This window comes from Labrus bergylta, chromosome 4 (genome assembly GCF_963930695.1).
Source record: "Labrus bergylta chromosome 4, fLabBer1.1, whole genome shotgun sequence".
Taxonomy (NCBI): Eukaryota; Metazoa; Chordata; class Actinopteri; order Labriformes; family Labridae; genus Labrus; species Labrus bergylta.
This window is the reverse complement of record NC_089198.1, coordinates 19127446-19197639: the sequence shown is the minus strand read 5'-3', so window position 1 is coordinate 19197639 and position 70194 is coordinate 19127446. Positions and strand designations below refer to the sequence as shown.

General features: G+C 39.8%; 6 protein-coding genes across 25 annotated transcripts; 2 read left to right on the top strand and 4 right to left on the bottom strand.

Annotated features, from left to right (window-relative positions):
• Positions 1-6592: 6592 nt before the first annotated feature.
• LOC109984010 (mitochondrial coenzyme A transporter SLC25A42) lies at positions 6593-16901 on the bottom strand. Its single transcript, XM_020633983.3, has 8 exons — positions 16560-16901; positions 14297-14489; positions 12293-12404; positions 12109-12134; positions 11854-12020; positions 11610-11726; positions 11016-11167; positions 6593-10893 (listed from the first exon to the last, which is right to left on the bottom strand). Exons 2-8 carry the CDS (start codon positions 14387-14389, stop codon positions 10568-10570), a joined length of 993 nt encoding a protein of 330 aa, XP_020489639.2. The 5' UTR covers positions 14390-14489; positions 16560-16901; the 3' UTR covers positions 6593-10567.
• Positions 16902-17525: 624 nt separating this feature from the next.
• armc6 (armadillo repeat containing 6) lies at positions 17526-21058 on the bottom strand. 2 transcript variants are annotated; one of them, XM_020634055.3, is made up of 8 exons: positions 20901-21058; positions 20546-20690; positions 19870-19955; positions 19206-19767; positions 18957-19102; positions 18746-18877; positions 18425-18562; positions 17526-18320 (listed from the first exon to the last, which is right to left on the bottom strand). In XM_020634055.3, the coding sequence occupies exons 2-8, from the start codon at positions 20664-20666 to the stop codon at positions 18108-18110; spliced, it is 1398 nt and encodes a 465-aa protein (XP_020489711.1). In that variant the 5' UTR covers positions 20667-20690; positions 20901-21058; the 3' UTR covers positions 17526-18107. The 2 variants fall into 2 exon arrangements, with proteins under 2 accessions (XP_020489711.1, XP_065810030.1); XM_065953958.1 differs by lacking the exon at positions 20901-21058 and having other exon boundaries at positions 20546-20697.
• Positions 21059-30025: 8967 nt separating this feature from the next.
• Positions 30026-48730, top strand: LOC109984055 (transcriptional repressor p66 alpha). Of its 14 annotated transcripts, none has more exons than XM_029277380.2 (11): positions 30026-30172; positions 39868-40403; positions 42011-42143; positions 42424-42552; positions 43550-43627; positions 43726-43848; positions 44166-44360; positions 45741-46002; positions 46419-46837; positions 46931-47189; positions 47536-48730. In XM_029277380.2, exons 2-11 carry the CDS (start codon positions 39871-39873, stop codon positions 47673-47675), a joined length of 2271 nt encoding a protein of 756 aa, XP_029133213.2. In that variant the 5' UTR covers positions 30026-30172; positions 39868-39870; the 3' UTR covers positions 47676-48730. The 14 variants fall into 14 exon arrangements, with proteins under 14 accessions (XP_029133213.2, XP_029133211.2, XP_029133210.2 ...); XM_029277378.2 differs by having other exon boundaries at positions 30055-30250; XM_029277377.2 differs by having other exon boundaries at positions 30056-30236.
• Positions 48731-49634: 904 nt separating this feature from the next.
• ndufa13 (NADH:ubiquinone oxidoreductase subunit A13) lies at positions 49635-54343 on the top strand. Its single transcript, XM_020633984.3, has 5 exons — positions 49635-49793; positions 52847-52925; positions 53023-53094; positions 53198-53267; positions 54131-54343. The coding sequence occupies exons 1-5, from the start codon at positions 49700-49702 to the stop codon at positions 54248-54250; spliced, it is 435 nt and encodes a 144-aa protein (XP_020489640.1). The 5' UTR covers positions 49635-49699; the 3' UTR covers positions 54251-54343.
• A 390-nt stretch (positions 54344-54733) lies between these two features.
• cirbpa (cold inducible RNA binding protein a) lies at positions 54734-59485 on the bottom strand. Of its 6 annotated transcripts, none has more exons than XR_010666330.1 (8): positions 59344-59485; positions 58535-58645; positions 58296-58402; positions 58027-58168; positions 57747-57908; positions 57603-57661; positions 55142-55220; positions 54734-55034 (listed from the first exon to the last, which is right to left on the bottom strand). XR_010666330.1 is itself a non-coding variant. In XM_020634009.3 (7 exons), the coding sequence occupies exons 2-7, from the start codon at positions 58632-58634 to the stop codon at positions 57099-57101; spliced, it is 579 nt and encodes a 192-aa protein (XP_020489665.1). In that variant the 5' UTR covers positions 58635-58645; positions 59344-59485; the 3' UTR covers positions 56200-57098. The 6 variants fall into 6 exon arrangements, 3 of the variants coding, with proteins under 3 accessions (XP_020489665.1, XP_020489666.1, XP_020489667.1); XR_002277978.3 differs by having other exon boundaries at positions 57752-57908; XR_010666331.1 differs by lacking the exons at positions 54734-55034; positions 55142-55220 and adding an exon at positions 56200-57112.
• A 1131-nt stretch (positions 59486-60616) lies between these two features.
• Positions 60617-68956, bottom strand: LOC109984072 (midnolin). Its single transcript, XM_020634085.3, has 7 exons — positions 68130-68956; positions 67925-68012; positions 67771-67833; positions 66500-67045; positions 66309-66414; positions 61994-62242; positions 60617-61533 (listed from the first exon to the last, which is right to left on the bottom strand). Exons 1-7 carry the CDS (start codon positions 68357-68359, stop codon positions 61382-61384), a joined length of 1434 nt encoding a protein of 477 aa, XP_020489741.1. The 5' UTR covers positions 68360-68956; the 3' UTR covers positions 60617-61381.
• Positions 68957-70194: the final 1238 nt, after the last annotated feature.

Sequence of the window (70194 nt, the reverse complement as noted above, 5' to 3'; positions counted from 1 at the left end):
TCTTAGATCTCTCACAGTACTGGACACTCAGTAAAGACCAATGTGCTGTACTCAACTCAGACTTTAGTCTCTCTGCGGCATATTTGGATTTTAGGACACATAATCATATTTTTATTTCATGTATTTCACTTTAGTATTTCACTTTCCTGATCATTCTATAAACTACTAAAATTGCCCACTTGAACAAAAACTTCAACCTTGAAATATGAATTGTACAGTTTATAAACTATACCATAATACAACTGACCTGGACCATATTTCAGTATCCAGTTTTTGGTTCAGCTTTGGCATTTAGCTGAGCCCAGATCATGCAGGGTTTAAGAATTTTCTTCTCATTTTTCTTAAAACTGACGACATCAATTCAGCACGTGCTGTTATCACATTTGTATTCTCTCCAAAGAAGAATTTGAAAAGAATCTGTATCTTCTTGTATCAAGAAGCTCTGAGGTCGGTCAACATTGTTAGAATACAACAGAGCTCTATAGCAAAGATAATATTGTACCATACTGATTAATACTTCCTTTACTGGTTCGCTCTTTAGTGGTGATGAACAGATAAAACCCTTTCTCACGAAGCTAAAAAGCATTCAGTAAATAAACAAACCATCATCTGAGTTTAATAGAAACAGAGAAAGCGCACAGAGATGGTGGATGCGTATTCTCTTAAAAACCCATCCATGGTGCCTCTGTTTCCCATCAGGCACTGTGCTCAGGCAGCTACTTGCGGTCCTCGTCCAGTGAGGGGGAGGAGACACGTGCATGAGAAAAGGTGCTAGCATGAATGATTAGCATGTGCAGCCGCCATCGTGGGCTCTGCTCATTGTTGCAGTGCTGCATTAATGAGTCCAGTTCGCATCACACACGAGCAAGTACACACATGCAAAAAGACTAAGAATAAATAAAACCTAACAGCGTGCACCCAGTCTCCCCTTTGCAGATTAACCATGAATCAGAACTTGGATGCACCTGTGCAAAACAAATTGGGAGATGTTATTTAGTGGTTTACAAATAATATATTGTGTGATTAATGTTTATTTAAATTATTGTTATCCATATCTCTGCAGTCTGAAAACTCTGATCAATGTATAACGAGGAAAAGTTTGTAATACCTGCAGAGAACTGCAGGCTTTGACTTTGAAATAGAGGCAGAGAGAGAGAGAGAGAGAAATGGGAGTACAACATTGTGGCCTGGTTTGTGGTTCCACGGGGATAAAAACACTTTTTCCCCTGCAAAATGAGATAGGATGAGCGCTCATTACAAACATACACACACACACACACACACACACACACACACACACACACACACACACACACACACACACACACACACACACACACACACACACACACACACACACACACACACACACTAACACACACACACACTAACACACACTAACACACAAATGTTGTTCCCTCCATCAGAGTAAGCTTGGTCTAGAATTGTGCAGCTTTGATGTCGAGGCAGAAGAAACATATTGCCCCAGATTTAAGTGAACCTCTTTTACACATGCAGCAGTTTCCTGTCACCTCTGGAAACGACTCCAATCATCATTTTATCCCTTTTTTTTTTTTTTCTGCATCACTTCGTATCACAGATATCCAGTAAACTGTCGTGTGTGTGTAACAGACAACCTGACCTCTGACCCTGCCCCGCTGGGAAGCTTTCATTCCCTTAGGGCTGTGGTCCTATCTCTCTCTCTTTCTCACACACACACACACACACACACACACACACACTCTGCTGGCTCTATTGGTAAAGCGGTCCCTCGGCCACCCATTCAGGGCTCAGTCACGGCCACTTAGAGCGCAGCAGACTCAGGGATTCAGACGAGCTGTGATCCAATGACATGTATTTATAATGAGGGGGCTGTGGGAATGTCTTTGTTGGACGGACACAATGTCAGCAGAACGGTGTGTGAGACTGTGTGTTTGAGTGTATGTTTGGGAGGGTTCTGTCTATTTACACTTTTCCTACTTCAAGTCCTTCACACACTTTCACACATTCTGTCGTTGTTTTATCAGGAGAGAAAAAATGAAGTCGGTTAGCATGAAATGATATAAAGGTGGACTGAAGAAAGAACTTTGAGGTAAATGTGACAAAATTAAAATCGGAACTGTTTGGGGCGACTTGTTTGAAGGTGTTTCAAAGTAAGTCTGCCTTTACAAGGACTGAAACATTTCTTCATTTTGGAGAAAACTTGTCAGTCAGGATGCTCATCTCTAAGGTCTCTGATTAATTTAAGTTTTTCTTACTCACATCAGATCTGAGGTCTTTAAACGAAAAGACTGAATAAACAAATGTAAATGAAGTTTCAACTCAAGCAAAGACTTTGATGAAGTAACATCTAGTGAATCGAGCCTCCAAGCTGTCCAGACTCAGACAAAATCTTAAGAGTATATCGCCTTGATTGAACAGTATGAACAGTACTGTAACATGTAACAATGTTTTTTGTATAACTCGCCTTCTGCAGCGTGATGTCATCAAAGATATGAAGAAAAAGGTGCAGAAGAGTTTTCATTTAACTTGACTTGTGTCAAAGATCACAGTGGTGTGTGTGTGTGTGTGTGTTAAAAGTTGTCATGTCCTCTGACCTCCTGAACTGCGCCTGTTTTTAAACTTATTTGTATTTTGAACACAAACACAGTTTAACAGGTCACAGTTATTCCTGCTTTATTAAATAATTTAAACTTAAAGTAATTACATGACACTTTTTCCGTGTTGGGCTCACTGTGTACTTAGGGTGTGTAGTGTAGTGTAGTGTAGTGTAGTGTTTATTCAGGACTGCAGTCTACCCTCTGCCTGCATGAGTCAGTCATTGGGACAGCGTGGGCAGAAGAAGAGGAGCCCTGGAGAGTCCTCCAGGCTGAGGAAGGCCACTCATAATGACCAATGCCTGAAACAGTGCGGCTACCCAGGGACCAATGTCTGCTTCTGATCTCCTCAATCACAAAAACCTACTCAAAACCCACACACACCTGACATTTAAAACATGAAAACCTGCAGTAACGTGGGGTTTCATTGAAGGTTTGGCTGAGAATTAAGAACTTAAATCTCACATTTCTGCTGGTCATAACCTTACCTCACTCAGACATGACAGTGCAAAACCAGACAGCGGAAGTGTGTGTGTGTGTGTGTGTGTGTGTGTGTGTGTGTGTGTGTGTGTGTGTGTGTGTGTGTGTGTGTGTGTGTGTGTGTGTGTGTGTGTGTGTGTGTGTGTGTGTGTGTGTGTGTGTGTGTGTGTGTGTGTGTGTGTGTGTGTGTGTGTGTGTGTGTCTTCTCCCTCGGGGAGTAATCTCGCGGTTCCCTGCTGATCGTGTGTCCCGTCCTCGCTCCAGACTGCAGAGGTCAGAGGTGGTGGAGTGTGGGCTCAAACACAGTAACATGTTGGTAGTCATGACGAGGGACTCCTTCCTGTATCTCTGCCCTCCCTTTTCCACTTGAGCCAACCCGGTCGTGTTGTTTTTCTGTCATGTCTGTGTGTGTCATCTCTGATTCTGAAGTTTCTGTGTATCTCCCTGTATCCAGTCTGAAAAACAACATATTTGTTGTTGTTTTTATTCTGCACATGTTAATTTCCTTTCCTCTGTCGTCTTGTCTTTCTACAGGTTAATGATGTGCTGAAAAAAAATCCCTAATTGGCTGAAAAACTTCTGACTCAAGGAAAAGGATCTCAGACTGGACTGGATTGGATATTCTGACCTTTTTTTAATTTTTTTGGTGCCCAATTAAATTCTTTATCTGATTTTGAATGAACAGTCACAACTTGACCTCTGAGCTGAATCACAAACATGTCAAAAGAAACCGCTAAACTGGACTGAATCCAAGAAGAGGACAAAGAGCACTCAGCACAAGGACCACGTCTTTTAACCTGTACCTTTTTTAAGGTTTTCTGTAAATGTATTTGGTTTTTGACTCGACTATTAAAATGTAAAATAATGACAGAAAAATGTGTGTTTTATTAAATATATTTTTGGTACATTGTATTCATGATGACATTTTTTGCACAGTATTAAACACAACTGTTTTTCATTCTTAACTTTAATATCTGACTGTTCTCGATCCTGTTGTTTATTTTGAAGACTCTGAAATAAGAACATTCCCGAATTCATTAAAGTGATGTGTTTAGAAAAAAGGTAAAAGTAAGAGCTCTGTACGGTTGTCAAGTTTACCTGTGTTACAAAACTCTTCCAATATTTTCTTTGGATCCGTCTGACTTCCTGTAAACCTTTGTGTTGGTGTGTGACACTTGTATTGTAAATATTTATGTTTTTCATTAAAAACGATTGACTTTGACTTTTCTTTTTGTAAATTTATTCTGTTTTCAAACGTACTTTCAGTTTTGCGATTTAATTAAAATCATCAATGAAAGCTTTCTTCACTGTTTTGTATTTTGAAACAATAGGATGAAGAGCTTCTATTAAATTCATTAATATGGTGTCGTGTAATTTGAAGGTAAGAATTATAAAAAAGGAATCATTTATGACTTGTTAACAAAATAACGCTTTTAAAAATGTATGGACTTTTTAATGGGTATACTTTTTCTATTATTCCTGGTCGTACAGATTTTTTGGTTTCTAACTTATTTATGTTTTAAATAAAAAAACATTTGTCTATAAATGAATAGGCCCAACACGACCAGGTAATTAATCTATTATGGCCAGAGCTCTGCAAGAGCTAAAAACTATGTGTCTTTTAATTGTGAAGACGATGAAAGGGATATCAGAGTGCTGCTTTCTTTCCTTTATTTTAAAAGCTCTGGTACATTTTAAATAACGTGTTTTCATATAAAAATTTTGATCTTAGAAAAACTCAAGTTTTTCTTGAGGAGAAAAACGAGGCCTTAATGAGACTTACCACAGGCCTGGCGCTGTAGGCTTCTAGAATGTATTTCTTTGTTTACTACACAATGTTTAAGAAAAGAAATGATTACGTATCCCTAAAATAAAAATAAGCAAAAACCTAGTTCAACAGCTTTCTCCCTCAAAATGACCATTTATTGTAAAAAAGAAAGAAAAGAAAAGGCAGCGTTTTGATGTTTGTTCAGTCAAGAAAAGGCACCTTTTCTCCGTCCAGTTTTTAAGTCAAATGTTGTACTTTTGTAAAATCCATTTACGTTGGCATCTAAATAAAAATAATAACACACAGTCTGTTGAAAGGGAAGATTTGATTTACTGTTTTTTATTTCAAAGAGAGAAAAAGAGAGATGGGGCAGAGAGAGAGAGAGAAAGAGAGAGAGAGCGAGAGAGAGAGAAAGAGGCCATCATCTGAATAAATGCAAATTGCTTCTGCCTCCACCTGGCATCGTGCCAAGTATCTATAGCAACCACATCCTCTGACAGCCTCCATCCACCCCTCCCTCCTTCACTCTCTAATTAGTCCTCTATCTTCACTGGAGCGCTTTTCTTCTGCTGCTTTTTTCTATCACACATTCCCAGGAATCTGTGCACAAAGAGGATGCTTGGAGTTTCATGTCCAGTTCAAAGACAAAACAGATTATCTATAATATAAGACAAAATGCATTTAAATACAATCACAATCAAATTAAATTGGGTTTATTTTATTTTTTGATAAATCTTTTTATATTTTAATGTATTCTGAAACATTCTCTTAACTTTGATAAAGTCAGATGTATTTTTAAACAAGGACGAATTTTCGTTTTCTTTCTGCGTTGGGTTCAAATGATGCTGTGTTGTGTTCACGGTCAAGTTCAAATTGTCCATCGAGGCCTCGGGCAAAGACGCAGCACCATCTGACCCAGCTCAGCCTCCCTCAGCTCATAGCGCTGTGCTACACCGCCACCTACCGGCCATATTTGAAACTACAATCTCAGGGGCTCACTTATTCATGTGTATGGAGCTCCCTCCAGCTGTCACTGCACGTCATTACACTCCATGTGTCTACTGTGTGAAAAGACCATAATGTACTGGTATGTAATAGTTTTAATTTACAGTCTATGGAACAGACAGCTTGTTCTTTATCGAGGCTCAGAAGAAACAAAAGAAAAAGATAGAATGAGAGAAGAACAATTATTGACATTAGAATTTAATAAATGCTGCGATGAAAGTACATTATTGGATTAACAGTTCAATCATCAGTTTTTATTCCAATCAGTAAGCCTATGAATTTATACTCACAAATGTTTTCACCAGGATTACAACTCGTTTAAACGCTTTCTTACTATTTCTCAAATGTGAACATTCATGTTTTTATGTTTACATTTTTTAATAAGGATTTTTGTGCTTGAGGGGTTATTTTAACATCATTATTGTTTGCTTTTAAATTTTGTGTATATTTTGTCTTAATTTTGAATAAATCCTGTTTTGAATCATTGTTTTTCTACATTTTGGGCCAAATTTATGTTAACACAAAATTTTGTGTTAATTTCTTTTTTTTTTGTAATTACTAAATGTATGATGGATCTGGGTCGAATGTGTTTATGTGACTAGTTCCTAAAGGTTACATCAGATACATTTCTATACGCTTCTTTTTTATATTCACAGGTTGAAATAAAATGCAAAAGTAAGTCCACCACAAAAAATAATATGTTTTTCTGGGAGATAAGAATGAATAAGATAAAGCATCAATCTGTCATCAACATCCAGTTTTATTAGAGAATGTGATATTTCAAAATGTTCCTACAGATTCACCATCATCAGCAGATACAGGACACACGGTGTGGTTTTTGTTTGCACGTTTACATTCAGTTGGCACAAATCTCAGATTTACAAAACAGCCGTCACACTGACGCTGCACTGAAACAAACAAACACAAGTTGATCTGTTGTAACATGCAAACACAGTATTACTAACAGTATTATGACAGTATTATGTCTGCACATTTATGATGTATCACCCAAAAACAGGATACAATCTATTTATTTTTGCTTTAATAAGAGCAAATCAAAATCACATTTTTGCCAGTTTGTTGTTATAGTGTTCAATGTCGCTCCACATTAAGTCACTCTCAGGTTCTAAAAAAAAAAAAAATCTGTCAAATCAAAAGCATACTATTATTTGGCATTTTACAGATTGTCTGGGTTTTTGTGTCCTTGTTATTGTGAATTTCATCATTTGTTTACCAACCACTTTGATTTTGTAGGCCAAGAGGGAGATATCAATGTTACAATATTGTTAAAGTGTTTCCAATCAGGGTACAAATATAAAATAAAGATGAAACATCCTCTCAAATATTCCTCCACATTCCTCTGATAAGTCCAGGTGTGTTTTGAATGGATTGGTCAAATCTGCGAGGGATCTAAGGAGCATGTCTCTTGCCCTACACGGCAACACCCCTCAAGGCAGTGTTTTAGTTACAGTTTGAAAAAGCTCAAATACAAAAACTGAACCTGAAGTGAAACAATCAGACTCAGAGATTCCTAAAATCCCCAAAACTTTAAACCACCTGAAGACCGTCCTGTCACTTCAAGACTGAAGCAAGGCTAGGAAACGGAAGAAACCTTGAAAAAGGTCGGTAGAAGAAGCTCAGTCATAGTAAAAACATTACTACCCCTCGCTAGGCACTTAGGAGTCAGAAACTCTTTGCTCATCTTTCAGTCACTGAAATCATCTCAGCTACACATATTTCTCTCAGGCAACCTAAGGGGAGCTTATTATATATTACATGATTATTAAAAGACACCATCTTTGTAGTCCACAATGTGTTGTAGTTTCACTGTTTGATGATGAGAATAATATCCGACTGTGTTTCTGTATCAGTCACCAGAGAGCTGCTACAAGTCGCCCGACTCATTCGATAAAGAAAAACAATCATCCATGAACAGACAGGCCGGAGTTAAATAACATGATGTTTGTCAGACTGAGGAAGGTCAGGGGGAGAGTGATGTGCAACAAAATGAAGACAAAGGATTAGAATGGTCAAACTTCACTAATTCTCTGATCAGATGTGAAATCATTTCATTCAGCATTTACTTTTGAAATATGAAAAACATATTCACTTGACTAAAAATAGAGGATGAAAAAGTGTACCGCAGGAAACAAAGCTGTGCTCTCAGGTACAGCTAATGGGGATCCTAACAAATAAACAAATGTTCAGTTGATAATGGTTTTCAAATACTAAGGCATCATTTCAGTATTTACACTTTTGAAATCAGCACTGTAAGACGATATATATGCTTTAGTGTTGAAACATTGTTTCATAATGTCTACTTTTATCAAGGTTTCATTTTAGGACAGATATATTCAAATGTTCATTTCTTTACTCAGATCACCCAAAGAGTATTTCTATGAAACTAAAGTGACCTGGACTGACTGTATAAGATAGATTTTGCAAAGAATTTAAACATCATTGATCCAAGATTTAAAGTGTACTGTACTTATTTTTCTTTAAAACATTTTTTAATGTATATTAACTGCCTTGTTTAGAGTCACATGATTAATCACATCAAATTAAATCATAACCACAGATCATGATGCATCCATTGTTGCCAGATTCTAGCCAATATACAGCCCTCATCTGAAAATGACGATATATCCTCTAACAGAAATAATCATCAAATATTTGATTAAATCACGGACTAAAAAAAAAGTATCAACCTATATTTATATAATCTATAACACTTACACACTGCTGATTACAAAAAGTCATAGGTGAAGCCCTTGAGGAGTTTTTGTTTAAATTTGAAAAACTAAACAGGCTTTTGTTTTTGCAGTCTTTCCTTTCACACAGACAACGTCCTGTTTTATTTTGGTTAAAGTGACACTTGTTCCTGCCCTCTGCTCCACTTTGCTCTGCAGCCAGCTGCTCGCTCGACTCAGCCACCCGCCCGCCTCGGCATGTGTGCTCTAACTATAGAAACGTTGACTCTCTTTGAAGACAGTGCGCCTGCATCAACACTGCTGCAAACTCCTCAAACTCAGTGAAATGAAAAGTGAACTAATAGCCACATGTCTGAAACCCCTACAATTATTTAAAAAAAAAAAACATTGATATGTTAGATCTTGATTAGTGTTTGAATATGCACTGAGGTAAATCACAATACTGACCACACAAGAAGTAATACACATTATGCCTCCAACAAAGAAAACGAATTATATCTTCACTATGTGTGCATATTTCCAAACAAGTTAGTCCATCAGCATGAAATGCTACAGCTCTACATCAGATGTATCTGAATGAAAAGTCCATCCTTGTTACAATATCATTTCTAAGATCAGTCAAAATCTCAGCAAGTGCAAAAAAAAAAAAAGAAAACCGCTGCAGCTGCATCACAAACTGCAAAAGGGAAGACCACATTTGTAAACTGTGAATGTGTGTATGTGACTGTGTGTTGGTGCACCTTAAACACCTTTAAAGATATCCTGGAAACCTCTAAAAGATGACACGAGTCAAAGCAGCAACAACTGAAGTTTGTTAACTTCATTAGGTAGTTCTCTCTGTAGGCTTGTTATATTGGATTACGTTACATAGAGATGTCTCTGCTCTTAAACCAGCAGGTATGGTGTCACATTCAGGAAATACTTATTCAAATAGCTTGATGAAGGTTTCGTAGGTCCGTCTGTCATATGCAGCTAAACTGAAAGATTCTCAACAAGGACAAACGTCTCACTGCGTCAAATCTGTTTGATCTGTTTGTATTAATACTTCAGAGATCGAATTTGTCCATCATATTGAAAAAACAGCTACATAACTACAAAAACAAACAAGTTCATCTCTTTAAACTTGACATCTGTTGGCACTGGCATCAAACATAGCTCATGTGTCTGCTGTCAGCACAGAAACTAAACAACAAAAGTCTGATCCACTAATATACTGAACGTAGAAGTGATGTCAATGTATTCCACTGCAACAAAAACTAAACGTTTGACCACATGATCAAACCCATCAACATCAGCAAACATGGTGCTGATGTTGTCTGTGCCGGGCAATAGTTTTGCTCTAAAGCCATACTTCTGTGCTTTAATATACAAACATTATATAATCTAATATACAACTAGCTTGACTTCTAACCTTTGGTACAATTCCTTAAAAACAAACTCCCTAAAAAAGCAAAAACAAATCTCAATGGGCCAAATGTACTCTTCTTAAATCAAATGCATCATACATTTCTTCAAGTGGCAACATTGCATTGTCAGTTTTAGGCAGACACACACGGGCAGTAGGGAGACCTGTGTGTGTATAGTGTGTGTGTGTGTGTGTGTGTGTGTGTGTGTGGTGTGTGTGGTGTGTGTGTGTGTGTGTGTGTGAGAACCCTCTTATTGACAAAAACTCTCACAGGCAGGCTTTGTTAGGACAGAAGTGTTGTAACTTATGTGTACACACATTAAATCACGGAGCATATTGCACTTAGATGTACATGACAACAGTGTGTACAGGTCCTCAATACCATCCAGCAAACCTCCCGCCTACAGGGGTGTGATGCAACCCATGTTAAACGCAAATAAGCGAGAGAATACACTAATATTACCCTCGCATCCTGAGCCATTGTGTTTACGTCTATCCAACAACACACTTGTCACTCTCTACCTCCTGTGCTTCTGTGCAGTGGCAGTTCAGGGACCTTCTCATCCCACGGCCCCTCCCTGTTCTCCCCTCGGTATCGATATTATCGGTTGGTGTAGCCCATCTGATGCAGCTTCCTCAGGAGGATCTGAGTGAGGTCGAACGTGGTGAAGCTGATCCCCACCGCGATGGGCCCTTTGACCCAGTTCATGCTGAGACCTTTGTAGAGTCCGCGGATAACCCCCTCCTCAGCCACAATCTCCCTCATGGTGCCCAGGATCGTACCGTACGTGTGACCTGTGACTCCAGCGGTCTGCATCCTGCGTCGGACCACATCCAGAGGGTAGGAGGCCGACTGGCCGATGAGACCCGCGCAGGCTCCAAATGCCAGACGCTCGTAGGAGTAGGGCTGCAGACGCCCACTGCGCTCTACAGAGAGCGAGAGAGAGACACAACACTCCATGAACAAGCATTTAACAGATGTGCAATATAAACAACTGTTTTTAAAGAAAAGGAGTTGAAGATGAACACACAGATACATTTGAACTCACCTGCATGTACTTTCTTCAGTGTCTCATAGGTGAAGAAGCTGAGACCAGCATAGGGTACAACACCGAGGATGGTGGGAGTAAAGCCTCGATACAAAGTCTTCAGACCCTCTTCTCGAGATATCCGCACAAACACGTGAAGAATGTTACCATACCTAAAACAGTGGAAACACCATAAACAAAAAAAGACCAAAACACAAACAATGTCTTTTCTTATTCTGTGATCGCTGTGCAACTATTTAAATCTTCATGCACTTAATGAAGCCGCTTCAAAGTCTTCCACTTGCAACAATGTTCATTTCCAGTCTTTTAGTTTCTACTGTGAATATACTGTCATCATAGCTAGGACTCTGTTTCTTCATCCACAAATTGGATAGGTTGTAAATATAACACTTCAACTTCTGCAGGGTCTTTTTTGTGTCGTGTCCTGCCTCCTGTTCAAAAGGGAAAATCTTCAGCTGTGATGGCCATGTGTGAAAGAGCAACTCAGAGCAGGGGCAAGCTGTCCTGAACATTTCTAGACATTTGTAGGGGTTCATGTGTTTAAAGGGCTAGAGGGAAACTGCTGTTGACAGTGGAAGCCAAAGATGAACTTACATTTCCTTTGGTGTTACAGCCATCCTAGCTCGCACCATGTCCAGAGGATAGGTCAACATGGCCGCCGTGGTACCAGCCATAGAGCCTGCCAGTAACCTTGGAAATGGAGGTAGAGCTCTAAAAAATCAAGAGAAACAGTCGTGTTTATATCAGCCTTTATCTTTAGTTCATTAAAAAACAATAGTCTTAAGATGTGCCAGCAGACTTGAGTAGAAGGCGTCAACCGCCATAATCTGACACTTACTTTCCCTGAAAGCCGTAGTAACCTCCAAGCAGCCCCTTGTACTGCTCGTGTGCACAGAACTGGATGGCAGCGTACGGGATGACTCGCACCATGGTGGCAGAGTTCCCCCTCCACAGACTAATGAAGCCATCTTTCAGGTAGGTGCGGTAGATCAACCTGTAGGCCTCCTATGATTCATTGTAGAAAGACATTCTCATACTCAGATATTAAAATCAATAAGCGTAGACACTAAGAATAAATATAAGATCAACAAACCTTGGCTGAGAATCTTGCTGAAGACACTGGAAAACAAAAGATGAAAAATGTATATTTTCACACAGCTATGTATTGCAGATCAACAAAACAGAAATGCTACATATTATTTCTAATTGGATCTATGTGTGCCATTCCTATTCTTAAAACAGATTCCACTTTTAGGTCAGCAGAGTCTCCAATTTACCTTGGAAGATGATTTTTGTCCTGTCTAATGGGGCGACGGCCGTCTTGGCCAAAGCTCCTGCTAAAGCCCCGGAGAAGAGTGAGTTGATGACAGAGTGAGTTTGTTTGAGACTCTGAAGAGAGAAGGAAAAAAACAAAAATCACATTTAAGGTCATCAACAACAACCGAGACAATCCTGTAAAAACTGTTTCCTGCCATGAACAAAGTTGTGTTTGAGATACTGTTGATCATTAAACCAGAGTTATGTAAGAATACATCAGAAGTTCCATCACAGAGGGAGAGCAGTTGTCCTTAAATGAAGGAGTGATAAAAGGCAACAGATCAGTTTAGCTCTTCCATACACACAACGAGAGCATGAAACCAGTCTGATAGCACTCACACAATGTCAGCCATGCCACTACAAACCTGCCTTTGTGTTTTATCAGATAGGACTGTGTCAAAATTACAAGTGTTCCTCACTGAAGTACAACTTTATTAATCCCTCTAGGGGCAATAGGTTTGGAGCAACTTGTACATTAAAGACATTAATGAACACAGGAATGTAATAGACACAAATAAATTATGTGTAAGAGAGATTTAAAAAAAAACATGATAGGATCTTAAAAGACTACTTCTATGAAACAGACTAACAAACAACTGAATTAAACAATAAAGGGATCAGTCTTGAATAAGGGATTAAAAAGTCCATAAAGAAATGTAAAAACCTAAGGGTCATTTGTACTCTGATTGCTGAGGGGATGAACAATTTTCAATAGTAATCACTTTAACAAACAGGTCAAACGTAATGACGTCCTGAAAGCAATGGAGAAAGTTCACTTTAAAGAACATAACACAGCTAAAATCATTTCAGCATTCAGAAGTATATGGTGCTAACAAAAGGATTTCAGATACTTGAGTATAACGTGACTCTCGTAAAAGTTAAAGTACTGATTTCATTTATTTAACAAACTTAAAGTGGAATGTGAATGTATTAGAGAAAAACGTAGACCTCGGAAGAAGTTTTCTAATGGCTGTATCTGTGGACAGCTAAACAGAAGTTCACGTCATAACTGGGAGATGATTCAAGTTTAATCATTCTTCAAATTTAATGAAGATCATCATTTATTTCAAAATAACAGACATTAACTTTTGCTGTAATGTGCAAATCATTTGTGTGGAGAATGTCCTGCAGCTCTGTATCTACAGTATGTTAGCTGGTCTTTAAAAATAATTCTCCTCCCGTGCAAAAGCTAAAATAACAAGCCTAGTGTGCAAACAGGTAACAGAGTAAAGGGTACATAAAGTACATGCAACAGACAAGTTAATTACAGATGCCTACAAATTCTAGTTCCTAGTTGCTAGAACAGCACTGTAATGATCTGATATACTAGTGTAGCTAAGTCAAAAATAACAAACCTCTCTGTATCAGTAACTCATCAGCTTAGCTACCACCAAGAGACTCACACATCCCAAGAAAATATACACACACACCTACCTCTTCCTCAAGCTCTCCACCAATCACACACATGACAACCTGCATGGAACACCTTCATAACCACAGCTGTGTTGTGAGAGGTCAAAAGTCTGGCTGTGCTGTCAATCTTACACATTAACTGACATTAGGGAGAACTCAGAAACGGACATAACAGTCGTTATCTAAACTAACACAGCAGTTAACAAACATGCAATCTGATCCGTTACACTATGTTATTTCCCTCCTCTGCACACTGAATATAAATAGAGCGAGTGCTCACTTTGCATGATGTGTTTCTCTTAGGAGGCACTAACCACAAAGATAAACAGGATGACTGTTATACTGTTATATTCTATTATATTTTAGTGATCATAACTAAAGTGACTCTTGTGTGGCCAATTGGCCTACAGCTGACAAGAGTTGACAAGTTATATTCTGATGTCCCAAGATGTGCTCAAGTATTCACTCTAAGTTGATCAGCTTTGTTATTTTTATCTTCATATGAAAGATGATTGAATTTCACTGATTAAAACGGAGCGAAAGTGATTTACCTCAAAGCTGGACTCTGACTGATTGGAGGAGGCAACTGGCAGCACATCTCCCCGTGTGAGTGATGCCCGTTGTTCCTGGACTCCATTACCCATTCCCGAGGACTAAGCACGGCTATCACTATGCGCACTCATGAATTCAACCACCAGAGGGGAGGGGGTTTGGGTGGGGGGGAGCAGCACCAGGCGCTGAAAGCTACACAGGAGAGAGAGAGAGAGAGGTCAGAGGGATAAATAGAGGTCAGTTTAAGGTTAAAATATGTCCTAAATGTAAAACAGACAGAACATTTGGACGGCTCAGCTTCTTCCCTTTGTCAGGGTCAAATGTCAAGCATGACTCTGACTTTCTGAGGATTAGCCATGCAAATATTTATTATTAAACACATTTCAGATTTCTGAGATTTATTTTGGAAATCACCGTGTGGTCATCAAAGTATTCAAGTTTAGCACGTTGGTAACCTATGAACCAAGAAGTCTATTCTAGTTGTGGCAGTGTCAGGTCACCTGACCAAGGCTGCTTATCTTCAAACAAGAAACTATAAATACAACATGCACCTATACTAAACAGTTGCCTGGAGGATAATCCAGTTACCTTTAATCTTTAAAGGTGTACGTCTGAGACCCTCCCTTACTAACAAACCAGATAGCCACGTCTGGTCATGTTAGTGTTAGCTCCATAGTCAATAAAAACTCAATTAAAATCATTTTTAAAGGTTGACCACAAGCTAAAAATGTTGTAAGCGAATAATTTTACAGGACAAACCTTCAACCTTTCACAGGAACACAGGTTTTGCATTTAAATAGTGCACAACTTTCACAGTCGTGCAAGGACCTAACCAGCTTTACCATAATTCATAATCACAATGCCACAAAGTTGTCAGATATATACCTTAATTGTATAGGAGAATAGGTCATAGGGGCAAATGTGTGTATTGTTGGGTTACATTGATTACATTATTTTAATGACTGACTAACTTTCTTTTTTTTTTTTTTCACGATTCAGCTGAAACAGTGACAGATTCCATGGTGTTACATCAATGATTGAAAATATTTTAAATCAAGTTTAGGGCTAGGATTTGTTTCAGGAGAGATATTTATAAGATTATAAAGTTTGATTTTTTGATTTTGTATTTTTGATACGATTGTTTTTCTGGATTTGTAAGTATGGATAATAAGCAATTCATAAATGATCAGAGATATTATGATTACTAACACTGTCATACAACACATCCTCTTGCAACTTAATATAAAACAAGTAAAAACTGATTTTTGGTATACTAGTATACATTTTTTTACAGTTTTAAAACCCTGTAATGACAGATTGTCATTGTCACGACCAAGATAATGACAGAAACATTTAACATTTGAATAATAAGCTGTCCTCATACTCTGAAAACTAACAGAACATCTAAACCAATTCATCTGAACAATTGAAACTATGTGAAGCAGAGAACAAACAGTGGATCATGAAGATACTCAGTGTACATTTTATGGCCTTTTGGTTAACATGTGACAAACAAATCAATAAGTTGAAGCAAAGTCATTGATCTGTTTATCTTTTCCTCAATTGATGTTTTAGACATTTCATGATCTGAATAATCCCCTGGATGATGCTTTGCAGTCCTCAATAGATTTAGGCAAAATGGAGAGAGCGCTCAATGGGACAGGAGAGCAAACAGAGGGTCTGTTGAAAAGCTGGGTAGTCAAGGGCAACTAATACTGGCATCAGTACAACAGGGCTTAAAGCCAGATCCTCAAATGAGCACCCCTAATGGGTCCCTCTTTCACTGTCCCTACATACAGTTCCATGTCCTTCCCATCAGCCTTCTTTCCCAGACATATCACTTTACACTTCCTTATTCCCTGCAGCTTACACGATATGTTTGGTGTGCCTCAACATCCCAACTTGTCATCCATGATCCAATTTCAAAGTGTCCTGTCATGCTTGTGCCATATATACTCTACAATTGAAGATGAGTCTCCCTCTGCATGTGATTCCTCCCTCTCCTTGTTTTCTTAGCTCCTAGGTTTGTCTCACTAGCCAATACTTATACAGCATTGTATCCCATGTGCCATCATTTAAATAGCTTGTGATATTATTCGTATTTATATCACTCATGATTCACTGGCACTGCACACACACACACCGGACTATGTTTCTTTCAAATTCATAAAAATAACCACGAAGTCCCTCCAGTCTTGTCAAAACTTGTCCACATACAAACACAGCCACGCTGTCACTCGGTACAGACACGTCATTTCTTACCTTGTGAACTTAACACCTGCTCGGAGATTTCTAAAGCTTTGGTATTCCTCACTTGGTTTGTTGCAGGCTCTTCAGAAACTGTTTCTAACTTAGCAAAACAACAAGTCATGTAACGTTAGCCACCTAGCTGTTACCTAGCTTACTGCTACATATCGTTTTAGTTAGCGCAGTATTGTAAATATTAATGTTATGAGTCTTGATATAAAATTGTATCTTGTTGTCAAAGGCACTGTCTTCTCAGATGCAGGAAACCTGCAGTGACTTGATGTGTACAGGCAGCATTCATGCTGTTGTACTCCTGTCAACGACGATAGCTTGACCACAGTGAGGTCTGACAAGGACGCGCGCGAAGCATTGTGGGAAATGTAGTCTAAGCAATGAGGAGCATGTTTCGGATAGGTCGGACAGAGGGGTGTACACTTGAAGGGCGTGAACAGAAATTACTTTGGGCGGTGACTTGGTTTATCACATACACCAGGGATGGGGCAACTTTGGTCACAGCAAGGGGCCACATTCATTTAATTCTCACTGCCAGGGGGCCAAATTGTAGGAAACAAAAACGATTAGTCAATTTTGTCCCGAATTTAACTCAACATATGCCAGTGATCAAATATTATGGACATATTTCTGGTTTTCATGATTTCATGGCAGATTTAGTCATGTTTTCTTCATGCTTCATGTTCCCGATTAATTGATGTGTAAAAATTGACATGAGGGCCACGTTGAGGGTTGATGGGGGCCGCATGTGGCCCCCGGGCCACCAGTTGCCCACCCCTGACGTAGACTGTATATACTCAACAGTCTGTTTGTTACAGTATTGGGATTTTATGTTTTTTTTGTCTTGTCCGTAGAGTATACTGGGAATAGTTCGAAGAGGATCTGAACAGTTACTGCGTTTCACGAGAACCACACACACACTGCAAGATAAAAGTGAATCTAAGTGAGTTTATCAAAAAGGTTGTGAAGTTCTTAATGACAGATTTTCACATATTTATTTTCACATAATATTTTTCACATCGGACACAGTAATAAAGTTGTATAAAGTAATGTAGTTGAATTTGAATAGATATTGAATAAAGCATTCAATACATTTTAAAATCTGGCTAAGAGTACAGACTGGGCATGGGAAAGCAATTTGCACAAAAGAAGTACAGTTGAATTATTTGCATAGCAGCAAATATACCTATATTTACCCATGGCACACTACCAAAACACAATAATAAAAAATAGCATCAACAAAATATTAACATCTAAAAAAAACAAGTACGCTGCACTCACGTTACCCTATTGTCCTGATCAAAAACAAAAAAAAAAGGACTGGAAAGTATATTCAACCTTTTAAAGGGGCTGTGTGGGACTGATGATTTTCTCACAAGTCTTCTAAACATCTACGTTTTGTTTTGTTTTACAAATATCTCTAGCTAAGACGTTGCATCTGCTCAAACATTGGGCTATGTATTCCAACATCATTACATTTCGTCTTGCCTAACTTTGCCTTTAAGTTCCATTCATGGTATAGATGTACATTTTTCAGCGATGTTCTCTACTTCAGTTTGTGAGGCTGCCATGTTTGCCGGTCCACAGTTCTCGGAACTCCACCTGGCATCCCAGATCTCTGAGGGCTGCTTTACCCACATCAGCACAATCTTGATGGGTCTGCAGCGCCTTAGCGATCAGTGCTTCTGCTCCCATCTCCAGGATTGGTTGGCTGTAATTTTGCGTCCGTGAAACCAAGTTTCTTATCAACATACACGCCCATTTCTGTTTATAAAGGGAAAAAAAAACAGGGACATGGGAAAGCTGTCAGACTGGCACACAGCCTGCTTTTTAGAGTAATCCATTAATTATTAACAACCTCATATTACCTGTACATTGACTGAATCAGTATGTGTTTTCATGGCCTGCACGGCTGCCAAGGCACCTCCATTCTCCATGATGACTTTGCAGTTGTCTGGTTTGCGTAAAGCAAGGACAGACAGGCATGCACAGCCCTGCTCACACACCTAAGCAGACGAGGAGCAGAACCATAATAAATATGCTTAAATTATTCATTACTCAAAGGTATTTTTTTGGTTTTTTTTTTTTTAATCTATGTATAATGACATTTTTTTTTACTTCATCTCTAGTAAATGTTTCACCAAACCTAGTAATAGTCAATTCATGTGAACATTTGACGTTAAACTCACAGCCGAGTTGCTCATGTGTCTGTTCATGGCAATTACAATAAACTGGACTCCACCAGCATTTACAACAGCATCCTTCACATCATCATTTCCTGCCACGGCTCGTATTGCACTCAGGACCTGCCGAACCAACTCCTGAAAAGATAAAGTAAGTTTATTGAGCACGTTAAACATGAAAGTTTGTATCCAAATCCTTTGATTTAAAGTTTGCTACCTGTGATTCGTAGCTGTCCGCAAGCAGCGTCATCATGAGTTTCAACCCTCCCAGATCACAGATGTCTTGGCAGAACTCGTTCCTCACAGCCAGACGAGACAGAGTGTTACACAGCTCACTCAGAACAGAAGTATCCCCAAGATGAGCTGTGAGGGAGGAACACAGAAAAGAAAGAATTTCATAAAGGAAACCAGAAAGAGGTTGAATCTAGTTCAAAAGAAGCTGAAGTTAATTACCTGCTAGACTCACCTTTTGCAGCCTCTATTAAAACCTTCAGTCCTTTGTGCTCCAGAACTATCATCTTGGCGTGCTCGTGAGCGTGCCCAAATGTAACGCGCACATCATCGTCAAAGGTCATGACCCTGAGAGCTGCACAGGCCTCTTTGACCAGCACCGCACGTCCACCATGTCGTGTAGCAGCATCAGTCAGCAGAGGAAGGATGTTGCCTTTCACTAAATCCTGCCTGTTCTGTTCATGTTTCAAACAGCAGTGACGTACAGTGCGAATAGCTACTAATGTCACTGAGGAGTCTGCCTGGTACTTCTTGAGGACATCCAAAAGGAGCCGTTGACCCTCTGCATCCAACAGGTCAGGCTGTCCATCTGTCAGTGCAGCCAGAGCAGACAGGGCGGTCAAAATAGCTTCCTGGTCCTCCACACTCTTTTTGCAGTAAGAGAGGATGACAGGGTAGGCGTCTTTCTGAGCGGCTAGGTACCTCTGGGCAAATCCAAGTGAGCATTGCTCAGTGAAGTGTTTTAAGTCTGCTGTGACACTGGCAGTGTCTTCTCCAGTTCGGAGGGAATCTAAAGCCTGCAAATGAAGAATGACATGTACAGATGTTACACCTACACAGAGTTAGAGCTATTACAGTTAAAAGAGCAGACTGTTTTTGCCGAACGGCTTAAGTTTTACCTGCAAGACTTTGTGTGTTTTCTCCTCTTGTTTGTCTTCAGATGACACCGTTGGAACAGCTTTTACTATACAACTGAGGTCCACACCTGAATCCACACACAAGATCTAGGTTAATGATTTGAAAAACAACTAAATGAATGGAGATAAGGTTACAGATAAATGCAGTCACACAAGTGAAACACAAGAAGAGTGTAAAAAAATAAATATTGACAAATTTTGAGGATGGCAACTGGGAGTGTACCACTGCATACTGAGGAGGATGGCAAATCAATATGCAAGAAAGCAAAGATGGTCCTTAACCTTTCAGCTATAGTGAAGCCTTTCTTTATGTGTGAACTATTAGACCATTATTCAAACAGAACTCGCAATAGTGGCAGGGAGATGTAGCACTCTGTAAGGTGAACAAAATATCTTTGAGCATTATTCCAATACAAATAGCAACAATAAGGCACCATGGCTCCAGCTGGGTATGTCAGGAGAGGCCTTTCTACTCAATAATGATGAACGATTTTGAAGGTTTTAAGTAACTGGAGCCTCTGTGGTAGGGCAGTCAATCATTTCATATTACACAAATGCAAAGCACAGATAGACATACTGATGTTTCACATTTGATGCCATACGTGTGCAGTTGGCTTGGCTGTATCACCACAGAGTATTTCCTAGTTCGCTTTATTACCTTGAGACTCAAACTGCCCCACAGCCTCCATTAAAGCCTCCTCAGGATCCATCTCAAACTCCTCCATGTTTTCCCTGACAGCAGCATCAAAGGTTTCCTGTGTGATCCTCCGCTTCGCCATTTTCGACACCTTAATTACTCCAGTCTGGAAATAAATACGGGATAATCATGAGACACATCGACTGCATTCATCATCCTTGATGGTCTTGTAATTTCACAGCCATTGTTAGCTCCGATACGCTCCGTTTCCTCTCTTTTAGGACAGTTTAAAATGTGAAAGCTAAATAAAGCTGCCTAGGACTTATTTCACTCCACAGTAAACATCTGTATAAAAAAACGAGTAATATCACTTAACTGTTACGCCCAGCGACTATCTGCTCATCTGTTAGAAATGAACCGACCACCGCTGTCGTTTTACGCACTTTCCGTAAGTGGCCGTGCAGCTGTAAACAACGTCAGGGCGTGAATTGTGCGGAACAAGTTAAGAGAATATCAAACTGTGCAATATGGGTGCCACAAAGACATTATCTCGGTTGGTACATAAACTGTGAGACATTAGTTCCACCCTGAAACAGATGGCTTTATTACATTAAACATTGCATGTGGAGAAATGTTGTTATTATTGTCTAGATAAGGGCGCGAGAAGGAGGGAGCCGATACGTGATTAATTATTTTTTTGAGGATAAAAAAAAAAGAGTACTTTTTTTTTTTTTACGTGTTTTATTTGGACGACTTCCCCTTCACAATAAAAGACGCTTTGAGACACTTTGTAACTCTGTAATATTTACAGTCTATGTTTGTAACGTTGCCTTTGTCTATGGAAGCGATTAGTGATCAAAATTAAAATGATAAAGCCATTTTTTTTTATGTATGAATTATGAATTATGTCATACAATATGCATACATAGAGAGCAAAATTAAAATGCAAACTGGATGACTGAATATTAATTTCAAATATAGGTCATATGATGCATCTCTAATCTGAAAATTAAAACGTGTTTTCTTTACTGTATTTTCATTTTAAAATTAGCTTTTTCTTTTTAATTTTGTTACAAATTTAGCGGGTAATTTTTTGAAAACGATAAAGCAAATGTAATTTTCTTCTTAATTTTAATTTAGTTAAAGAATGTGCATTTTCGAAGTTGAAAACTAAAATTCAAATTAGATAAATTAATCATAATTTTATTTTTGAGTCAAATAATACAGTCATATTCTGAAAATTAAAAAGCATTTCTGTTAATGCATTTGAATTTTCAAATTAGCTTTATCATTTGAATTTTGATCACTAATCGCTTCCATATTTGTCGTCTCTGATGGGAATATTGTCAAATATACCTTTAACGATATGTGACACTTTACTGTCCCTATGGGACTTGGACTCACAGTACTGCAAACATTCAGCTGCTTCCATTAGAATCAGTAAATAAAAACAAAAGAAAACCATATTCTCATGTAAACGGTAAGGAACATACCAATGCAAAACAACACAACATACATATCACATTGCCCATATTGCACAAGATCTGGAAAGATACAGCATGAAAGATAAGATAACAAAGTTAAGAAAATATAAAAACAGAAGAACACCATGACGCTGTTGCACATCCCACACAGCCTTATGCTGATTCTTTTTTTACAGGAAAGCAACAATATGGTAGATAAATGTTATCTTACAGTAGTTATTTCCACAAAATGAGTGTAACTGTGTAAATATGTGTAAGATGTCATAGATAAGTTCATAATTTGGCCTGATGGGTGCACAGTTTTAAAACTGTGCACCCATAGGTCACTATTAAGAACGCAAGACCTTTTGCTGAGGTGGCAGCATAGGTGGCAGAGACACCCGATTCCTCATTTAATGGAAACATCAACAACATCACAATTGTTGTAATTGTTAGAACGTATTTTCATGGATTCATTCATCTTCATAATTTTGTGGACATATCTTTAAATTGTGTCAACCATCTTAGGGTAATTCTTCTTTTGGGTCTGTGAAGCTGTAACCTTATATGGTGAAACATTGTAGCAGATCTATGTTTGGATAGGAGCCAACCATATGTTGTCAACAACTGTTTGCTTGTATACGTAACATCTGTTACGTATACAAATCAGTGTCATGTCATCTTTATTGTTTTATAGTGATGTACCCAAATGGAAAGGAATTTGTGGGCTGTACCTTCTAGCAGAATATAAGCCACACTGTGTGATGAAGACTTTGCCATTTTGCCCATGATGGCCACTTTGTCAATGATTGTCAATGACTGTGAGATCTTGGTCAGCATGGGTCAGCGATGGTCTGCACTTTGTCAGCCATATGTGTTGTGTTTCTGTGTTGTCTGACCATGGCTGAATAAATCTAAGATGATCCACAGTCTGTTTCACGATTTCATCATTGTCCATCTCATACAGAAATAACCCCCACCTAACAGTAATGAAGCCAAAACTGATTGGCTGCTGAAACATTTTAATCACTCAGCAATAACTTGATCTGTTGGAGCTCATGAAGAGGATGAGATGTAAGGATCCAGAGTTGTAAAGCAAAATACTGCAGGTGTGGTCATCAGTATTCATAATGATCTCTTCCAAGCAGATCTGAACAAGGCTTGAGGAAACAACATGGAGGCCCACGAGGTAGCTCAGATGCACCAGTGCTTTTCCCAGCAGCTCCCGCAGGACCACATTTCTAACTGCAGCCTCCCTTAGCAAAGCCTCATCAGTGTAAGCACGACTTAACTGAGTCCTTCCTTTAAAAGAGAGTCAGTCTGGGGCGCTGGTTTAGCTAGGTAGAGTGGCTAGGCGTCCCATATTTTGAGGCTATAGTCCTCATCAGTTGCAGGTTTGACCCTTGGACGCATGTCTATCCCACTCTCACCTCCACACATTTCCTGTCTCTTTTCAGCTGTCATATCAATAAAGGCAAAAAAGCCCAGCAATAATCTTCAAAAACCTACTTTAATGGCTTTTGAAAATAACTGTCTTTTGATGTGTTGTGTTCCAGACAGTGGACAGACAGACTTCCCCCAGTCTGACCAGCCTGCTCTGAGAACAAAGCCCCCCATGAGGGGGAAAGGGAGACACAGAAGTGCAACTGTGGAGAGAACAACTGAAGAAGATGAACAGAAAAAAAGAAGCAGAAGCTACAGCTGCAGTAAGTCATGAAACAAGGTTCCACTCGATGTATAACTACAGAAGGGCATTATGACTGGATTTTAAGTAGTCATGTAAAGGGCACGTTTTGTATTCCATTATTACACTTTGGAGTTGTAATAGTTAATTCAACCAGCTAAAAAACAAGTCAGAGGAAAGGTTAGACATCTTGGGAATGTACTGTTTAGTGTTTCTGCTCAGAGATAAAATGAGAAATATGACATTAATGTCTGCATGGTAAATAGAAACCACAGACAGTTACATTAGCTTAGCACAAAGACTGGAGGGAAGGGAAGCGTATTTATTTTATTTATTTATTAAGCACACATACAAGAATACATTAAAATAGGATTACAAAAATATAAAAGGTGTGTCAGGTGCAGGTCAAGAAGCCAAAATGCTTATACAAGGGACCTCACCTCTTAAGAGACAAATAGGAACAAACAAAGAGGTAAGAATAGAGAGTTTTGTTATGGTTTGATAGGGTCATGCTGACTAGTAGCAGAGTAGTAGCAGCTTCATAACAGTGCAGACCACGTACTGTTAAAAAGAAGTGGATGCAGCCTCCAGTACAACATAGTGAATTATTGTCCCATTTAAAATGAAGATTTAAAAATCTGTGTGGTTTTAGGATGTGGTCCTGTAGTAACAAAAACCTGTTACTACAGGGACCTGTTTCACTGTGCTGCTGATCTTTTTTTATGCTACATCAACCTTTTGATCAGTGGAATAGTTTGACAACATTGGTAGGACTGTGTATATTATCACATCCCCCACATGACAGTAGCACCACAAGAGCTTAACAGGTCTACAACGGGAATATCCTAAGAAAGTAGTTACATTTAATCGTTTTGACTAACTCATTAAGCTTGTTTATTGATGGGATACGGGTGTAGTGCTTTTACTGTGGACAAACCAATGAAATAGATGACAGGTTTATTTTATATAAAGACAGTTGCTTGTTTGACTGTTCATAGAATTTCTGGGCTGAAAAGTATTCACTGCTACGTTTTAAGACTCCAAGGCTTAAAGGTGCGCTATGGAGATTTGGTAGTGAAGTTTGAAAGTTGGAGAAATGAAACAATTCTAGGCTACATTCCTATTCTATTTGATTAATATTTTTATTACTATATTTCTATTGCTATATTGTATATTTTGGAGCAACTGTAACAATCGAATTTCACTCTGGGATTTATAGTATTTAAGTATTTCTGATTCTGATTCTGATATATTTTCTGAACTGAATACACAAACTTTACTCAAAGAAAAAAATTGGTCGCTGGAACACTGTTTGGAGCTAAAAAAAAAAAAAAAGCAACCAGGAGAGTTACTGTGGGCCCACCTCCATAACTTCTCACATAGCATTTTATCTTCAATTTTGTTCCAGGGACCAAATTTTCCTCTGAGGACAGTTTGTGTATAGAGTTATGGACATATACCACATAATCTGTACACTTCTCAAACTTTCACATTTCTCTACCAAAACTCCATAGTGCACCTTTAAAAAAATGTATTTGAATAATTTTGGACTCAAAAGTTAAGCTTGGTAAGCTTTTTACCACTTCACTCTACTGTGGTATGATGTGTGTACTCAGATCGTCCAGATGGTGGCAGTATTCATCTGTATTGAAATAATAATTTGTTTTATGTTGCTTATCAGTGTAGTGGATGCATTTGTTGCTTGGGATTTTTTTCATGAATTCAAATGTAACTTGTAACGTTTTATGAATAAAAATGAAAATGAACCACCTCATTGTTTTGATGCACAATAATTTAAATTTTAGCGCCACATATCAAAACTGACAAATGTGACATTTAAATAGTCACAAAAACAGCAATAGACGTTCTGTAATGCTGGCTTTGCATTCTATGCGCCTTTAATTGAAACAGTAACTTTAAAATCAAGTCCTGTCTTGAAATGAAAACACATTTTTACCAGCACATGCGTTGAAGATTGATTGCGAGGTTAATTACATAGGACTATATATATTCTGGAGTAGTAAACAAACAAGACAAGAATGTATGTCATTAAAAATGCTGAGAGATTTTCTTTAAGACAAGTGGAAGTATAAGAGACATCACATTTTGGGAGAAAGTGGGCATGATGTGGTGTTTGTCACCTATATTTAAACATTAAAACTCTAAATAGAACACAAGACACTTTCTGTTTGATAATCCATCAGGCCTGAGTACAATTTTAAAGAGGAGACATATATTACAACATGTTTTACAATATTCTGACCATATGCGATTTGACTTATCCAGTGGGTGGGACAGGCATGTGAGTGAGGTAAACCAGAAACTGTGACCGTACAAAGTCCTGCCATGAAGGGAGAAAGAGGGAAATGAATGACAGTGAACTTTATGTATTTGTTCTGCATTACTGACATGAAACGAAGCAGGTCTAAACTGGGACTAAAAGAAGCTCTGTTATCCACTACAATTGTGCAAGTGATGCACTTGCTGAAGAAACGTTTTGGGAAGTCTTTACTTGCCAAGTTTAAATCTTTGATCCTTTGCACCATTCCACTTTTGCCCTATACTGTTTTTTGTCTGCAAATATGAGTGTGTCCATACCTGGTTGTGAATGAGTTATTATCAGGCTCAAACTCCTTCCTGGTCAATAAGTCTGATCCTGATGGTTGAGCAAAAAAAAAAAAAAAAACAATCCAAAGATGTATATAGTATTAATACTACTGCAAATACATTTAGAAATAGATATATATTTTAGACTTCATCTGAGGCTTAAATCCATCATTGGCCTAAGTGGTAGCAAAGTGGGTTAAAGTTAAAATAGTCAAAATGGCTTCTTTGCTTTAATGATACTTTGCCTTTACATAGCAGGGACTTCAATTTGCCTTATAGGCCTCTTGTATGGAGAACATGATTAAGATATATCTTAATTCTCAGCAGTCAGGTGCAAGATGTCCAACAAGGTCTTAATCTTAAATATTATTTTAAATCTCAAAGATATTATCTTAATTGACTTAAATTATTAATTTGCGCAATCTAAGAAAGACAAGAAGGTAGAACAAGCTAGAAATATTAACAATATGAGACTCAATATTGTAAAATAAAACGTAGGTATTGCACTATATTGATAGTAAATATGCTACGTTTTTCAATTGATACTCGTCCTGGAAGTTAAGAGGTAAACAACCCTCATCGTGAACCTTTAGACAAAGTCGAGGTAAACACGTCGGTGGTCGATCCTTCTGTTTTATCAACAAAATAAAGAACACGACTTCATCAGAAACGATGTGTCTTCTCTCTTATTCATATTTCTTATTCGTCTTTGTGCGGCTGTACTGAAACAATCTTCGTGTTAGGAAGAAGAGGGTAGGTGAGAAGTGAAAACTTTTTGGTCGCTCGAGGTGTCTTAGACGCAGCTGAAAGCCACTTCCTGCCAAATAGTGAGCCCGTCTAATCGTGACTGCATCAGCTACTTCCTGCATTGTTACGGCTCTTAATGAGGATTAAGTTGAAGCTGTCATGTTGTAAGGGGCGGCCATTGAGCCTCTTCCACGAGGAAAGGGAGAGACAGGTTCCATGGACACTGACTTATCTGTTTGTAGATATGATGCTTTCACCTACAACATCACAAAGTTCAGCCCCTACTGAACAAAATTCATTTAAATTAAAGATCACTGCCATGATATGTATTATAGGCAAGCATATACAGGAGGTGATTATAGTCAGGTGGTCCTGTCATTTGTTCCACCACTGTGAAAATGTAAAGAACGCACATCAAACCTTCCTTTGTGAGGCTAATCTCTACGAAGCCAATTTGGTCTTGGTGGGGGGGCGAATTATTGGACAAGTTATTGGATATTAATTTGGCTTTCAGGTCATCAAAATATGTAGCCTATGCCTATGTTTTAATCATCACTGGATGCAGTCAAGTAATAGAAAAACAGGTGCTTATTAGACACAGCGGGGAGTTTGGGTGGTTTTACCGACCACTTTGGTACAAAATGATTCATCTCTTACATTTTTTGATAGAATTCTGTGCAGTCATGTTACCTAAAGGACATGTCTTCATGACTTGATCATTCTCTGGATCTTATCTTGTTCAAACACTGATCAGAGCTTTTGTATTTTTCAAATGGCTCGACATCTACTGGACAGAAAGCCATGTAACCTGGAAACTTAATTTTCCATTTTCAGCATTATTAACAGTGTTCGCAGAATGAAACACCTGCTAGACCAATCAAAGCAACCAAACATGGGACATCATGGCGGTATAGCAGCAGTCACAATTAACAACCGACCTGTTTATTACTGATGTTTTAGTGGAAACAAAAAGTTCAACATGGTAGTCAACTTTAAAATAAAAAAATATTAGTTCACAGTCTAACTGAGCTTAAATAAAGTAACCCTAGTAATTGGACATTTGCAATTGATCTAACCTGAATCCGGCCAGATAGACCTCTATATCTACCTTGCAAATATGTATAAAAGCATAAGCTCACAACATTTTAAATGATTGAGAATAATACTGATAATAATAATATATTGTTTTTTATAGTGCTTTATAGGAACCCAAAGACGCTTTGACAAAATATAAAACCATAAAACTAAACAAAAAACGACGAGGACAGTACAATGAAGAAGTAATGTAGGGGGAGGGGGGAGTTAGTGGTTGTAGGCAATGTTGAAGAGGTGAGTTTTGAGGGATTTCAGAGAATAGCAAAGACATTTATGACTTGTTTGCTAATAATGGCTTCACTGTCTGCTTTTTATCTATAGCCTCACAAGCCGGTTAACTTTATCCAATAATGTTTAGAAACTTTGGCAAAAAACACTTTTCCCATGAGGATGAACCCTTATGACCCTGGTGACCTCTGACTTTTTCACTGTAGCACCACTTCTGATTTGACATGTTATTTTTCAAATGTCTAAAGTTTTAGCTGGAGAGTTTTAATATCGGGTTGCAAATGAATTGTCTTTTTGAACTAGTGATCCTCTGACTTTTTATTTTCTTATTTGACAACTTGTGTCCTTCATCAGGGTCATCATGCGGAATCAACTGCACGTAACCCTTCACTAAATTAAAAACTTTTCATCAAAAATGTTCATCAAGTTCAACAGATAGTAAATGCAGAATCTGTTTCTGAGGCACAAGAGTTTGGTACTGGAAACATTTTGGTTTCTGTTTGTTGTCCAATTAGTTTAGACCAGCCATGTATATGAAATGGCAGATTTTTCGTGCAGGAAAACAGTCCATGTGAAGAACAAAAGAGGCAGGACACATTGGCCCAAATGCTATTTTAAAAAACCCATTGCTATTGGATTCTATTATGTTATGAGAACACAACTTCAGTGTCCTCAGGTGTAGCCGGTCCTGATAGTTTGTTAATATGCAGTAGTTATTAGACCAAAGAAACAATGACTTTTCCCTGGATCCACATGAAGAGGGTCAACATTAACAGAAAGATTTATGATTATCCATTAAGTCCTAACACTTTTTTCTTCTCAAAGCATTGCCCGGGCTAGGTGATTATGAGAAGATGGCCTCTTGGTATGGTTTTGATTGCATTTATTTGAGACAACCTGAGACCTCAGGAGACAATGTGATGAGATGGTGGAAAGACCTGATGACACAGCATCATCCTGAGAGGGCCTTTTTGTCATTTAAAGAACAGCAGGATAATGCTGATGAAGCACACACTGATCACACCAATCCCCCTGTTAGGAAACAGAAGCCCCTAAACACCCACTTCAATCTTTATGACTATTTCAAACACACATGTGTGCATGTGTGTGTATATGTGCTGTGGGTGTTTGTGGACGACAGAGGATTAGTTAGTTCACAGGGAAGCTTTGAAGGTCTTGTCATGAAAGAGACAGCCAGCTGTATCCTTTATGGAAGCAATACTGCAACTTCTGATGTGTTAACCCTGCTGTGGCTGCTCCAGATTCTGAATAGGCTAAGAATCTAACTACAGCTGTTTAATCCCTGAAACGTTAATACTGTATGTTGAGTGTTCGCTTCAAGTTTTAAGGTGAATTTTGTAAACTAGGTGGATGCTGAAATGTGTTTTTTTTTTTTTTTTCTCTGTGAATTAAAAAAAAAGAAAAACAGTGTAGTAAGGATGAAATCATGATGCTGGAGTGTGTTTAAGGGGAATGCCTTAAATCATCACATGTCATTATTGCAATATGTGTTTCTGAGTGTGTGTGAAAGAGTGAGTGTGTGTTGGAGGGGATGTCTGGGCATTCTGGTACATAGACACACTCATGGGTACGTCTGAGGAGCCCATGGACCCTGGCATGGTCATCCTGGCTTGGCCCTTGGTGGTCAGTGGCTTACATGATGTGATCCGGTCGCCCTGGTATGCCGAGGTGCGCATGCCCACTAAGAGGACGCAGCGGCTCCATGTGTGTTGAGGCGCATTATTTGGCAACAGACGCGGCAGTGGGGAGGGCCGAAAAAAAAGAGGATATCCCTGGATTTCTAAAAAGCAACGATTTATCGAGGTAAACTGCAGATTTAACATTCCCTGGTCGACCATCGGCGAAGAAGAGGCGACAAAGCGACCGAGTAAGTTGAATAAGGTGAAGCCGAAGTTTTTTTAGTGAGTGGATCGAGGGGAGCCTTTTATTCGGAGTCGTCGAGAGAAGCCAGGTCTTCCTCCACCTATCTGTGACGATAAAGAAGCTGATGGGCTGTTGAAAAGTAACACTTCTCCGCAGAGCCAAAGGTTGAGTGCCGGGGAGGAGAGAAGGAGGGGAGGGGAGACACTTGCCCAGCCAAAAAATGTATTATTTTACGTTTGTGGCTTGTGCCCAGTTTGTTAACTATGATCCCTGGACATGATGTTGTGCAGCTGAAGTCGTTCAATGAGGTTAGGATTATAACGTAACATCGCCAGCGGCTCTCCGGTGGCAGGCTCAGTCCGTGGGCCGGTCGATGACATTTTTGAGTTCCGACTCGGTTTCTCTCCTCGGGAGGGGACAGAAAGGTAAACAGTCCATGTGAGACTCATGCAGTCTCACTTTTATGCCAACAGGATTAAAGTTTTTTTAACCCATTTTTTTTTTTTTTTTTTTTTTTTTTAAACTGGTGATTGTCCCGCATAGGAGTGCAGGCAGGTCAGCGGTTCGGGCTCGGTTCTGGTTGGTGTGGGTCATGTTCACGAGCTGTCCGGCACCAGAACTTTTACCACTTTGACTTTTTCCTTCTCCCGACATGAAGGGCTTTCACAGCGAGGTGAAGAAGTGGCTTCGTGGGTGTTGTTTGTGCGATGTAGCTAATGTTAGCCAGCTAACTAATAACATGCTCACGCAGCTCACCTCCTCTGAGGCGGGTTCAATAATGAGGAAAAAAGCCGGCTAGTTGCACATGCAGTGTGGGCTGGGTTTAGTTTTTAAAGGGCTGAGCGTGGTTTGGATGGGGTACTTGGTGGTGTAACATTAATGGTGTGCGCTGCTGCCCGCTTTAAGCCCCTTGGCACCAGTGTCGGTTCTGCTATCTGGTAGCTAATCTTCCTACTTCTCTCTGTGACAACCGTAGTCTTCCTCCTCTTAAAGCTGAACACACACACACACAAACACACACTGACACACCGCACACACTGACACGCGCTCCCTCTCTCCCAGACAGGCACGCGCTCACACATTTCCAGCCACAGGAGTTCGGGACAAAGATAGGGCTCAGGATGTCTTTCATTTAACCATTATTATTTTTATTTTTTTCACTTTCAGTACAGTTCTGTTTTTTTTCTTTCAGACGCATTAATTATATTTGTTGATTTGATGAAAGGAGCGTTTGATTCTTGTTGTGTTTGGACGGGATCATATGCAGCTTGTAACACGGTGCTGTGAAGGTATGGGCTTATCTCAAAACCTTTATGAAAGGCTACAGTATAGGACTATCAATGAAATAGTGGTTTGGACTTACATTTTTACCATAATAATACTAGTATATTGAATACAGTATGTGATGTCATTGGAGTCTTTGAATTGCCTTTCACACTTCTTGTCTAGTTTACAACTTTGGATTTATAGGAAAATAAAAACAAACAAAAAAATCGAAGGTTTTAAATTGTTAATAGAATGAGTTAATATATTGCCGCCAATGATGCAGAATTTACAATTTCAGTTTTATTGTCAGCACCGCAACCATGGATTATTGTTTTATCCAATATTGCGTAATATGTTGTTTTTATTTAATCTCTTAGTTGTTTGGTTCACAAAATGTATCGAAAATTGTCATCTAGCTCAGTTTACCATGGTTTATCCAATGTGATGTCTATACAGCATGCCAAAATCCCCAAATTTATGTAAAAGCAATTAATGGTTGCTTACATTTTTACTACAACAAATGGTTATCAGATTATTGCTTATGAAATTTTTGTCAACTCTTTCTGGAAGCTTTTAGCTACTTTTTTTTTAAGTAATGTTAATTGGGACGCTCACTACATCACCACTTAAGATGAAGTGTGAGTTTCTCTTTTTAGTAGGGAGACTTTATTGTCTCTTTGCAGAGCTCTGGAATGAACCTCTAGTTGTTCATGCAAACAAAGGCCTTGTAAAGTGTCATTTGAATGTTAACAATCTGTTGCATTGTTATTAACCCACTGTGAACATAATACATGTTCCCTTTAGTGACACTGGTCAGAAAATAGGAGAATGCTTTGAAACAAGTTGTACATCCAAAGTAGGATGCAATGGAAGTCCTACACCCCATTGGGACTGTATTAGTATTCAAATTACAGCAGTGTGTCAGAACATGCTCAGAAGTTTCTGCCTTGTTGTTTTGCAGAGAGCACTGTTGCAGTGATCCCTCACAAGACTGATCCAGAGTAGGTGTGGAATCAGCAATTGTTCTGGAAAAGGGTCGTCTGCTTGCCACATTTAAGCTGCTGCACATGATTGCAGGGGTCACAGGGCAGCTGTTTGGTTAGGCCTCATTGACTTCATCTCATATATAGGCCGCTCTTTGCTGTGTAATTGCCATTTCCTGCCTATGCGAAGTCTGTGTTGCAAGTTGATGGATAAACAAGTAGGGATGTAACAATTCACTCAACCCACGATACAATTCACGATACTGGGTTAACAATACGATTCTCACAAAACGAGACTGAAGACAGTAGTATGAGTTGACAAACCCGCTTGTCAGTGGGGTTTGTCCTTGGTGTCGATTAAATGCTGCATCATGTTGGTCGTGCTATTTGTGTAGTTCCTTGTCCGCTTGCAATATTTGCACCCAGTTTTTGTCTCGTCTGTTATCTTCTCACTTTCATTTTCTGTCTTGGGGAAGCCAAAATGCTTCCACACCTCCGATTTAAAAAAAAAACCAAAAAAAAAAAAACCCGGTGGTGCGTCCTCAATTTCAAAATCTTGCTCTGCAGCTGCCAACCACTTCTGCTCTACAGCTGCCGACGCTCATGATATTGTTGTGACTCCAATGTTGAGTACCAATGTGAACCTTGACTCCTTTGTATCGATTTTTAATTGCCTCACGATTAATCTTTGCATCCCTATAAACAAGCAATCTAGTGACCCACAGATGGTGACTTTGGTTATGACCTCCTCTAGAATGAAACTGCTCAATTCTTCTATTGTGATCAGACTATGAAGGTTTATGTCTCGAGTTGGTGCATGTTATTTTGACACAGCTGCATCCAGATGATCGATAAGTTCCATGGCTGCACAGTGTACTAAAACCCTGTGCAGTTTAGAAATATGTTTCCTCAGGTTGAAGGTCCATCAGTAGGTAAATAAAATGCTGAACACACTGTACATGCAGCCAGACATCGCTGATAGTTGAGAGTTAGTCTGCCAGTCTGAAGGAAGGGGGATTGATTGATTGTCAGTTGACATGATCCGTGAGTGACTAGGTAAATATCCGCCTCTAGGAAGTAAGAAACTGTAGATTCAAGTGATTGGCACTCTGATAGTGAGAGCAACATGATACTAGATCAACAAGTATGTGTATTCTTTACTGGTGAAAGCCCCTCTCACCAACAGTCAAGAAGGACTAAGTGGTAATGTAGTAAATGTGATTTAATTACACTGCAGATGTCAAGAGTTGGAGTGATTAAACTGTTGGTAAAAATGCCTTCAAGGTTATTACCATTATGACATGATGTTATTAAGCAACTATAAGATTTTGTTTGCATGTATTGGTTCTGGTTCATAGAGTTTTTCACTCTTTAAACCTTTTTTCCTGTGTTGTGTTACATTTGATTTGATATTCAGGCCTACAAACTAAAACAATTATATGATGTAGTCTCTAAAGCAAAAATATGAAACATTCAGACACATTTAGAAGATTACTTTCAGTTTAGACTCATCAGTAAATTTGGGGTATGTTAATGTTTTCTTTTAGTTTCCCCTAATGTATCATATCTCAGCTTAATTTGTTTTCTTGCACACTTTAGCCTGGGGCTCAGTGGTTAAGTCATTAAGTTAAAAACAAAAAATATATGTATATGTGAGACGCACACTAAAGAGCTGCAGAGTGGCCATTACTTAGTGTGATGTGACAACTTCAATCAACTTTAAAGCAGAACTGAAAGTAAAGAAAACATGTTATTACTGTATACAGTACAGAAATGTCATCTACTTCTACAACGGAAATACCGTTAGCATGCTGGGAACGACTTAAGATGAATTAAAAACGTTGTTTTTCTTGCAAAGACAACAAACCATGTTCCTCTTTCAAAACAGATTTTTTTTTTTGCAAATTGTGAGTTTGAATTTTTGAAAGTGATTTTGACAGAGTTCATGGTAAAGTATTGTTCAGATAAAAGGATGCATTAAAAAAGAAGACATCCAAATACAACAGTGGCCCATCGAACTATGACCACTGCACACTGTACAATACAAACTACACAATGTGGTTAACTGCTGTTTCAGGATTTCCATTTGAATGTTTATCAGGATTTTATTGTTCAATGAGATAATTGTGCCATGAAGCATTCACACCACACATGCTGAATGAAAGTTGTTAAAAGTAAAACTCTCTCTTTATATCTGGGCCGTTGAATAGTCTGCTAACTTGGTTGTGAGCTTTGTTTACATAGAAATTATTTGTTTATCATCAGGTGTGTAAAGTTAAGTTTTCTTTCTTTTTTTTGATGCCATCAGAAGCTTTGCACTGGTTGCATGTGTGATGTGGAGGTCTTGGATGGGTGGGGGTTTGATGATCCACCGTGTGTGTGCGCGTTTGACGTGTGTGTGTGTGTGTGTGTGTGTGTGTGTGTGTGTGTGTGTGTGGGCTTGGCAGAGATGTGTGTAAAGTGCCATGGAGATGTAATGTGAAACCTGTCAGCCATTCAGACCCTTGCTTCATAGACAGGGTCAGTGTAAGTTTGGGGGGTTGGTGTTCCTGTGTCTAACTCTTCAGCATCATTTCACAGCTTTATGCATCACAATTTATAATTAGCCCCCTCCACCCCCACCCCATCTTAAACACATACACACTCATGCATGCACATATACACACACACACAGACACACAAATACACACACACACACACGCTGTATAATGGCCGTCAGTGTAACGTCTGCTCCGGCACCTGAAGAGTTAAAAACTAGCTTCAGCTTCTCTCTCAGTCATACACACACACACACACGCACACACAGTGACAGAGTCATACACACACGAGCAAACCGGTTTATACCGGTTCTCAGGAAAAGTGCTTTGTGTGTCCCACTGAATCCTGGGAAGGGTCATGTCATGTGTGTCTCAGTGATGTCAGAGTATATAAAAAAACTTAAGTCAGCTCAGTGTTATCAGATGGCTGCCCTGCATGCTGCATTGTGATGCTGTATGTATGTTTTATAGTTCCATCATGGATACACTGTGTGTCCTATGCTTGGCCGCCATCAACATTCTGAGAACAGGAAGGGGCTCGAGTGTGCACAGTGTGCCTCAGAGAAGTAGTAGGGTGTAGGGGTTAATTGTAGGCCCACACAAAAATCATACCTTCCTGTAGTGCTTTGCTGGGAAGACTGGGGGTCTCCACAGCCTTGGCAGGACTGGTCTTGATTCTGAAACATAGGACATGCTTGTGTATTTAGGACATGACAGCACTGTGTTTCTACTTTGTCATCGTACAGTCTTGTACGATGATGATTCTATGTCTTTGAATCAGACTTGCATTTTATGTTTGAGATTGTGTGACTTTGGAGGCCAGGCTCTTTCCTGAAGAATTTGTCATGGGCTAGCAAGTGGTTGCGTTTAGTGCATGTGATGTTTTCATGGCTGCACAATAATAGGCTGGTTTTGATATTTTTATACATAAGACACGACAATCCCTTTCATCACATTCTTAAGCTGGTTGTCAGTATCACAGATGTGTATTGATCCGTAAAATGAATGATGAACTACTTTGTCTTTCTAGCAGTTGAGGACATTGGCAATTTTGGAGTCTGTTAGGGCCTAAGGCAAAAAGGGGGGTGTCCCAGGGGGCTCCTCCAAACAGAGTTCCTCCCATGCGGTGACCTCCAGTCTTGAAAAATGAAGCCAATGCGGAAGTGCACAATCCTGCACACCGTCGAGTGTCCGCTTGGGGCCGGCTCCAGGAACACCAGAAGTCACATACTGTACACACAATATGCAAAGAAAAAGCCAGTTTTTACAGCATAAATAAACATGTTTACAGCCTGGTACAAAAAAAACGAAATAGGTCTGATTGGTTATTGTCATCACTGGTACACACTGTACAGGGGTGAGCTTTTTTTTTTTTTTAAACCGCTGATGAGTACTGTCGTATGAGGCCACTTTCGGGAGGTTTCCTACCGTCAAAGTTGCACAAACGGATAACGTGATAAACTAGGGCTGAAAGAACAAATCGATAGAAAGTGTTGGCAACGTATTTGATTGATCAACTGCATATCTGAGCTGCTTCCGCTGAACAGGTGAATCTGCCAACTGCAGGCTACAAACACACAACATTCAATTCAAATTGTTTTGAGTTCTGTCTCATGGTGTCAGATTACACACACACACACACACACACACACACACACACACACACACACACACACACAGGCATCGCAAAGATAGTAAAAGCAAAACAGATAAAAAAAAGTCACAGTTAACTAACTCTCACTCATTTATCATTTGGATCAAATTTGTGTTGTGATGTGATTTACAGTAATAGCACCGTATTATTAAAAAAAAAACATTTTTGAATGAAGCATCAGTGAACCAGAACAATGTCTGAATTATGTCTAAAATATATGCTATATGCTATATGATTAGAGAGTGGTTGTGGTTACCAGATGTTACTGATTCATCAATAGTATGGTTGACTAACCTATAATAGTGCACGTCTTATGTTGTTGCACAGGATAATAAAGGAATGAGGTCTTTAATACATAAATGCATCTTTATCCTCTCATATGGAAAGTGCATTAGAAGCGGGCACACAACAGTCTAACTGGCCATTATCAAACCCATAAAGGTAAAGATGTATTGACCCATGTGGTCTACCATCCCACTGTCTCCTCATCTGTTTCTGACCTGACACTGTGGGATTGAGAGCAGCCACTGTAGTGGTAATGCGTGTGTCTGTGGACTGCGTACTGGTGCAAATCTGTGACAGGACGAGCTGCTGTATCTCTCACTCTTAACTCCTACAGCTGGCATGGCATCTGAAGGTATGGCATTTCTTGTATGCTACGGCAGATATCAGTCTGTAATGGATCTGGGGCTCTTCTGTGCCTAACTAAACAAAATGACTATTGTACACAAGCTGGAGTCTTTATAAAATAATTAAAACGTATTTCACCAACACATATCAATTAATACTTGGATTCATGGGTCGTCATGAATCAGGCTCCAGTTAATTTTGGATTTCCTACAAGTCCACGTCAACTGTCATTTATTTTACATGTTCTTCCGTGTTTGATGTCTTACTGCAGGCTTTTTTGTTGTTGAGACCATGAGACCAAAATACCTTGTTTCTACTCTCAAGTGGCATCGAGAACTTACTGAGTTCTCCATTTCAGTTTCCCTCATTTTGGTTTGTGGTTTTGAGTGAAATGTGGATAATTAGATGTTTTGGAATGATACTTGAGTCATCATTGTCCTCCTGTGACCTCCAACATGTTTTGTCTGGGGGCCATTTTAGTCACACTGTCTCCCTTGCAGCTTATTCAAGGTCATTTTCTGTCTATCGTTCACAACCCACCATTCTTTGAGAATACTGGGTTACTTCAGCTTTTATGGGGCATTTGCTTTGTAATATTTATAGGATAAACAAACCTTCACAACAATCAAATAGATTGGAGACGCTGATGATCATGAGTTGTTTACACATTGCCAGAGGTTTCTTAGAAATTGCAAATGAACAGCTTTTAGTCTGATCGGACACAGGTGCTGTCACAATAGGGGTGTGACGAGATCCTGCACCATGGGTTCTGGTGATGATTAAAACGTGATGATATTTTGCGTTGAGGTGAAAACATCTTGTGATATCGGTACATAGACACAGAGCAGCCGCCATTAAGACAGTCTGGTGTTGAACTGAAATGACCATAGAAGACGTCCCCGCCACTTTGAAATGTTGTCTGTGATCAGCACTGTCTAAATAAAAGTGAGTTCAGGTTGATCTTACTGCTTATATTCGTATTATTGGAATAATACGTATATGGGGTGAGAGTATATAGAATATATAGTGAATAAAATCCGGGATCGTTACACAAAAAATGCATGGAGATGCATTTTTATTTTAGTGCTGTTTAAACACAATCTGAGTCATGGCTAGCAGAGGAGTAGAACATTTTATTAAAAATACCTTTTTTTTCGATCCAAAAAACAGGAAATTCGTTAAAAGATGATTAATGCTTCAAACATTTCTAATGGACCTACATTTTATCTGCATTTTTATAACTTTCAATCGAATAAAATAATTTTTTTTCAGTCATATTTCTTGTCATAACATTTTTCTTCAAAGTAGTGTTAAAGTATCGTCTTATGAACCCCTCATCTTCCAAATAAACGGACATTTAAAGGGTCCCAGTAGACTTTTCTCGTAACTAAACAAAAGTTTTGTATTCAGTCAGCATTACTTTCAAATGCAATGTGCCTAAATCTGATAAGCATTCCCCTGACAAACTAACCCTCTAAGAACCTTTCCCTCCCTCTTGAAACATTTTCAAAATATTTAGAAGTATTTTAGAGCTAGGATTTTTTATATCATGGATGTAAAACAAGAAATGGATAGAGCTTTGCAGGCGGGACTCCATTTATTCCAAAGAAAGTTGCTCACTGTTGCGCAAAACAAGAAGTTTGACTTCCCTTATGGGCATCATCCCCTTCCCATTAGCATTGTGTGGCAGGAGCATTGAGTCATTCAAATGAACACGGTCTCCAAAGTGTCCCTACATATTCATTATGTTGAGGATGTACAGTACCTCTGGATTTGGCTGCTTATAGATATTACTTTTAGAGTCAGTGGCTAAAATTTCAATTTTCAATTTTATTTGTATAGCGTCAACTCTGTTATATGTCAAAGTGTTATCTTTACAAAAGAGACACTTTACAAAAAGCAGGTAAAATACCTTACTCTTTGTCTGTTAACATTACAAAAGAGCAGGTAAAAAGACCTTACTCATTGTTATGTTACAAAAAGCAGGTAAAAGACCTTACTTATTGCTATATTACAAAGATGTCAAATAAAGCGATGTTCTTACTTGAAAACAAAGGTACAGGTTTACAACGGTGAAAGAGATTTACATCTCAGTTTACATCCATCACACAATCTGGTTCTGTGTACACAAATTCTAGTGTTTGTTTACAAACAGCTAAACATAGACTTCAAGTATCATCAGTATTTTAAGTTGAAGTCACTCTACAATCCCCTTTACCACATGCCAATAATATATGTTTTAATACACTGACGGACATTTAAGTTGATTTCATCTATTCCATTTTCAACCATTTTAACTAGTTTACCTTACAAAAAAGTTACAGTTTTGACTAAACACTCAGCATAAGCCTGCATGCTTAGAAATCTCTGTAGAGAAATGTAACTGTTAAAGTGGTGCCAGCTTTGTTTTAAATGTTTGGATGTTTTGATTAAATGTAATTTGATTATGCATAACAAGCTTAAATGAATGCATTTCTGTATCTTGTGGGATTTGACCTGTAACTTTAATCAGGCCTTCATTTATTACAGTAAAGATATGACATCCTTTTCTCCCTTTATCTGCAGGGGATGTCTGAGGAGGCTGTTCGCCAGACACGCAGCCAGAAGAGGGCGCTGGAGAGGGAGGCTGCTCCCCAGTCTATGGAAGCAACCAATGATGACAATGAAAGCAAAAAGCCTAAATTGGACTCATCTGAATGTACAATACAAGCACAAAGTAAACCTACATCTGAACCTGTACCTGCACAGGATGATAAAAGCCTTCCTAGAGATGGCTCAGCAGAGCCGGAGAAGGAGCTGCCGAAGGAGCAGAGCAAGTCTCCGTTACCTTTAGTGTTACCTCCGGCCTCTCAGCCGGTGAAGGATGATCAGAAGCGGACCCAGAGACAGCACACAGATGAACCCAGCTCAGACTCACGGACTGATAGCAGTGACAGAGCTGGCAAAGCCAGGACAGAGTCAGCTGGCGATACGAGGAGCAGAGTTCGATTGTTGGAGTCGAAGGTGGCCAGTGGCATGCTGGCTGCAGGAGAGGTGAAGGCCACCATCAAAGTGGAAGTTCAGACAGGAGAGCAGCCTGTGGACATGAGCACTTCCAGAGGGTGAGAAGCCCTTAAGAGTAAACTTTTCTCTGCCAAGACAATTGTATCAAGTGCCTGTGAGAAAGAAATGGATTGAAAGTCGAGAAACTTTATGTGCACAGAAGTTATCTTGTTTATGTGAATCAATGAAGGCTTCTCGATGAGTTTTTGTTTAGAGAGACTTTAGAGAGTGTAAAAGAGCACGCATGACATTTAAATCTGACTGAATTAGTTAGTTTTATGATTGTGATGTTCGTGTAGCTTTGTGTTTAGAGGAACAGGGTGGGAGTTTTTTTTTTCTTTAGTCCCCAGAGTTGAACTTTTATCTTCCAGTCTACCTCCATTTTCCCCCCACTCACCACCTGAACCCTAAAAACTCCTCTCACACAAAATGAAGCCGTGTGTCACAAACCGGTTCCAGCCGGTTGTTGCCATGGTTTCCACAGTGGAAGGAACAGTGAGGGGAGGGAAAGGGAGGGGGGGGGGGGGGGGAGAGTAAGTGTGTCACGTGATGATGACTTGGAGGTCATGTGACTTCTTTGGAAAAGTAGAGATTAATCCACAGGAAGTGATGATGGCGCTAAGCCCTGAAGAGAGAGTAACACACACACACACGTACACACACGTACACACACAGATATCAGAAGAATGACCAGGAGAGGTCGACCTCATGTTGTTAAATGTTGACTATAACTACTCATTCTGTGATTCATAGAAATACATGATCTGTGTAGTAACAGGGAGGGATCCCTTTTCGAGGAACATTACACTTGTTCCTCAGTTTTTTTTTTTGAAGCCCCTAGTCAAAGAATTTAGGTCAACCACTCTCACACGTAGCTGGCAGTTGAACTAGTTGCTTTGCAGGAGAAGCTATACGTGTGCATAATCATGTAGAAAGAAGAGAGGGGTGAGCCAAATAGATTACAAGATTGCCATGATGCTTTAATGTCCTCATCGTGCTTGAATAGAGTATGTAGCTAATACAGGTCGTCCAAGAATAAGTCTCAAACTTATATTTTGCCTATCTCAATGGGAAACATGCATTCTTGAACAGTGATTCTATGGTAACTCCTTTATCAGAGCTTGAAGTCCCACCTTGCTCCTGCTTAGCATTTAGGACTGTCTGCTGTTGGAATTGCATCAACCTAAAGAGAAGCTGTGTGGAGTGAATCTGTCTTGACTTGCAGGGATTTTATAGGAACTGATTAACCGACTATCAGAAATTGTAGTTCAGTTTGCAGATGATACTAATGGGTACTAATATTTGAGCGATTGGAGGTTAGTACTCTATCTACCTCAAACAGCTGTAACACTAATGTTTTCATGGTTACCAATCTGTCTGTGTTTTTGGGAGAATATGTTTTTAAACATGCAAGGTGGCATTTAGAGCCTGAAGATGTCCATTTTTTGATATTCTTAAGTTTAATTAAGACCTTAATCAAACTGAAACATACAATTTGTGACAATGAAAGGGTAAACCTGGATGTTAAAGTTGGTAAAAAGTCATTGTAGCTGAAGAGAACGTATATACAGCATATTCTTTTATATACTAACATTTGATTTGATTTTTCATTTTGGCACATCTGATGTAAAGCTGTTTTTTGATTCCTTGTCTGGCCTGTGTCCAGCAGTGTAAAAAGGGAGAAGCGCCCTCCATCCCCAGAAGATGATGATGTCATTATCTTGTCAGATAACGACTCTCCAAGTCCTCCAATGAACGGCTTGAGCCATTTTAAGGAGCTCGACACAGCCCTGCTAATGGTGAGACGCACCTACAATTAGCTTTAAAGTCATGCTACTTTTTTTCCTGCCAGGGATCCAGAGAACATGACCTTTTTTTAACTTTTAAATGCGGACATTGCAAGGTGGTTCAGTTGCGACATGATAGCCTCAAAAACTAAAATGGGTGAGCAGATAAGGGTTAAACATCCCACTGTGGTAGATTCCATATTGGCCAGTTAAGGCTCCATTATTGAACAATTTAGTTAATAGGAATAGTTGTGTCTTTTATAATTTGTGTTGTTATGATCTGTACGTACAGAAGAACAGCCCGGAAGAGAGGGAGCGCATCATTAAGCAGCTGAAGGAGGAGCTGAGACTGGAGGAGGCTAAGCTGGTGTTGCTGAAGAAACTCCGCCAGAGCCAGATACAGAGAGACACGCTCCAAAAGGTAAATAGTCATTAATGGAAATCAACCAAAGCCAACCAATAGTCACAAAACAGGCACACAACAAGTATTCTTTTTGTTATGACCTCGTATTAACTTGTGTTCTGGGTGAGCCAATCACAAGAGGACAGCTTGGGAGTACTTTTATCAGTGCACCCAAAATGTATTGCAAGCACACTTAGATGAAATAATTCAGATCACATTAAGAGGTGACCTTGGTGTTTGACCCAAAATCTAATGTGTGTTTGCCAAAGTGTTCAGGGCCAAATTGAAGGTCTGACTACTGTTGGTAACCAGGGCAACTATTTGGTTGCAAGGCAAACAGCCTGTCTGTTTGTGTGTCATCTGTTAGAGTTGGGCATGCTCCAAATTAAAGGACTAATCACTTCCTGTATTGATTACGTAGAGGACCATATTTTTGGTGTGCAAATTTGGAGCGATCCCATACACTTAAGAGCAAAGACAGCGCCTATGGATATAGGGGTTGCAACCCGTGTGCAGTTCTTCACAGTTTACAATGATACAGTGCTGAGAGGATGCACAGGTTTTGTGGAGAACAGTGTCTTAAAAGACTTGTAAATGTTCACTGTTATCAGGGACCCCAGTCTGCAGTGCATTTCATACACTTAACAGATAAACCGCAGAACTGTAACACCGATTTCACTTCATAGTCAAATAAAGTTTTGGTATCTTTATGACACTTCTGTCTGTAACCATCCTGTCCCTTTTTTTTTTTTTAGCTTTTGTATTTACTGTGTTGCTCTCTCTGCTATAAGCCCATACAACAGATTTTGGTTAATGTATTTTATGATGAAAATAATGTACCTGTTATAGTTGGAAAGTGAGATTGATCTCATGTGGTTAGTGGAGACTAATTTCATAGCAAGGTGCGAACAGATTTACTTGGAGCTGTCCACTTGTGATTGGATCTATGTACAAGGTATGTTAACATCATGTGTAAACAGGTGTTATCTTAATCGTCTTTCTCCGTCTTCTTTAGCCCTCCACTCTGTCTGATTCCTCTGCTCCCCCTCCTCTAATTCGTGGAACAGTTACAAGCAATAAAGGCTCCCAGCAGGTAAATGCTCTATTATCACACCCGCTGTCAGGCAGGACATCAGTGCAACAATTCATTTGTATAGGAGTTTATCCTGCTTTAATGGGGGGTTTTGTCAGCAGATAATGACTGCAAGGAGTTCTGGGACAGTCATCCCTCCGCCACTGGTGAGAGGAGGACAGCAGATGTCATCCAAACATGGCTCACAGATCATAATGCCGCCTCTGGTGAGAGGGGCACAGGTGAGTCATGCGGAAATGTTATTAATGTATGCCAATATTTTTATAAAGCATTTTTTTAGTATACGTTTTTTATTTATTTGTCCAACAACAGCGTAAGCAGTACCATTGAACTGATATCTTTCAGAGATGTTAGAGACAAACAGCAGGGGAAGAATTGCACTTAAAATAGACTTATTGTGTTTCTTTGCACCTCTCTCTCTTTGTCTGTGCCCTTGGCCTTGGTGCTTTTGATGTCCCTCCCTTGTCCAACACTACCTGTCTGTGATGCCCCTACGTGTGATGCCCCTCTGTGTCATCCCTCTCATTGTCCTGGTTAGCCCATCTCTGTATCTCCACAGCAGATCCAGGCTCTCCGTCAGCAACAGCAGCAGCAGTTGGCTGCCTCTGGAGGCTCAGGCTCAGGACCCCCTCCTCTGCTGGTGGGCCCAAAGACCTCTGCCCCTGCAGGCCAGGGCCATAGAGGAATGGTCCAGCCAGGCCTGATAAGAGTTGGCAGTAGTGCTACCACCCTGGTCAGTATGACCTGTATGTTAATCAAACCACAAAAGCACATACAAATTGTTCACCCAGGGTGAAAACAAAAACCACAAAATGACTATAGTTACCTTTATTTTGGCCTTCATATAATTGTGTCCAGTTCAATTTGTTTGGTTCTCTCTTTATCAAATATTTAAAACTATAATATAATATTTCGTATACCGTAATATAGGCTGTAGGTAAGGTAAGATAACAGTTATTTTAGAAGCCCCGTAGGTGCGTCACCGACCCCGACGCAGTAGGTCACGAGGTTATTAGAGCACAGCCACAGAGTAAAGATTACTGACTAGATTTGTTTTAATCTCTGTAGTAGAAATGAGTCACTATACACGCAGACTCATAGTTTGTTTACTTTTGCATCGGCTTTGGAAGAGAAGACAGCGACCGCGTAGACGTAGGAGGAGAGTTCACTCCTCTGTATGTAGCTGTATACACTTCGTGCATCATTTTTGGTCATGTAGCGCACATATTGTTGTACTTGGTTAGTGAAGAAAACGTGACAGAGACAGTTATGTTTGTATAAGGAACCGAAAGCAAATGGTTCAACACATACCTTGTTTAAGGTTTGTATACGTTTTGTTTCAATAGTTAACGTTAATAACCGCGACAGTTGTAACTTTGTCTTTGTGAAAATAACATTGTTTTTACAGTTTATTATTTAGTACCTAATGATATTGGGTAAATCTAGCTCATCATTAAAAACCCGAACTAATTAGTTCACAAAGTTTCCGGGCGTGTTTAAACCGAAGACTGTAAATATTAAGGTTTAAACTGTTGATTGACAGGTACAGGTGCACCGTGCAGGTAGAAGTTAGCGTACTAAAGATAAGCTTCAGGTACAGGTGCACCGTGCAGGTAGAAGTTAGCGTACTAAAGATAAGCTTCAGGTACAGGTGCACCGTGCAGGTAGAAGTTAGCATACTAAAGATAAGCTTTAGCTAACTGTTCTCCGCCTGAGTTTAGCTAGTATAGGTCAAACGCTTATCACGACCTTAACTTTTAATAAATATGACCCTGTGACCCATTACGAACTTTTTTCGGAGAACTGGCGGACCAAATTTAACTGTAATTTCATGTCATGTAAAATAAAGTATGAATGAATCATGTAATGGCGACACGGGTCCGTGAATGATCGAGTCCCGATAAGATGCTGTTTCTTAATTTGAGGATTTATAAAAAAGAACATTTGAATAGTCTCACAATGGCTGATAATTTATCTTTTATCATTCAGCACTTTGCAATTAACAGTAATTCAACACCAACTGCTCCCTGGTCACTTTAGATTTCCTCAAACAAGTCAAAACTTTTCCTATTCTGACTTGTGTCGTTTCTTTTTTTCTTTGCTTGTTTCTAAGGGCTCACCATCTAGTTTGAAGGGATCCTCCTCAGGAAGCAGTGGCCTGTCTATGGTTAGCGTAAATGACTCTCCAGCAAGCCGACAAGCTGCAGCTAAACTTGCTCTGCGGAAACAATTAGAGAAGACTCTCCTTGAGATTCCCCCTCCGAAGCCACCTGCCCCAGAGTTTAACTTCCTGCCCTCTGCGGCCAACAATGAGTTCATCTACCTGGTGGGGCTCGAGGAAGTGGTACAGAATCTATTGGACACAATCCACAGAGGTGTGTAGGACGTCTTCTTCCATCTTATGATGGCTTTGTCATTTGTACATTGCACAGGTTAACAGGGTTACAAGGGTTAGTCGTAACATTCTCTAGGTCCAGCTTCTGAAAGTGAGAGGAGTGGCTGACTTCATTTACGATAGTCATTTTATATTATGAGGTATGTACTGCTGGTGACATCTATTTGGGCTTACATACAGAGTAATGGATATTTTAGTTAAATAACCATTTAAAATGATAATATAGTCCAATTTAGCCATGGAGAAAACATTTATCAGTTAAGGCCCTTGTTGGTACTCATAGGTGTTGGATCTTTTTCAGACAAGGTCCAGCCAATTTTTAAAAGATTTTAAATATCTGTGTAACTTTGTCTGTCAATTTCTGTGTCTCTGGGTTTCCCATCTCTCTCCACACAGGAAAGACAGGCGTTGCACTGTCCAAGGCCAGTGCCAAAGATCCCTTCATCTGCACCCAGTGCCACACTGACTTCACCTGCCGCTGGAGGCAGGACAAGACAAAAGGCGGCGCAGTTCTCTGTGAACACTGCATGTCATCCAATCAGAAAAAGGCTTTGAAAGCTGAACATACCAATAGGCTGAAAGCGGCGTTTGTCAAAGCACTTCAACAAGAGCAGGAAATAGAGCAGCGTATAATTCAGCAGACATCCTCAACGGTTTCCCACAGTAGCTCTTCGTCCTCGTCTTTATCATCACTGAAAGCAGAGCAGCTGGTGTCTCAGCAGCTGAGGCAGGCTCAGGCTAGAGCGTCCTCCCTCCAACACCACCACCAGGCCAATCGAGGCACCAACATCCTTCACCATCACTCCATCAAGCAGGTTAGAATCTCTTATTTCATTACTTGAAACGCCCATTCAGAGACACTACAGTTTTGACTCAAAGCCTCTTTTATGCGTCTTTACTCCACTCAGAGCTCCCAGGGCCAGCGGTCCCATGGTATCTCATCGTTAGGGGTGAGGGGGGTCCCCCACTCCTTCTCTTCCTCATCCCAGCTGCAGAGTGCGGTGGCGGCCGCAGCTTTGGTCAGCCGGCCAGGTAAGCATGCCCATCTTTCCCACCGCTCTGTCCAGAGTTCAAAGGTGAGCAGCAGTGGGATCGGCGGCAGCAGGAATGTCAGCGGAGGTAGTTCTTCATCCACTGCATGGAAGAAGCAGAGCAACAGCAACACAGGTAGACTTACATTAACACCAGCTCGACTCTGGCGACTGAAACCTGCTCTTTTTCAAATTCCTGTCTGGTCCAAAAGCAGTCCTTGAATATCCTTGTGCCAACCCATATCACACCTTCCTGATCCGTCCCTCAGTTTGGTGCTTTATTAGGTCACTACTTTACCTTTGAGTAGAAATGTTGTCATTTTTTTCTGTGTCTGTCTGGTCTCTGTTGGATCATGGGTGCCTATATATTCTGGGGCTCTGTCGAATCATGCTGCTTTTTTCATTCAACTGAAAATACATCAAACTGGCAGAACAAAGCTCCTTCCACACCTTTATCCGGCTCCTCTGTCTTATGTCCACAGGAGTCACTATGGCCTACGTGAACCCAAGCCTGACGGGTCACAAGACGTCAGCCACCATCGACGCTCGTCAGAGGGAGTACCTGCTGGACATGATCCCCTCCCGCTCGTCAATCTCGCAGACTGCAAACACATGGAAATAATGTACACAGTACCTTGCTATTCATTCATTGGTTTTGTACAGGTTTCTTCAGCTTAGATTTATTGGCCAACAGCTACCCCCGGAGGACTGTTAAACAAATACAATCTCCTGAAATGAGGGAATGTTCCTTCCTTACATTTGTTATGACTGTTGTTTAAGTTTTCTTATATCCTGTTGTTTATTTTGAATTTTACTGTTTTCTCATAACTGTGCTGAAACATTTTGATTTGAGTGGGTATAAAAAAAATCTAATACTTGAAGGGACTGCCCCTGGGAACTGTGACAGTCCTCTTGACTGGGTGGTTAAATAATTTTGTTTTAAGAGGCTGCATTGAGTGCTTTGAATTTTTACATTTTAAAAAAAGTGCTCTGTTCAGGTCTTATGCGCTCTTTTTGCCATTATGTTGGTCAAACTGACCCAACGTTTGACACTTGAATGCTTATAGTAATACCCAAGAGTTCAAAATTAACAAAACACAATTATAAATCAAAACAAACGTTTTCAGTTCCTCATCCCTGTAGTTATGTTAGGTTTGCTCTTTGTTGTATTTACAGTAAGTTATTTTTGATTTTTCATTGATGTTTAAAATCATCTGATACCGTGGTTTTCACAAATGAAGGGTTTATTTAGCTTTTTTCCCTTGTTTAACAGCATGCCAACCTTGAACCCCTCTATTCATTTTGCACCTCAGCTGAGAAAGCATGGTGTCTTCGCTTAATTCACCTGTAATAGCCATTTGTAATTTGCTTATTTTATATCAATGTTAAGAGTGTCAGGTCAACGCTGAGAAAAAGCTAATTCTGAGGAACAGAATTTGCCAGGCTGAAGCCAGAAATCTTGGCTCGGATTTATTCAACCATAATCCCTGCAATATGTAAACATAATTAGTCCAGAATCAGTCCTGAAAAAACACACCAGATGGCACCAGACCATCTTCATCCATATCCTCGAGTCATTTCTCTTCTTTCCCTGCAATGTGCAAACATGTTTAAATTTATTTGGTTTACTTTTTTCCTATCTCCTAAAGAAATAATAAAAAAAACTATACATTTTAACCACTTGTTTTAATTTATTATGTGTTAAGAATGCACTCTTGGGGTAAAACTAAGTGGATATGCTTTATTAGTGCTCTAGCTTTCTCATTGGATTAGCTAAGTTTGTGTTTTTGTTATATTATGTGGAGTTTGTCAGATCAGTATCATTTATTCTTCACTCATTAAAGTGTGAAGGTCCAAACCAAAGAGGCTAGAGGAAATAAGTCACATAAGCATGCAATACAGGGTGAATCATTTCAACAAAAGGGCTAGTCTGGAAAAAGTGAAATTTGACAAGTGAGATGGAAACAGGAAAGGCAGGTTGATAGGATCACAAGTCATTGGGGAAGAACACGAATGATTAAGTTAACAGTACATTTTGTAACACAGCCAGAGATTAAACAGCTGTGTGTGAACATCTCAGAAGCAGCTGTCCCATATAGTTTAGTCCAAATAACATTTGAGAAAACAAATGTCTCTAATGGCAAAGACAATTCATGGTGAAAAAAAAAAATCAATCCCAAGCAAATTTAGATATATTATAAGAATTATCAGGTTGTATGTTTCATTTTGTAAAAAACGATAAAACAGCTTGTTCTTGGTTCTTGAAAACGACCTTTCCAGCGCCTTAAGTAAGGTGTAAAAACAGGTCTCACCCAGACTGGTGAGGGGCGGTAAATGACCACAGAAGCTTTTCTGAACCGAAGAGGAAGAATTCGTTTTGTGAAAATGTACAGAGACCTCACGATCCTGGAAAAAAAAAATCCTCAACTTATCAACCCTGCTAGAAAAAAAACCCAATAAAAACTGTGGAAATGTCTCCATTCTTCTGAGCTGTACCAGTGGATATGAGGACTTAATAATTGATTACTCCCGCCGGTGGAGGGCAGCAATACGTCAATGCTGCGTCTAGTCTGCCAACCAAAAGAAGAAGAAGAAGAGTTCATTTTGTGACGTCACCAGCGTGTTGCCGGAGAAGGCCGGAGCAAGATGGCGGGGTCCAAGGTGAAGCAGGACATGCCTCCTGCGGGAGGCTATGCAGCTTTTGATTACAAGAGAAATCTACCAAAACGAGGACTTTCGGGTACTTGCACTACACACTTAAGTTACCAAATACCACAGGTCCACACCAGAGCTACTAATCATTCACAAGTTGTTGACATTTGCTACACTGTAAAAAGCGGCTAATGCTAACAGGTCAGTGGGACAGACTCAAGGAGCTCGACTACAATTTAAATGTCGAAGTCATCAGACACTCGTGGTTAAATATATTTGTTAGCGCAGGACCAGTCTCTTTTGACCGCAGTGTTTTTTATTTAAACAGTTGAAGTTGTTGAGTACAGTTTTCATGTGAAGTATTGTTGACAGCGGTGATGGCTAGCTGCTAACCTGCAAACACTGCACCTGGTGTTGAAACAGATTCTGTTTGATGTTATTTAAAAACTGTTCCTGACGGGGATTGCCTTTTTTTTTCAGCCTATCAAGCCAGCAGCTCAATGTGTGAAACTATCAGTTTGAAGAAATGTAAATTTGGTTCACAGTTTCTGACCCTGTCCTGCCAGGTGCTCATAAACAGAACACCAAACAAATCTCTGCTGCGGATTCATTTGCAGCTTTAAGTGTGAAGTGAACTGGTGTGACAGGTTTGAGCGATCAGGAAACACAGTGGATTGTTGTGTTAGTTGTTGCACACTTTGAATGGAGAATAATTAGATGTTGTGCCTGAAGGAGGACAGTGTGTCACAGACGAGTGAATGAGAGAAAGTGTGCAGCTACATCACACTGGTTGTGATCAGTGTTGCTGATGTTTTGAGAGTCCACTACTTTTGGGGAATTTAAATCTATATGGATGTGTTGAAGTTTAATGAAGACAAAATATTTTTGATACAAACAGCTAGTCTGTGCAATGCGTGTCCGTATGTTAATTATGTGAATGACGAATCTGCAGTTTAAGCCTATAATGAATAAAGATAGCTAGATTAATGTTTTTGAATAATTGCCTTGAAGAGTAGTTTTATTTCTGTTTATTGACTTATTCGTTAGAGGCCAGTTGGTGCACTTTCTTTTCTGACAGTCAACATTTGAGACTGATAATGGTAGAATTGCAGCTGAAGTGAGGCAGGGCATCTGTAATCTGTAAATACTTGCATAAGAGCTGTGTTGAGCAAATGTAGTTCACTGTAACACTCATGATTCTGTTCTCGGCCTACACAAATCAATATCCGCTTCTATGAATGTATACCTGTTTAAACTCAAAATTTTACTTTAATAAAGTCACAGAAAAAAATATTTTCGTGCTGTTTCAAATAACAGCTGTGGTCGCTCTATTACAGCCCAATTCATAGTGCTGATTATTGAAGTCATTTTGGGCTTTAAGGAAGGTATAAAAGGACACTACTCTATTGTTACATAGGATAATAAACAACAGTAATTTTATCTTTATTTTCTTGTTGTCTTGATCACTGGAAGCCACAGTCTGAGCAACCCCTAATTACTTAGACCTGGAATTGAGGGGTCACCCTGTGGGTCTTCCTTCTACTGTCAAGATAAAACAGTGGTATCTTTTTCACCACCAGATGGAGACACTGCGCTGTCTTTGTTTTAATCATCTTGAAAATCACAACCTCCAACTGTAATTCAATGTGCAGATCCAGAACTCACTCCAGACAACACTGGAGTTGAGAGTTCCTGTTTCTCGATCATCAATTATTTTTTTTTTAGCAGTTTTTAATATTTTCTCAGCTATAACTATTACCACTTTTGATACTGTTCGGGAGCATGGATGATTAAGGCTTCTTGCCAAATAACCAATCAAATAATTACGGCTTTTTCCAAAAAAAGAAATGCAGCCTGTACTAATGTCTAAAGTTCCCTTCATGAAACAAACTCGCAGTGAGCCACAGTCACTGCAACCATTTAGAGCTGCAGATGTAGACTTTGTAGTATGCATCTAATGCAGGCGAGGAATGAAGTAGCAGTGTTAAGTGGTGGTATGAACTAGAGTATCACCTTAACAGGTTTGCAGGTGAAGCGGCTGTTGTAACCTCATGCGTCACAATGTGTTGGTCTGAACTACAGGTGCAAATGAGTTCATTAAATAATAATCGGTTACAAAACAAATGTAATCGATAATTGTTTTTGTACTCCACATGTTTGTAAATGTTTCTTGTTGCATTGTGGGTTCTAGGATAGGCCTAATTCAAAACAGAAAAAAAGGAGCACACTCAAACAGAAATAAAACTTCAGGTGCACGAGCACAAAAAGAAAATAGATGACAAACAAAGCGCTGATAAAAGCTCTGTGCTGAAACGTGTGTCTGTTGTTGATCCGTACGCTGCTACCTTAAGAAAAGTATCCCTTTAATTTACCCCTTTCTGAATTCCCAGTGAACTAAAAGTCCCAAACAAACAAAATATGTATTATGATCTACGAAAGTTCAGTTCAAATTGTCTTTTTAGAGATAATTTGAAGAAGGACTTAATAACTACAAAACGGAACGACCTTATAGGGAGAAATAGCTCATAGCGGACAGACGAGTGAGAGTGTCATTATGCACAGGTGAGAAAGATGACACAACTTAACTTAAATCGTTCATTTCTGCACCTCTAGTCTGAACTGTGGCAGGTATTTACTGTGTTTGTAGATTATTGTGAAATAGGTTTGACAGAGAAGTCCTCAGCAGCTGCAGTTTGCTGCATGTTGTTGATGTATGCCAGAAGTCAGTTGCGCAAGGCTTTTTTAACACAAACTACAAATCCTCTCTTCTTCAATGTAATTTATTCAAAATTAAAAGGGAAATCTTAATTACTGTATCTGGCACACTGTAGTTCGATTAAGCACAGCAGGCTATTGCAAATGTATATCACATCATGGTCATAAAGACGTGTTACAGAAAAATATGCCTAAGGGATTCATCTGTCCTGTTTTAAACCGGTTTGAGTGGTTGCTAGTATCTGTGGCCTTCCGGGGGTTGAGAGAATAGTACATAAAAGGTTCATTCCTATCTGTGTATATATGTTACATGGTACTTGTATCTAAATAGGTTCATTGTGGTGGGAACTTAAACCCCAACATTAAATTATCTTTGTAAAGAAACACTAACATGAAACTGTCACTGGTTTCTTCTTCCCTTGGCAGGATATAGCATGTTCGGGATTGGCATTGGAATCATGGTGTTTGGTTACTGGAGGCTTTTCAAGTGGAACAGAGAGAGGAGGTGGGATACTTTAAACAAATATATATGGAAGTCAAAGTTTCTAAAAATGTTCATTATTGTGCTGTAGCAGCTGGTGATTTGTGTTTGTACATCACAGACGCTTGCAGATTGAGGAGTTGGAGGCTAGGATAGCTCTGATGCCGCTGCTGCAGGCCGAGCAAGACCGAAGGTGACATAAATCATCATGCGTACAAATTCCCTTTTCACATTTTAAATTGTGATTGTGACTCTCAAAGATAAGCGTCTTTAAGTTACATGTTTCTTCTGATCAGGACCTTACGGATGTTAAGGGAGAATTTGGAGGAGGAGGCGATCCTCATGAAGGACGTTCCAGGTTGGAAGGTAAAGGAAACGTTTTGACTCCTTGTGTTAGACTCCTGACACATAAGAGAGCCTTGCATCACATTTTTGATCACTGGTAAATGTTGATCACAGTCACTCTTAAGTGTGGTAGTTAGTCTTTTTCATCTTTGTTCAACATCTAAAATTTGAAGCATTTCAATACATTTAGATTCCATGAGAATGAAAAGATGAAGCACTCACTCACATTTCTTTTTTCAGGATTATCAACACTTAAATTTAACTTACTGTCTTTTGAAATCCTTTTTTTGTTTTTACACACAAAAAAACATTGCAGCTCTAAATGTTCTTCAATCTTCTTGATTTTAAAACCTCCATTCTTTTCTCAATAAAGCGTTCAAAATCATTTGGAAATCTTAAGCATTAATCCCCTTTACAGAAACCAGACAAATGAGGCCAGTTGGAACTAATTGGTATAGGTGGTGGTGTTATATGTTAACTCTGGTAGTGCAGCACTGTTGACCCCATCTCAACTGTTTAGATGAACTCACAACTTTATTCTCAATAAATAGTAATGAGTATTCATAAGTAAATCAAAGGCTACTCTCATTTTTAAAGACTCAACATAAATCATCACTGGAGATTAATATTTGTTATCAAATGTATGCAACAAGGCTCTAACTGCACACCAATGTTTCAATAACTCCTTTATATCTTTGCAACATGAAGGAAATACAAAAATACAGCAAATACTGTATTACCTCATTCTTTTGTGATAGGGATGGGCATTTTAGACATTAGTTCAGGTCCCAGCAGCACTAACACTTCAATGTAGGGTCTGATTTTGGAGGTCTGGGTCATTATGTCAGTATCCTATTGATAAAGACTCTCATTACATGCTTTAGGTTGGTGAGAGTGTCTTCCACACAGACCGCTGGACGTCCCCTCTGACAGAGGAGCTGTTCAACCTCCGGCCCAAAGAGCAGCTTTTGCATAAGCGTTTTGGCTTCTTGTCATACGTCTGAGCAGCGGACTACAACGGCTGACAACTTGTGGACCCAAGCCCTCAATACAGCTTGTAAATGTTCAATATTAAAGTATCTTTTTTCTGTACCTCATCTTGGTTTATCTGGTGTCATTTTTACAATGTGGACTTTATTTAATGAATTATTGAACTTGACATCTGAGAGTTGCTGGTAACCTTATGTACAACATTTTATCTTAGGAGCTTGGAGGGCTGATGGACTAGCAGTTATGTTTTGCAGCACACATGCAGAGGGTTTAAGTCTAACTAGCGGCTCCTTTCCCACATGGAAAAATAACTTTGGGAATGATTGAGTATACAATAGTGAAACAAGATAATAGAAACAGTTTTGCAGTAAACTGCTCTCACCAAGTTTAAATACCAATTATGTACTTCCATGATTTTTACATCATAGTCAGGATTAATTAATTTGTGCTCATCAATGCAATGATTAACCTTGGTATATAAAAAAAAACAAGCCATCTGGTTTTCACTTTCCTCGTTTTTATTTAAAAAGCAGCATCAAACAGCATCATTCTGTAAAGTTCTGTGTAAACTTCATTAAGCTGACATGATGAAAAAGGGCCCTGTTTCTTGACATTCGACCACTTCGTCAAGGAAACTGCCCAGCCCTATGTACAGGTCAGACTGACCCCTTTCAACATGATTTCTTGGACCATGTTCATATCAAATGTTGACATTCAGAGCAACATCTTTGAAAGGCCTCAACTTCCTTGTCTGCAGGATCCTGGCAAGCTCCTCTCCTCAGGGGCTGCACGCTGGACCTGAAACAGGGCAGTGCAGAATGTTCAGCCAGGTTAAGTTTTCTGTACCACAAACCAGAGCACATGGGATTTTTTTTTTTTTTATATCTATGAAGACAAGGTTGTACCTGTTATCTGCATAAAGGGTTAATGCCGCTCACTTCAGCCTCAAGGAGATCCAGTGAAGCCTCCAACAGTCAGTTTACTCTAGAGAGAAAGAAAAATGGATTACACCTGGAAAATTACATCAGTCACAAGACAAATCACAACAAAATGCATGCAGCCCTATGTATGAGTCTGAAACTCACCACTGACTCTGTGTAAGGATACAAAGAAACTGCAAATTATCTAGACACCTTGCACATCAATAAGGACTGCGGTGGGATATTACAGGAGCAAATTTGAAGACTAGTGCAGTGAACGGAAGTGGACTGAGCACAAAATTACCCACGAGGCTGCTTTTAGTGGTGCACTCAGGTGGAGCAGAACAATCCAGAGGGGCTTCATAGAAACATTTTTTTTTTCTCAATGGACTTGGATGTTTTATGAATCAGATTCGGGTAGAGGCCATGGCATGTTGGCGACATCTGAAGCAGAGTACTATAAACGACTAACTTGAAGGCATTCATGGAAACAATGAGAACTGAGTTTGAAGGATGTGAGCAAAGCAAAAGGAGATTGTTACCTCACGTGCATTGGCCTATTTTCTCCACATATGACCTAGGCAAGAGCAGCTTTCATCTCTGATGAGCACTTGTTGGTAGGCGCAACACTTCACTCTCCAAGGACTTGTAGGTTTTTGTAGTAGCTGACCTCTTGAACATAATGAAGCTTTAACATGACCAGACACCAGCTGATGTTTCCCTGCACTCCTTGTGCCAGTGCAGGGGCTTAATACTCAAACCGCATCAAGGGTTTGATCAAAACCATTGTCCGATGGTCTTGAGACCTGTACAGGATTCATTGGGCCAGAAACCACTGATACTGTTTAAGTATTTAGAAACCGGAAAGGCAGCTTTTTCTTTTTTTCTTTTTTCAAATATAACCAAGTGGAAAATTTATAGTACACCCAATTTTCAGCTAACCCCTCCATTATCTCAATCAAAGCTATTCCAACTATAGTGACTTAACTGTCGCAACTTTAAACTCCCCATGCGATAAGTTTTACAATGCAAAAGAATCAAGATTATTTTCCACAGTCTGTTTAATAGGCTCCATGAAGCCAAACTGACAAAGAAAAAAAAAAATTGTTGATCATACAAAGAACATAAAGTACAAAACTGTTCCCGGTTGAGATTTTACTTTGGGGAAACGTAGTTACATTTTTCGATCACTTTAACAAGATTAGTCCATTTTACAGCACATTTAAAATGCAGATGTTGAGCAGAGCATAGAAGATACCTTGGACAGACTTCATGAACAGCCGGCCACTTCGGATGTGTAGTTCACCAGTCTGAAAGGAATTCACTCTTTTGGGAAATTGAACACACAGGAGCCTCGGCTAAACTTAGTTTTTAATAGTAAAAAGGAATTTAGCAGAAAATCCCCCAAAGCTTTTAGAGTTATTTTCTTCTTTCAGTTAAAACCTGGCAAGACGAAGGCCAGTCACAAAGACTGACAGGGGAAAAAAGGAATAAACAAACAAGCCCCATCGGATATTTCAATATAAAAAAAACAAAAATAACTAAGGAATCAAAATCAGGAAACACTTCTAATGTGCTGGACAAAAAGAAAAAGTCTACAGCAATGGTAGTGGCTGTTCAACGAAAAGCCATGTGGAGAGCTGTTTGATCCCCTTACTGGGACTTGTCAGTTCTTATCAGATTATACAGTTGCCTTTTAGTTAACAAACGACCTTTGAGGAATCAAGATGCCCAATTAAGCAAGATAAGAGTCTTGAACTGTACTTTGTTACATGGTTTGTTAAGGAATGACCAAAACTCATGGCTACATTTTTTGAAGATGCTTGAGCTACTACAACAGAACTACAAAACTAAGGTCAGCAATAACACGTGGACACTTTTCTTGAGGAGCGCATCTTTGAAATACAGCCAGCCAAGTGATGATCTTGAATCAGGGAGATGTTTACTCGTGTGTAGCTGAGGATAAGAAGTGGGCACACAGGTAAAGACACGGAAAGTTCCAACACTGGAGTTTCACAACACCCCCCTCATCCCACCAGACAGTCCAAAACCCCTCCCGATATGTTTGCGTTAGGTGCTCCATCAGCTTAGGTACGAGAAATAGCCGATTAAGTAGGTTTCATTGTTAAAGGGGTTGGGGGGAGGGGGGGCTAGTGAGATTTGGGACTGGTTATAAAGAGGCATCTACTTTGGCTGAGGTACAAGACTGAGGGGCGTATATGATACAGGTTCTCATATGTTGGGGCTGTGAAATGTGATGCCTAGTGTCATTGAGAATTCAGAAGTTACCACAATTAATACATCTTTCCAAGCATTATTTTCTTCAGAAATGTCATTACAAATACATGTCTGGTTAAGATCAGTTTCTAAATGCAGATTTTGTTTTTAAAAAAACAGCCCCAACATAAGTACATACACAGTGCAAATGCATATCATTCATGCTTACCATAGCCATCATATCCATCGCGGTAACTTCCTCCTTGGCGATCATATGTATTCTGACCCCTAGAAAAAAAATAAAAATTAGGTATTATTGTCTTGCAATACACAATGAGAAAACTCATCCAGGTAGCTGTTCTCTCATATTCACCTTACCTATTTTCTCTGTATCCTCCACCGTAGGATCCTCCGCCACCTCCACCTCCTCCACTCCTGTATCCGCCGCCACCACTGTTACCACCAAAGCTCCTCTCTCCTCCTCCAAAGCTCCTGTCGCCATAACCCCGGTCATAGCTTCTTTCGTATCCACCACCTTAAAGTGAGGGGGAAAAACATGGACGGCAATTAACTACTCATCCAGCAGTACAGAAATTTGAATGGAGTTAAAGTAGTAGAGAGAGGAATCCCTGAAGCAGACTGACAGTCTTCACCTCTGGAGTAACCTCGCCCACCTCTACCCCTATTACTGCCGAATCGTCCTCCACCGCCACTACCACGTCCGCTTGAAAATCCTCCTCTGGGGCGCCCGCTCTTTCCAGCTGCATCCACGCGGATCGTCCGGCCATCAATCACCTGCAACAAGAGGCAACTTTTAATACAAGGCCATACAATTTAATTTACAAGTTAATTTTATTTAAAATTAAATAGTCAAAATATATTTAATATAAAAACAGGCTGATAATTGCTGGGTAGAAGTTACCTTGCCGTCCATTCCTGTCATGGCGTCTTTAGCATCTTCAATGTTGTCGTATTTCACAAACCCGAACCCGCGAGATTTCCCGGTCTCTTTGTCCCTGATCACATCCACTGAGGGGGGAGGGGGGGGGGAGAAAAAAAAACACTATTATGTAGAAAACGCTTCAGCAGTTCATGCAAAACTACATTTGTGAAACTAATCCACTGTACAACATGTAACAGGAAAAGAAAAGGGCGTCAAACCTTTTTCGATGGTTCCATATTTGCTGAAGGCCGCCGCCAGCGCGTCCTCACCGGTATCGAAGTTCAGCCCTCCAACGAATAATTTACCTTCGTCCGACATTTTCAACGTAGCTACAGAAAGAAAGAAAAGAAACTTTAAGTCAAACCTGTAATGCAAAATGAAAAGAAACAATAACGCTGCAGCAGGAAAGTAGGTCACGGGTCAAGTAATTCGCGACGTGAATTGTAGATTTGTAATAATTCCTCCCGAAATTCTCTGAATATCTGTCGTGCATACCGATTGTAACACTTTTATTTTTTTTAAGATGGATATTTCGATAGATTTAATCGACAAAGCGGGCTTCATTCATTGTCTTAACCCGTGCAGTACGAGAGTCGGGCCTCGGGGGCCTACAAACGTGGTTAGCAGATTAGGGTCCCGCTAGCTCCAGTTTTCCTTTCAGCGCCATTTTGTAGCAGGGAGCTCGTGGTCATCCCTTTTGTTTCGATGGTTCAGATGCGGACAGATGACTCCTCTACTCGGTTATATAATGCTTATATAATATACAACTACCATACATTCAGTGTGCTTCTTAAATTCCGCGAAAAGTCTTTTTTTTTTTGTAAACACATTGCGAAATAAACCAAAAGCGGATCGAATTATTTTAATTACCACCGCAATTAATTATAACGGTTTTTGGTGCGAGCGTTTAAAAGAAGTTGAATACCACATACAAAATAAAAATCTTGCTTGAAAATGATAAGCGGGCGCTGTAATACAAGCTGTAAGAAAACCACATTGTGTAAGAAAGTGAGTGATTTCTTCTTACCTTTCGGCTGGCTGTGGTGCTGCTTGAAGGGAGCTGGGCTGCAGGTCGAATGAGAGAGGAGAGAGAGCGCGCGTCCTTTTTCAACTCGCACTGCGATGACGTCTTCTTCTCTCGGTTCATCTGCGGGACAACACGCAACACGGCGGGCAGTGCTGCCCCCTGCTGTATCTGATCTCCAAATGGTGTGAGCCTATTATAGATAAGAGGGGTTTCCAACCTTTCTTAATCTGAGAGCTACTTTCAGAAAAATTAAAAGTGGCCAAAATAAATTATTTCTACAGTTTACGTCAGATGGATTAAAGCTGCTGTTTGTGCGTGTGTGAAATTGCAATAAGCCAATGCTTATCAATAATCTTAAATTCACATCAATGTCCAAGAAAACATTAGTGCTTCATACTTGTTTTTATAGGCCAAATATTTGAATAGTGGGAAGAGGTGCATTTACCGTCGTCAGATTTTGATTTTGATTTTTTAACACAGTCGGTCAACCTATAGGCGAGCTGCTGAAATCCTGCCTACCAGTAGCTCCCGAACTACCTGTTGGGAGACCCCTGTTATAGATGGTTGCCTTTGTTGTTTATTTTCTCTTTGGTTTCAGCTTGTTTTTTTTTCTCTTCTGTTTTGTACACAATTAAAGTACAATTAAAGTGTTTTTTTTTCTGATCCACATGTTTTAACTTGTTCAAACTGTAGGCCTGTTGTTGATGCATGGATGGCAGTTCACTCATATACGACCATATGCAAACTTCACTACTTATCTGTAGTGCATCTTCCTCATGTTACAACTGTTCCAACCTCAGTAGGCTAGATATCATTTATTGTTTATTACCAGAGTATATAGTCTCCTAGGCTATGCATATGTCAGCTAAATATTTACGACAACATTTATATATATATTTCCCATAAACATCCATTTAATGATTTCCCAAAATTAAAACATTTACATTTTTTGTATTATGTGTTTGATATAGAATTATGCCTCATTCACATTATTTTGAGAATGGCAGTAAAAACGTTTACTTTATACAAGTTTCGATAACTATATGTCTGGCATAATATTACTCTACAGCTGTGTACTTCTCATGCACAAGGTGCCACATATCTGATAAGTGTTGTGTCTCTTTGAATAAATTTCATTTTGTGTTTGAAAGAAGCAGAAGTAATAATAAACAGTGAAGACACAGATCTTCACAACAGAAAGTCTTGAAGTTTACAGATAGATGAAGAGGAAAATGTGACTTGTTTCATGTATGAAAAAGGCTTAACACAAACATCTCATTCATTTTCTCTCTTTATTCTTTGCGGTTCTTCCCGTTGCTTATGTGTACATTCAAATATTGCATAAGAGAAACATTTTTTAGGAACTCCCTCTACACCAGGGATGGGCAACTTTGGTCACAGCAAGGGCCACATTAATTTAATTCTCACTGCCAGGGGGCCAAATTGTAGTTTCCAAAAACGATTACAGTCAATTATGTCTCAATTTAACTCAACATATACCAGTAATCAAATATTAATATGGACATATTTCTGGTTTTCATGATTTCATGGCAGATTTTGTCACGTTTTCTTCATGTTTCCAAATAATTGATTTGTCAAAATTGAACTGAGGGCCACGTTGAGGGTTGGCCGCCAGTTGCCCACCCCTGCTCTACACAAAACAAAGCCGTTTACATTCAGGACATGTACGGATAAGGCTTTGGAGTCCATGAAACCTACAGCCAGGTTTCTGTATGGAACACGACGAACAACATGAAAAATGCTACATTATCATTATCAATGACAAAAATGTCCCTGCAGGACTGTCTCAGATAAAGTTACATACTCAGAACATTGACATCACAGAACAGACTCTTGGAGACTTTGGGCTTATTTTCTAAAGAAATGCTCATAGTGTTGAAAAGGTGCCTTAGGTGCCTTGGCCAATCTCCCACTGATTTTGCAAGGTCCAGAGTCAGCTCAGGTTTCAATGATGATACCATCACAGTGGAAGGATCTTTTCTTGAAAGCCAGAGAACTAGAGTTCATGGTGAGGAGGCTAGTATGGGTGAGACGCCTGTGACAGGTATGAGTTCCTGCGAGTCCGCCTGCGAGTCTGCCTCTGTTGCATTAAAAACTGCAGCCGCTGTAGCTTACAGTGCAACGCCTGATTCTCCTGTGTGGGTGAGTGGAGGGGAGGACTCTCTTCATCTACAGGAGAGAAAACCATAATTACATGTCAGACACACTACCTGAAAATAAAGCTCATTTTTACCATGAAATCCAATTTATCATGACGTCTTTTGATAGAAATGTAAAATTTGGATAAAACAGCCTCCACTGTCACTAGTCCGTTATCTGATGACTCAAAATATTATAGTACACACAAAAACCAAAAGAAAAGAAACAAAGACAAATGGAGAAAAAGTGCAGAAAAGTGAAAGCAAAGAAAAAAAAAAAGCAATTTGGAGGTTAAAACATGTTTTAGTAGATCGCCAGTAGAGTTTCAAGGTAAGTTTTAAGACATGATCCTTCACATCTTAAAGGCGTGTGACTAAAACTGTCCCAAATGTTTGGTCAGTGTCATTTAATCCATCTGAAATGTTAGTAATAAGAATGTATGAATGCAATCTTTGATAAGTCTTTATTTTGACTGTTGTTTAAAGCTCACCTGGAGTTTTAGCCAGGTGCCCTTCCCTCTGTGTCTCCAGTGTTTTACTTTTATCTATGCTTTGCTCCTCTGTAGTGAGCACTGGGCTGGCTGGAGGGGTTGAAGCAGCACAATGCAGGTTAGGGCTGGCAGGCGAAGCCCCCTGGTGGTGGAGGGCAGCTCTAAGGAGGTCTTTGAGGATCTGGAGGATGATGGCGATGCCACCTTGAGGTTGGCTGATGCTGCTCTGACTGCAAGGGGCCAGAGTGCCTGTTGGGATTATAGAGGATAAAAAGAAGAATGCATTAACATTAGTTTACAGTAAAAATACTAATAGGTTGAGTGGTTCCAGCTGTTCAAATAACTTTTCTTCATGTGTTTCTTTGTCTTGAGTATTTAACAGGTTTGGATTGAGTAAACGATCTGAATTATTTTCTTGTTTCTTGTGTTTGTTTTTTTTGTTTTTTTTCAATGCATGTTAGTTTTTACTCATTGTATAAAGTTTTTAACATTTTTATTGTTTTTTTTTCCTTTTTGACTACCTTATTCATTTAAGTAAATTCTATGATCTGGCTGCCTCAACACTGCAATTTCCCAGTCTGATTATCACGGTATATCTAAATCTCTATCTCTCAATTGATTCGTCCACAGTGTTACAAACAATTCAAAAACATTTATAGGGAGAAGATGGAAGACAGAAAGTAAAGAATGCAAAGCAGTTGACTCCTTAGAGCAGGGGGACCATGACTTGCTTCTATTGAATTCAATAGGTTTCACACAAACCCCCACCCATTGTGTCTGGGTCCCCCACCCATAATCTCTGCCGAAATTCACACCACTGCAGGGGGGCAGCTGTTCTTCTTTTCATGGAAATGATCGAGATGGCCCTCTCCTTTTCTTTTGGTATATACAAACATTCAGAGACAATCCCCTCTTACACGTCACTGACCAGACATTTCCATAACACTGAATGAAGCATAATGCACCCCGCCCCTCTCTACAGCATGTCAACCACTGCTGGGACATCACCCACTGCATCCAAAAAACCCAACACTTACCCCGCCCTTACCCCCAGCCAGGTGAAACAGGAGATCACTAGGCTCCCAATAAACAAAGATAGTGGGCCAGACAACATCAATACCTCTCCAATAAATGATATATCTCAGCTTTACATTTTTTTTTAGTTTTCCTGGGCAAAAGATGTACAGCAGTGATGCTCAACCCATTTGGAACTAGTTGTGACTCTTTCAGGTCCTACTTGGAAAAATTTGGAAAAGTAATTATTTAGAAAAGGGAAACATTCTTTGCAAGTCATGTCACTGTGTTTCCCATGCATCTTTTAGGGAAGAAACAGTTTTTTGATTGTGGCTCTTGCAGAAATATTTTTTTTGTCATTGTGGCTCTTAAGTATAATGAAGCTGATAACCACTGATGTACAGTATTAAGTCCCTGGTACATGGTCCTTTTTTGGTACACAAGGATGCAATGGGTATTGGTCAATCATATCGCATGGCATGACTTGCTGCAAAACCAGCGTTCTGTCTGGGAAATCTGAACCAACCCATTTTTTTAATAGCAAAACCATCAACAATGGTGAACTGAATTTGATACTCAATTTTTCATGTGCATGTTTTCCACTGTTTTTGTGTTGATGTTGTGTAGAAGATTTTGTAGAATCAGTTTTGTATTTCTGTTATTCTGAGTATTAATTACGGAGCACACACACTAGTCAAACATACTGGACTTTAGGGGTGAATCGGCTTGGGCATGATATGGTTTTCCTAGTGTGAGTGCGCCCTCATGCAAAACACCGAACTTCAAACGATGTATTAAAGCCTCTATACAATCTTTTGTTGAGGTTCAGGATTGTGAGTTAAGCATGCAAGGAAGTATCGGTCGCACAGTGACTGAAGGCCTGTAAACTATGATTCAGTAAAGACCTCTGAGTCTGGTTCTACCTGAATTCTCTACTAATGGTTTTCCAGGACCCTCTTCTGCAGTTTGAATATAAGCAACATATGTGGAGGATGATATCTTTTTCCTGACACACAAGACCTTCTCATGCCTGTAGAAGTGAGTGATTACTGAGGGTTGTCTTCTCTCGACTCCTCAACTTTTTAACAACACCCAGCCCTGCCTCCAGGAGGGAGGCTTATTGCTGCTCCCCTACACAATAGGTCCTACAATACCTAACCGGGCAGCTGATAAAGAACTAAAGCTCAACATCAGCTAGACCAAAGACCTAGTGGTGGATGTAGTGGGGACATTGGGATGAAAATCAATTAAAATACTGGCCAGGTAAAACAACCCTAAAGGCCTCCTAGTTAGTCAGTAGTTTGCAAAGTCAATTCTCTGATCTTTGCTGTGGTGGTAACAAGCTGGTAAAAAGGCCACTAGGTGTAGCTCAGAGTAAAACCAGGCAGCTTGGTGTTAGTGGGTAAGAGGAGGACAAGGATATTATCAAAGCCTTCATAGTTTACAACTCTTCCCCTATAAAGCAAGTGTCATTTTATAAATATTTGGATGTAACAATCGACCATTCATTTTTCTGAAAAGACCACATCGAACATATACTGTATGCAAAAAGACAAAAAAAAGAATGTATTTCCCCTGCCGACTGAGATCGTGGCGAGTCGACAAATTCTTGTTTTATTTTCTACATCTGTGATTCTCAGTGACCTACAGTATTATAACACCTCATGGTATAGGCCTATGTCTGTCCACCAATGAAAAACAGGCTCAAAATTGTAGGCCAACCACTACAGAGACTCCATGAATCAGCTCACAAGAAGTGTTAAAGGGATACTTCACCCATTTGCGTTAAGCTTTGTATAATTAGAAACCTGGTAGTATTTTTGAATGGTCGTGCATCCCGCCCTCATTTTCCCCTGAGATGGGAAATCTTTGTATTTCTGAGTCTGAAAAGGAGTTTCCAGTGATGCAAAATGACAATTTTTGCGTCACTGGAAGCTGTTGCGGTTAGCGGGGTGTAACTACAACGCTAGTTCCTCATATTTTCGACCACTGAAGCTACAGACCAATCACAGATCAGTGGGTGGGAACTCACTCCCAGTCCGCCATATTGCTTGGAAGCTATGGCTCTATGGAGAAAGCTGATAATGGCGGAAAAATATAAATATAGCGGCGAGATGGCTGCTGCCGACAGGCCGGTCTTGTGTTTTGGCTGCTGCGGCCGCGGGGAGCCCGGCCTGTTGGCAGCAACCGTCGTGCGGCTATATTGATATACTGCCGCCGCCGACCGCTGCCAGCTCAGCAGCAGAGACATAATGCCTGCCTGTCGGCGGCGGTGAGGACGAGGAGCCGGGGCCGGCTCGGGTTGGGGCGGACTGGTAGTGTCGGTGCTCTCATTGTTTGACTATGGACACAGACATAGACTCTGTTTTCTGCCAGGAATTTCCAAGATCAATTCTGGAAGAAATCTCTGAATCAGTTGAGGAAATGGTCTTATGTGTTGAAGTAAATATGTCTGTAAATGTTTTTATTACTATATTTCTACTGCTATATTGTATATTTTGGAGAAACTGGATCGATCGAATTTCCCTCTGGGATTAATAAAGTATTTCTGATTCTGAACTAGAGGTCCTTAGTGGGAGTGGCCTGCGGTGCTCTACATTCTGGGATTTGGTGTCTTTCATCCACATGACCCAAAAAGACACTTTCTGCCTTTTCACGGCCAAGAAGGCACCAACTTCAAAATTTATTTCACATTTCTACTACAAATATGACTCAATGGCAATACAGATTCATGTTTCAACGGGTGAAGTATCCCTTTAGGGCTGGCTTACAGCATTGTCTATGACCCTATAACCACACACCCTGAACAATGAACTTAAACTATTAGCATTAAATCTGAGAAACAGGGTCCCAGGTTCAAATAAGTAAACTTGAATATGGTAAATGGCCTTGAGCTTGTATAGCACTTTTTCTAGTCTCCTCTCCCGACTACTCAAAGCACTTTTACACTGTATGTCACACCCACCCATGCACACACTGATGGTAGTGGTCAATACATCATCCATCAGAAGTAACTAATCACATTCATACACCACCACAACTTGGGGATCGAACCCTCGACCTTCCGGTTGAGAGGCGACGACTCTACCAACTGACCCAATGGTTCTCATACTGCTTCTTCTTGTTATTTTTCATGTTTACTTTTTCTTTTAACCTGTAAGTTTATCTTCCCTTGTGCTACTTTTAGAACTGAAGTACCCCTTGTAACAATAAAGGTTTATTGATTCATTGTCAACTATACATTTTTGTGCTCTTATTATGCCGTTACATCATATTCAGCACATGCTGTTATCATACTTACCAGAAAAAGTCCCAGAGAAGACACCAGGAGAGTGGCTCACAAAACTTTCGATTACTGCTCCTGGCTGCTTGCACAGCTCAGGAGTAGCATGATCTTGAGTATTACCCTGTAAAGCAATCAGTAAGTATTACTATGACATGAAAATACAATCACGGAGAAATGTATAGTGCAGTAGAACTTGCAAGGCTGACCTCATTGAAGGTAGAAGCCGGTGCTGGACTTGGGGGTCCAGGATCAGAGCCAGTTGGAGCAGGTGAACAGACTGGTGTGGCTGCTTGTAGCGGAGATCTGGGATGCAAAAATTGGGTTGAAGATGTGCGAGGTGTTTGGGGAGGAAAGGACTGATGCGGAAATGCACCCTGGTGGCAGTTTGTCAAAGGAAGGGATGAGCAGGAGGGGCTGGCTGTTGAGTGAAATGAAGTCCTGCTTCTTTCAGAGTTTAAATGGATCGTGGATTTAGAGTCAGAAGCAGGTGGGGTAGAGGATCCTGCAGTGTTGGTGGAGCAGTTGGTGGAGCAGCAGGAGGATGAAGAGTCAAGACGGCTCATTCTGGCCGCAGCAGGCAAGCCAGTTTGAAGGTCTCTCCTGCTACCGACTCTTAAGTCCTGGTGGAGTTGCTGATGCTGCTGCAGCTCGGCCACGTTCTGTGCAGAAAGCTGCAGCTGCACATACATCACATGTGCACCAACGCCAAGGTTTAGGTTCAGAGGTGAGCGCCCGGACAGGAAGTCGCTGATCTGAAGTGCAGTCAGGAGAGAAACACGTCACAGGGAAATTTACAATTCAGTCCAGTGTAGTTTGGCAACACCCCTGGTTACCATGGTAACAGCAGGTGCCGTTTAACTTTACAACACTAACACACATGCAGCTTTTTTTTCTACTTTAAGAAAGATAACTGAAGCAAAAGAGTGTATCTGTTTCCAGTTCAGAAAAATAACCCTTGTTGTTTTATTAAACATGGAAATCATGATGATTTATTGGATTACATATTTTCCCTGCGCATTAATGAAAGTCTCAATGAAAAACGTGTTTGCACGTGTGTGAGAAGCTACATGACTGTCAGCCAACAGAAGTAGAGAAGTAAAGGACACGATGCAATCATCTTTGCATGTGTTTACATATTTTGTGAAAGCCTTATGACTAAAGTGAGTAGGTTTTTAAATTATCACTACAGCTAAACTATAGGCTATAGGCTACTTTGTAATTGTCAAATGAAAGTATGTAAGTCAGTCCCCCCCCCCCCTAAGGGTTTTTCTTTCGTTGATTTAGTCATTCTGTGTCATCTTTGAAAAATGACGACGTAAAAAAACCCAAGTTCATCTGAGCGAGACATTGGCGGCTGAATTTCAGAGGACATCGGTGAGATGGTGAAAAATATAACAACGTGGAGTGTTAAAGGGTGTATCCACCTTATTTGTGCTTGCATACAACAGGTGGCAATTCAAGTGAACTTAACTCTTACCTGGGCTTCTGTTAAGCTTTCCAAAACGTCCATGATACCTCTCTCTGCTTTGGCAGTTGAGCACTGTGACAGCAAAAATAAAAGTACTTAACATCACATTAATGTGTGAATGGAAATGTGTATTTTCTCCCCAGTGTAAGATGGTCTTACTTACTGCTATTCCTGCCTCAACTACAGGGACCAGGGTCAGTTTGCTGCCATCTGTTACACCCAGGTCCAACAGCTTACCTGCAGTCAGCTGACTGAAACATATCCATCATTAAGTCAGGACATTTAAATAAAGACATTTTTTTTTTTATTACATAGGCTACTTCATGCTGATGATATCAACCAAAGCATCAATGTAAAAACAACCTCACCTGTCTTTATGGAGCAGGACGATTCTGTCTGTTTGCATTCTGAGTTTGTTGGAGATGTGAGTCCTCAATCCCTCCACAGTTTCTCCTCGGGGAACAGTCAGCTCCACTGGACTGCCGGTGGTCGAGGTGATGGTCAAACGCATGTTTGGCGAACTGGTAGAGCTCCCAGACCCGCAGCATGGAGACCTGCCCGGAGTAAAGCTACAGAGACCCCGCTGCTGCTGCTCCATACAGCTGAATTTTTATGAAAAGCCCAAATTCAAACCTGTTTCTGGTCGCAAGATTAAACGAAGACGAGGGGCAAGAATGAGTGTTTTTCTTTTTTATTACAGCTTCTCGTTCCTCATTGGACAGTGAGAAACAACTGTCAAAATATACACTTGAGCGCACGCTATAGATCCTTTTTACGACGGTGACCCGCGCAGCACTACTCCACCGAGTGTAAAGCACCACATCCCTGTCAGTGTAAGCCCCGCCCACATATACGCACAGCCAATAAGCGACATCCCCAACACCGGGCAGCCATTACTGTCTAATCAAAACGCCTGTTATCTCACATGGCGCCTCCCAGTTTTGTTCCTCACTCGCCATTCATAAATGATGCAATCTGCTCAGCTCCATAACGTTGTGTACAGGCTGTCATCATGCCAACATCCCTTATTGATCAACAGGATGGCACATCGTTATCGATAAAGGGCTGTAGCAATTATTAATCACATAATCGAAACCTGTCCTGATAAATACGGAAGTTTGCTCTGCCCTAACTGACTCATAGTCTACACAACAAATAAATTGTGCTATGCTGATCACGACAGTCTTTTTAAAACAAAGGGGTTTTCACATTAGTCTATATTTTATACTGTATTAAGAAACTCCATTCAACCACTTACCTACCTGAGCTCAAGCATCAGACTTACTAAACAACTGCTCTGGACAGGAGCTTAAGAGCCTAAAATAACCTTTATTTATTGCAGTTCTTCATAAAATATATATATATTTTTGGATTGATTACAATTGTTTATCAGTCATGAAAGATTGAGACAGACATGTATAGAACAGACTGCAGCTATCAGAAACAAATATGTGTGGTGTCTTAAAAATGCATCACATACATACAAATATATAAAAAATACATTCTTCCATATTTATGACATTTGTAACTATAAAACAGTCAAACAATGACAATAAATAAGAGTCTGTAATTAGGGAAGAATAGTCCAGTCATTTCCCATTTTTTCCTTATTTTCAAGGTCACCTGCGTGCTGACAGCTGCCCAGCACACTCTGTCCTGAATGCTTAGAACACCCTGACCAGTCCATCACATGCACGTTTATTGCCACTGTATAGTTTTCCTGTCCAGCCAGTGGGAGGACACCTTCACAGGCAGTATGTATCCTTTATATTCTGCAGTCTTTGTCCCTCTCGGCTGTTTAGTATTCTTGTCGCTCCTCTCATGGTCTGCAGTGGGGCCTCAGGCTGCACCTGTCACATGATGCTCAGTGGAGAGGAGCAGCTTGGAGTAAAGTGACGTAGGGTGCCGGGGCGGGCGGAGAAATGCAGCTAATGTGAGTCTCCACATGCTGGCTAATAATAGCTACACCCACAACACCCCCACTTTATCCAGTCTGCGTCACTCCACTCCGAAATCACCCACCTCCCTTCCTTACCCCTCCCCCACACTCACTCCTCTCCACACTCTCCTAAATGCAGAAATGGTGGGCTCATTGTTCATTTTTTCCATCTTTAAGCAAAAACAAAACAAAACCCTGCAGTACAATCTATCGCCTCCTTTTCTGGGCTGTTAAACATTGCATGGATGTTTTTTGTAGAGTAAAATCATGGATTTGGCTCTTACTCTTCATTGCTAACATGATTTATAGACATATGAGAGCTACATTTGAGATAAGTGGAGTAATTACAAGCAGTGGAATATATTTAAAAGCTCAATTTTTTTCTAATCTTTGTTGAACTTCATTGATATTCAAAAGAAAACTCACACTTATCGCTCCCTTTTTTTCTAAATTAACCAAATGAACTTATTGTCCCTGAGAGATTTTGATGGAGA

Bases quoted from the DNA above. Each gene is read 5' to 3' on its own strand.
- LOC109984072 (XM_020634085.3), bottom strand. From the start codon at position 68,359: ATGGAGCAGCAGCAGCGGGGTCTCTGTAGCTTTACTCCGGGCAGGTCT. The intron at 67,834-67,924 runs GTAAGTAAGACC...TTGCTGTCACAG, and splicing joins TAGTTGAGGCAGGAATAGCA to TGCTCAACTGCCAAAGCAGA. The intron at 62,243-66,308 runs GTAAGTATGATA...TAATCCCAACAG, and splicing joins CTTCTCTGGGACTTTTTCTG to GCACTCTGGCCCCTTGCAGT.
- armc6 (XM_020634055.3), bottom strand. From the start codon at position 20,666: ATGGCGAAGCGGAGGATCACACAGGAAACCTTTGATGCTGCTGTCAGG. The intron at 19,768-19,869 runs GTAAAACTTAAG...CTTCATTTGCAG, and splicing joins AAACACACAAAGTCTTGCAG to GCTTTAGATTCCCTCCGAAC. The intron at 19,103-19,205 runs GTGAGTCTAGCA...CCTCCCTCACAG, and splicing joins TTTAATAGAGGCTGCAAAAG to CTCATCTTGGGGATACTTCT.
- LOC109984055 (XM_029277374.2), top strand. From the start codon at position 30,885: ATGAAGGGCTTTCACAGCGAG. The intron at 42,144-42,423 runs GTGAGACGCACC...CTGTACGTACAG, and splicing joins TCGACACAGCCCTGCTAATG to AAGAACAGCCCGGAAGAGAG. The intron at 42,553-43,549 runs GTAAATAGTCAT...CGTCTTCTTTAG, and splicing joins AGAGAGACACGCTCCAAAAG to CCCTCCACTCTGTCTGATTC.
- ndufa13 (XM_020633984.3), top strand. From the start codon at position 49,700: ATGGCGGGGTCCAAGGTGAAGCAGGACATGCCTCCTGCGGGAGGCTAT. The intron at 52,926-53,022 runs GTGGGATACTTT...TGTACATCACAG, and splicing joins AAGTGGAACAGAGAGAGGAG to ACGCTTGCAGATTGAGGAGT. The intron at 53,268-54,130 runs GTAAAGGAAACG...TACATGCTTTAG, and splicing joins AGGACGTTCCAGGTTGGAAG to GTTGGTGAGAGTGTCTTCCA.
- LOC109984010 (XM_020633983.3), bottom strand. From the start codon at position 14,389: ATGGGTAATGGAGTCCAGGAACAACGGGCATCACTCACACGGGGAGAT. The intron at 12,405-14,296 runs GTAAATCACTTT...TTCTCTCTTCAG, and splicing joins AGTCAGAGTCCAGCTTTGAG to AGTCTCAAACAAACTCACTC. The intron at 12,135-12,292 runs GTAAATTGGAGA...TTTGTTTTCCAG, and splicing joins GACAAAAATCATCTTCCAAG to TGTCTTCAGCAAGATTCTCA.
- cirbpa (XM_020634009.3), bottom strand. From the start codon at position 58,634: ATGTCGGACGAAGGTAAATTATTCGTTGGAGGGCTGAACTTCGATACC. The intron at 58,403-58,534 runs GTTTGACGCCCT...CTCCCCCCTCAG, and splicing joins ATATGGAACCATCGAAAAAG to TGGATGTGATCAGGGACAAA. The intron at 58,169-58,295 runs GTAACTTCTACC...CTCTTGTTGCAG, and splicing joins TGACAGGAATGGACGGCAAG to GTGATTGATGGCCGGACGAT.